The sequence below is a fragment of the Oncorhynchus tshawytscha genome, linkage group LG06 (genome assembly GCF_018296145.1).
Source record: "Oncorhynchus tshawytscha isolate Ot180627B linkage group LG06, Otsh_v2.0, whole genome shotgun sequence".
NCBI lineage: Eukaryota > Metazoa > Chordata > Actinopteri > Salmoniformes > Salmonidae > Oncorhynchus > Oncorhynchus tshawytscha.
The window spans coordinates 32,269,692-32,341,780 of NC_056434.1; the positions used below are offsets into that span (position 1 = coordinate 32,269,692).

General features: G+C 41.8%; 3 protein-coding genes across 9 annotated transcripts; 2 read left to right on the forward strand and 1 right to left on the reverse strand.

The window, feature by feature from the left end:
- Positions 1 to 3,936: 3,936 nt before the first annotated feature.
- LOC112252436 (receptor-interacting serine/threonine-protein kinase 3-like) lies at positions 3,937 to 22,526 on the forward strand. Of its 6 annotated transcripts, XM_024423651.2 has the most exons (13): positions 3,941 to 4,057; positions 7,207 to 7,375; positions 7,553 to 7,877; positions 8,131 to 8,282; positions 8,377 to 8,429; positions 15,333 to 15,500; positions 15,679 to 15,761; positions 15,939 to 16,014; positions 16,129 to 16,193; positions 19,523 to 19,562; positions 21,489 to 21,737; positions 21,968 to 22,018; positions 22,161 to 22,526. In XM_024423651.2, exons 2-12 carry the CDS (start codon positions 7,224 to 7,226, stop codon positions 21,985 to 21,987), a joined length of 1,383 nt encoding a protein of 460 aa, XP_024279419.1. In that variant the 5' UTR covers positions 3,941 to 4,057; positions 7,207 to 7,223; the 3' UTR covers positions 21,988 to 22,018; positions 22,161 to 22,526. The 6 variants fall into 6 exon arrangements, with proteins under 6 accessions (XP_024279417.1, XP_024279419.1, XP_024279415.1 ...); XM_024423649.2 differs by lacking the exon at positions 22,161 to 22,526 and having other exon boundaries at positions 3,937 to 4,057; positions 7,224 to 7,375; positions 21,968 to 22,034; XM_024423647.2 differs by lacking the exon at positions 22,161 to 22,526 and having other exon boundaries at positions 21,968 to 22,034.
- A 139-nt stretch (positions 22,527 to 22,665) lies between these two features.
- LOC112252437 (apoptosis-associated speck-like protein containing a CARD) lies at positions 22,666 to 25,129 on the forward strand. The gene is made up of 5 exons (XM_024423654.2): positions 22,666 to 23,207; positions 23,330 to 23,612; positions 24,034 to 24,096; positions 24,584 to 24,832; positions 25,063 to 25,129. Exons 2-5 carry the CDS (start codon positions 23,339 to 23,341, stop codon positions 25,080 to 25,082), a joined length of 606 nt encoding a protein of 201 aa, XP_024279422.1. The 5' UTR covers positions 22,666 to 23,207; positions 23,330 to 23,338; the 3' UTR covers positions 25,083 to 25,129.
- Positions 25,130 to 31,402: 6,273 nt separating this feature from the next.
- On the reverse strand, positions 31,403 to 59,192 carry LOC112245449 (protein FAM107B). Of its 2 annotated transcripts, none has more exons than XM_024413575.2 (4): positions 58,999 to 59,192; positions 40,952 to 41,126; positions 38,752 to 38,908; positions 31,403 to 32,433 (listed from the first exon to the last, which is right to left on the reverse strand). In XM_024413575.2, exons 2-4 carry the CDS (start codon positions 41,077 to 41,079, stop codon positions 32,314 to 32,316), a joined length of 405 nt encoding a protein of 134 aa, XP_024269343.1. In that variant the 5' UTR covers positions 41,080 to 41,126; positions 58,999 to 59,192; the 3' UTR covers positions 31,403 to 32,313. The 2 variants fall into 2 exon arrangements, with proteins under 2 accessions (XP_024269343.1, XP_024269342.1); XM_024413574.2 differs by lacking the exon at positions 58,999 to 59,192 and adding an exon at positions 58,597 to 58,866.
- Positions 59,193 to 72,089: the final 12,897 nt, after the last annotated feature.

Sequence of the window (72,089 nt, forward strand, 5' to 3'; positions counted from 1 at the left end):
TGCAAAGGAGCATGGGAGTTGGGCAAACACACCTCAGCTTGCTTAATGAATGGGGTGTGTATGTGTGTGTTCATGTTTGTATTAGTGCATGGATGTGAGTGTTTGTGTAACCCCCACTCTGGCCACAGAGTATCAACAAGCAACTGTGTTCCAGACAGATTTTTATAGATGACTGACAGCAGCATGGCAGATAAATAATTCAGATAAAATCACTGTCTCAGCGTGGCTTTTGTTCTCTGTATGTGTGTGTTTGTCATTGTGTGTGGAGGGGGTGACTATGGACTATGCAGGTCGTTCCCCCATAGTCTCTCTCTCTCTCTCTCTCTCTCTCTCTCTCTCTCTCTCTCTCTCTCTCTCTCTCTCTCTCTCTCTCTCTCTCTCTCTCTCTCTCTCTCTCTCTCTCTCTCTCTCTCTCTCTCTCTCTCTCTCTCTCTCTCTCTCTCTCTCTCTCTCTCTCTCTCTCTCTCTCTCTCTCTCTCTCTCTCTCTCTCTCTCTCTCTCTCTCAGGGCTAATTGGACCTCTAGAGGGCTTTTGAGAGACAAACCCTGATGATATCACTGCTACTGATGGATCACTACAGTAACCACACGTGACACAACCATTGAATGAACCAGAGGACAAAAAAGAGTATGTATCCACCTAATTTTTGAATGTTGCTATAGGAAGAGCCGAACAATGGAAGTGATTGGTTCCACTTCTGCTATACTTCCGTAATGCAGTAAACAAGTGTAAGTGTATGAAGTGTAATTTTTTATTTATTTCATTCAATTTTGCTAACGTTAGCTAGACCTACTAGTAGTTTGGTTGTGATAACATTAGTTGTCACAACTGATTTTTTCTTGTTGCCTCTACAACAGACAGCTATGTCGGTCTGCTAATACAGGACTACTAAAGGCCCAGTGCACTACTTTTGTTTGTATGCGGAAGACACATTTCAGTTGAATGCATTCAGTTGTACAACTGACTAGGTATAATCCTTTCCCTTTCCCTTATTCATGTTTTTTTAATTCATATTTTTCAGGGGGTGCTGCAGCCCCCCATACTATATGCTCCAAAACATGGGGAAGTTATACTATTTTTAAACTAATACAATTGCTCAGAGAAAAATGTATATTTTTTACAAGTAGTACTTTAGATAGGTGTAGAAGTTATTGGCAACCCTAAAGATTCTTACAAATAAAATCTAACAAAATAAGATCTGCATTAACATTTCACTTTAAAAAAAAACTTAATCCCAGTTTAAGGAACTGTATTGTAGCCTTCCATGACTTCCAGTTTCACTGGGATATAATCATTTGGTAAAACACATGTAAAATCCATTTGTCTTCCATCACCATGGGGAAAGACAAAGAAAGAGACAAATGGTTCTTGACCTTCATAAATCAGGCAATGGGTACAAAACAAAAGCTAAAAAATAAATATATCACTTCCTAATATTAGTGCAATAATTAAGAAGATAAACCCCCTTGAGTCGATGCCCTGCCCCCACAGAAATCCAATTAGCATAATTAAAAACATCCCCATCAAAATCCATCTGTTTAAGCTAGTGATATCTGTTTTTTGCTTGTGCTGAGTCTCAATACAGCACATCCACCAATAGCAGCCTTCTGCATCTGCGGTGGAAAGGGTCTGTTCGTCAGACCATGAGATATTACAAAAATCAGTCTTCTCATGAAAACGTCTGTAGCGTCCGAACTGTTTGGGCTACACACTAAAAGGATCCGCTATGAAAAGATGAGGCCCTCACAAACACATACATGTCTGTTCTCTCTAGGAAGCCCACAAGCCTCACAGGAATTGTCGGAAGGTAACCCGCTACAAAAATGAATGGAAGTATATATCAAAGTACGTAGTTTAGTGCCAACTAGTGGTCAATTACATAATTTTTAAAAATCCTTTAACACTTTAAAAGACACTTTAAAACAAACTTCCTTTTGATATATTTTTTTACAATATGTTTTTCCAATGTGTTTCTATGGGCTAACAATAGTAAGGCCAATTTCAATGTTCAATGGTAGTACCGGTGCGTGGGTAAAATCCCTGGGGAAGCCAAGCCAATGAAATAGCCATATCACAACTATGTTGTTTACTCTATAACCCATTTGTTCATACGCTACCCCGATATAAAATAAGGCCGAGACAAGAAAAAGACAATAGTCACACAGTGGCAGAATAAATTCAACTACACATACATTTGTTTCATCACAAATTGTAGAGCAAATATTGCAGGTAACAAAGTTATATGACCTGTAGCATGGTCAAGCAAGTTAACGTTTTTTTGACAGATTACTAGAAAACTACTGATTTAGAACCACAGAGTTACCTCAAGTCAGAACAAAGACAACAGGAGCACTGCCTCCGCTATTCCAGCACCATTTAAACATCATCAAATCAACAAGGCATTATGCTTAGTTTAATACACTGAAAACAAACTTAAAGATACCAAAAAAATTGTCCAATCAATGTTTCTAAATACAGTATCATATGTCTGTCCATGGTACTGATTTCTGTGTGTGTGTGTGTGTGTGTGTGTGTGTGTGTGTGCATGTGCTGGCTCACCATAAAAGTTGACTCATCCTACTTGTAGACTAGTTGAACACCAATGCCATCCTCCTCTCCTTCATGTTGGTAAAATGGTAAAAATCTCTGTCATACAGTACGCTTTAAGTTTTTGTTTTCATAGGCTACCTAGCTAAAATGCTTGCTAGCCTAACTTACTTGCATGGGCAAAAATGTACCAGCTAAGTTAAATAGCTAGGTAACGTGAGAGTACTAGGCTACATATTGAACTTCGATGGTCTCAGGCTAGTGGCACAATACATTAATTTATAGTTGAATCATAATCATTGGTCTGTACAGATAATTAAAGTAAAAACCACAAGTCCAAATCCACATCTCCCTCCATGGGTTATGAAAGGGCCAATTTAGCAAGCTGGCTACTGCAGGACATCAACACAAGCAGATCAGAAACAGACCGTTTCTCTGACAATCATGACATTTTGTTAAGGATGTGATTTTATTGGTGTGAAGCCAAATCCAAACTAGCCTCCCTTTAGGGGAATTTTGCTGCGAAAGGACAACCCACAGTTGAGCTCAGCGCAACGCTAATTGGAAAATTATTTGATTTGATTTTTAATCAAGGGAGGCCAAATGCTTGCTGGCATCAATCAATCAAATGCTATGGCGGCAACATGTCATACTTTGTTGTTCCAGACAGCATCAGATACATGGGCTTCACATACTGAGACAGATGACGACTGTTTTCCTCGCTCAGATGTTTTCTCACAAGAGATTCATCCACTTGCGAATTGACAGAAAATTATCAATACAGAAAGACGGTATAAATTATTTTGACAATTTGTATTTTTTTATTGGTCAAATGTTTGGGAAGCCTGGCTTCTCTTGGTATCCATGAATACCCGCCACTGCCTAAATGGGTCCTAAAATTCTAAATCAAATAGTTAAATGATCATTGGTATGACCGTCTTATGTTAGTTTAGTAGAGGTTCTGGAGGAAAATAAATATCCAAGGGCCACAGTTAGAGAATCCCAGAACTTGGTCGCATCTTTTGGTCACCAAGTCTCTTAATCTACAAATAGAGGCCACCTCCATGCCAATAGGCTCTTTGGAAGGGTTACCAGAAAAAAAGCCTTAATTTAGATCATACAATAATCTAAATGCCTTGAATTGGAACCAGGTGCTATATGATATGAAAATAAAGGTCTTTAGTTGCACACACCAGCAGTGGGTTGAGTGTAAGAATAAGGCTATAATGTAACAAAATGTGGAGTCAAGGGGTCTGAATACTTTCCGAAGGCACTGTAAAATGTAGTGATGGTCTCAAATATTACAAAAACATGTAGGCAATGTACATTCCACATGCTAACTGCCTTCCATGCTGTCAAGTAAGCACGGACACTTTTACTCCACCTCTCAGATCCAGATACAGGGGTGGAGACTAGAATGCAATGAAAATGAAAGTAAAATTATTCAAGTAAACAACATTTAAGAGCAAGGGGATTGGGGATATAATCTGTCTAACACAAGAATACACGGTAAGAACCTATAAGTGTTATGATTAAAACAAATCATATTTGGAGTCATGAGATCTTTAGTTAGAGATTTCAGCTGCTACTTAATTTAACAAATAAGTGTGTTAAGAATGTTAGGTAAGTCATCATTATCAAGAGGTGAGTTTCTGCTCAGTAAAAGACACTGTCCCAGGGTAAACTAAATCAAAAAGTGTCAAGGAATGCTTTAATCAGTCTGATTTGTGTTTGCTGATATCTGAGTATTCATTCTGGTACAGTTAAAACAATCGTTTTAGAACTTTAACTGGCATTTGTAACGCTCCGGGTGTCGTGGGTGTGGAGTCAGACGCAGGAAACAGAGAGTGCAATACTGTGCTCTTTAATGCACTAACGCAACACAGGGTGCTCAAAACCAAAATGCCCCAAACACGGGGGACGAAAATAGTACAACAGCAATACACGACCAGGAACAAACACGTTCCTCTACTACAGAACCGAAGTTCAGAATAATTAATCCCGCACAAAGAAACAGGCGGGCCGGCTGTCTAATAAAGCCCAACTAATCATTCACAAACAGGCGCTACCAATTAACATACAAGGAGGGGGAGGAAAGACAATCAGTAACAGCTAATAGGCTGGCGACGACGACCGCCGAGCGCCACCCGACCGGGAAGGGGAGCCACCCTCGATCGGACTCATGACAGCATTAAAGTCACCGACCCCTTGTCTTACCGGAGGCAGCCATTCTGTCTTGCCGATCCATTCTGCAGCCATTTTGTCTTGCCCATCCAGCTTGACAGAGCATGAGAGGATCTGCAGATAAGTAAGGGAGAAACTCCACAAATACAGGTGTTGCAAGCTTGTACCCAAGAAGACTTGAGGCTGTAATCACTACCAATGGGGCTTCAATACAGTACTGAGTAAAGGTTCTGAATACTTAAGTAAATGTGATAATTTTTTTCCGTATTTTTTGTAAATCAGCAAACATTTTTAAAGCCTGTTTTGGCTTTGTCATTATTGGGTATTGGAGTCAAAAATACACAAAACTGAGTGACATGCAGTGCCTTCAGAAAGTATTCAGACCTCTTAACTTCTTCCACATTTTGTTAGGTTATGGCCTTACTCTAAAATGGATTAAATCGTTTTTTTTCCCTCATCAATCTACACCCTACTACTTTCACAAAGATAGTAAAGCATCAACTTCATTCAAATTGCATTCAAAATGGATAATCCTGTTCAAGATTGACATAGACTTTAGTGAACCATCATTTTAGTCTGCTCTGTACTTGTACTGTAAGGCATTATATATATTTTTTAAATGTATCTGTGGTAATCATTAACCACGTTTCCATCCACAGTTTTTATGAGAGTAAAGTCATACGTATCTTTCGGTACAATTATAGCTATGACAACGAGAAATGGCGGTGGAAACGCCTTGAAGCGCAAATATTGATATTATGACCATCACATCGAAGTAAACTTGGAGTCACATGATGATATGGTGTGTGGTCCTCCCAATACATATTGGGAAACCATGTAGTTTATTAGGCTACAGATGAAATAACTTACGATGAACACTCATAGGGTGGTGAAAGTGCACGGAAACCTTGATGCCGCTTTCAAAAAAAGATTGAGGGTCTTATTCTGGTGACATGATGATCGATGATTGACTGCCATTTGACAAATAAAAATACTCTCACTCTTAATAATCTCATCATGTACACTAGCTTACCCGCACAGCCTTCCGGCACTGTATCTGTCTGCGAGCAGTTGGCTAGATCGTACCAGTCAAGACCAGAGGAGGCACATTTGCTATTTAACTCAACAGTTTTTGTGACAAAACTATCGGTAGAGTTGAAAATAGGATGGAAACACATTGAAGTACATTTTGTGTGCAGTATGTCATCACACACACCGATTACTATCCACAACAAGTCTGTTTGGTGGAAACACCACTGGTGGGAAAATGGCCATCATTTCTTTTGGGATATTCATGTGAAAATCTGTCTCCAAATGGATGGAAACTTAGCTTATATAGTACAATCAATAAATGGGATACTTTTCAAATAAAAACAGATGGCTAGTATAGTCTCAAATAGAACACAATTATGCATGCTACACCATGCCACTGCATTCAATGCCATCTGGTGGAGAAAATGTGTCAAGTCCTGTACTGTACAACTTAAACATTTCTGACTCCACCCTCCTCTGATAAACAAAATGAAGTGGAAACACCTAAGAGTCTGTAGTGAGAGTAAAATAAATGAAGTGAAGATTCCATTTAAATACAGGAGCGTTGCAGGGAACATCATTTCATAAGCATGGTCACGGGTAAGGAACTCATAGGATAATGAAAACAATGGAAACTCTATCTAATTTTATACACATAATAAGAATGCTACCATTATCAGGAGGTAAGTTGATGCACAGTAACGTAGTGCGGAGACTGTGCCATGGTAAACTAAATGATAACTCAACATTGATATGTAGTGTAATGTGAAGCTGAATAACATGCTTGATTTTTGAGATGATTATTTCAGAGACAATATGAGCTTTAGAGAGGTAGGAAATAAGTCAGCTATTATCATATCATGCAAACTGATAGTCCAGGGCAAAGGTTGAATATGACTGATGATGTGCAATCCTGTAAACTGCTTTATAAGAGGATAGGATGAACTTGGATGAATTGCATTGTTAAGGTACACTTAGAAAAAAGTGTTCCAAAAGGGGTCTTTGGTTGTCCCTATTTTAGGTAGAACACTTTTAGGTAGAACACTTTTTGGTTCCATGTAGGGCTATCTGTGGAACGGGTTTTACATGGAACAGAAAATGTAGAGCACGAGGGGTTTTGACTAAACGAAAAACTAACTGTACTCCCATCTCCTGCCTGGTCATTTCTCCACAACACAAATGGTTCTACCTGTAACCAAAGGGGTTAAACCTGGAACCAAAAGGATTATTGAAAGGGTTCTCCTATCGGGACAGACGAAGAACACTTATGTTCTTGATATCACATTTTCTTTCTAAGAGTGTATGGAACAACCTTATAAAGGACAGTGTTAGCTACAGTAGTGTCTCAAAAAGGAGAACCAATACCATGTGACTTGATGAGATTTGATGCGACTTGACTTGATGTGGAACTTATTTGATGCAAACACTGAATGCCATTACAGATCATTTTGATTGACAGATGGACCAGTCAAGCCCGGCAGAAGTAATTGTTAACAACAGTCTGGAGAACTGGAAAGTGATTGGTGCAGGAGGGTTTGGAAAAGTCCACAAAGCCAGACATGTGGTTTGGGGATTTGATGTGGCCATCAAGTTGCTACAATGTGATGAGGGGTAAAATGTCTATACTTTAAACACTTGATTGTATGTCAATTAAATGAGTTTTATATTCCATTATAAACTGATTTGTCTTTCATGATGTGGTCAACCATTTTAGTTAAGACAATATTCCTGTGTTGCCCTCACTCTTTCTGTCCACCCCCTCCCTTGTCCTCTCCTTCCCACCCCTAGCACTTCCCTGCAAAATGAGGCAGAAATGATGCACAGGAGTAGAAGCCCCCATGTGATAAAGATTCTTGGAGTGTACAAGGATTGTCCCCCCAATTGCGGCCCTTCCATCCAGCTGGGTCTTGTGATGGAGTTCATGGAGAAGGGGACACTGGAATCCCTCCTGGACACCCTCTCTCTTCATCCACCTTGGCCCCACCCCCTTGCCTGTCGCTTGGCCCACCAGATTGCTCTGGGGATGAACTTCCTCCATTGCCTCAACTCACCCCTTCTGCATCAAGACCTGAAGCCCAATAATGTGTTGCTGGATAACTACCTTGATGCCAAGGCAAGTTCCAGGCTCCTGGTTCTGATTAGGCTTTAACTGGTGGGAACACGAGCATGAACTGAGGTTCAAAAGCACCATTGCTTGTATTATTGAGGCAATATTATAATTATTATTATTGATATTACCATTAATTGATTATTAACTATTTCAACAAATATAGTTAGATGACATGAGTTATACTGCCAGTAATTGTAATGCATAAACTGAACATAAACTGAAGACTATCTCTCTGTCTCTGTGTCTCTCTCTCTAGCTTGCAGATTTTGGCCTGGCCAAGGTGTCTCACAGTGTTTCCACGATGAGCAAAGAGTTCCCTGGGAAGGCTGGGGGAACATCTAGTTACATGCCCCCCGAGGCTTTGGAAAATGTGTCATACAAACCCATTCGTGCCTTTGACATCTACAGGTACGTCACTAAATGCCTCAAGAATAATCGATATGGACATATATGACTTTACAATGACTCTTTCTATCTCTCTCTCACACATTCTCTTCTTCAGCTATGGTATACTTCTGTGGTCCATCATCACTGGTCAGTCAAAGCCATATCCTGGTTAGTAACACTTACAATGAATACCATCTTCATGGTGCATTATACTCACATTCATTGCACTTTGCTATGCATAGTAACGTTATGTTATAGCCACACCGTGGCTGTACTAAATTCTACAGGGACTTCAGGTTACGAAAAAAAAGAAGGTATGGGAACTGTTTAAAATATCTGAACATTATGCAGTGGATATGAACACACACGTACTACATGCTTGCTTACACATACGAACTTATACATATACACACACTTGATCTCGCTCTCTTCTCTCACCCTCTCTTTTATTTTCTATTCTCTTCTCTCCCTCTCTATTGTTGAGAACTGTTTTATAATTTAATGTGTTTATTGTTTGTCTATCTTTTTGAATGTATTTGTAACGGCGTTCGTCTGTTGAAGGAGAGTCGGACCATAATGCAGGGTGGTGGTTACTCATGTTCTTTAATGAAAAAAATAGCGATACATGAAATAACTAAATAAATACAAAACAACAAACGAAACGTGAAAACCTAATTACAGCCTATCTGGTGAACACTACACAGAGACAGGAACAATCACCCACAAAATACACAGTAAAACCCAGGCTACCTAAATATGGTTCCCAATCAGAGACAACGAGAATCACCTGACTCTGATTGAGAACCGCCTCAGGCAGCCAAGCCTATGCTAGACACACCCCTAATCAGCCACAATCCCAATGCCTACAAAAAACCCAATACGACAACACAATAAACCCATGTCACACCCTGGCCTGAACAAATAATTAAAGAAAACACAAAAATACTAAGACCAAGGCGTGACAGTATTTGTCTACAAGTTTATATATTTTGACAAATTGATAATAACATATTGTACGGAATACATTTGTACTGCAGTGAAGACGTCTCTAGAGTAATGCAAGGTCTCTTCCATGATCATGTGAAACGTCAATTGCTATAGAAATGCTGGGATGTGTTTTTCAATTATGTGAAAGGTAATTGTGATGCAACTATGATGGTGATACGATATGGATTACAATTATGAATATTAAGGCTATACACACACTACATGTTACACACATAGACACTCAAACATGCAAATTGGCAGAGTTATTATTTATTTGGACATCACAAATTATAGTCTTACTCTTATACAGACATCATACACACTCTCATTATATCATATCCAATATCATACACATCAACCTACTCAGATTTGTTACACACATCATTTGTCTAAATTTTCGAACATCTGTGGCATTGGCTCAGAGGCAAACAGGCAAGGGAATAAAAAAAACATTGCTAGAACCTATTTCTTGAATTCTAAATATCAGACATTTGAAAGCTCTAGTTTCGACCTTCATATTACCTCTGATGGCAGTAACTTTACAGGCACTAATTATGGTCAAATTAGCCTGAGAATAGTATCTAGTTATGGTAAGGGGTGAAATACACATAGCTAGTTATAATTGTAACGGTTTGGCAGATTATAAAAAAAGAAGATCAGTATTTACATGGCTAAAAGAAAAGGAATATAACATATACTGTTTACAGGAAACTCACTCTACATGCTTAGATGAAGTTGTGTGGAAAAGGGAATGGGGTGGTGAAATAATTTTCTGTCATGGACAAAGGAACTCAAAGGATGTGATGATATTAATTAACCAACATTTCAATCTGAATGTGCAAATAATCAGGAATTATTTGCAAGGAAGGTGGATCCTTTTGAATATGAAAGTGGACAAAATAGAGATTTGTCGGATCAGGATGATCTACACTTCTTCGAAAACATTTATACCAACAAATGATCTAATCATTATGGTAGGAGACTATAAAACAGTGTTAAGTACCTCAATGGACAGTAAGGTAATCACTGTACAAACTATCATCACCGTGCCCTTAAGGAAATCACAACTATTATGGACACATTAGAAATAGTAGATATTTGGAGACTAAAAAACCCCGACCTAGTGAGATATACATGGAGGAGACTTAATCAAGCTAGTCGTCTTGACTACTTTCTTGTCTGTTTCGCTCTTGCATCAAAGTTTTAAAAAGTTTTAATAGGAGACAGAATGCGATCGGATCATCATCTAATTGGCATTCACATAACTCTAGTAGATTTTCCACGTGGACAGGGATATTGGATATTTAATTAAAGAGTACTGGAGGACAAGTTATTTTTAACTAAGACAAAATAACTTATAAATATATTTTTCCAGTATAATATAGGTTCAGCATATGCCCTTATTGTTTGTACCTTCAGGGGTCATTCAATTCAATATTCATCAATAATTTAAAAAAAAGCAGTTTCTGGCTAAAGAAACAAGACTAACAAGACTAACTAATAGTACAGGTAGATAGCAATAAAAACGATACTACAGAGATACAAAATACGATAGAGGAAAAACAAAAAGAACTTGAGGAACTTATTCAAGAACGATCTAATGTAATCTATTACGAAATTAAAGCAAACGTGGAGAAAATATGGAGAAAAATGCACAAAATTCTTCCTTCCTCCAATACAGGAACGCTAACAAAAAGAATTTGCAGAAACTCGTTACTGAAGACGGAGTCATCTATGATTCTCCAAATTATATTTTAAAAGAGGAAGCTAATTATTTTAGGCAGATGTTTTCCATCTCATCCTCTCACACTGAATGAAGATTACGTTAAGGAATTCTTTCCAAATAATATAAAAAATGTAAAATTAACAAATGTACAGAAAGATCAGTGCGAAGGCCAAATTACAGAGGAAGAGCTTTGAGGCTATTAAATCCTTTCAGTCTGGAAAAACCCCAGGGCTTGATGGCATACCGGTAGAGGTATATCAAATATATTTGGATATACTAAAAGCTCCATTGTTAGATTGTTTTAACTACTCCTAAAGAATAGGTGTGTCAGGTACTCAGCAGGAAGGTCTAATTTCTCTATTATTAAAATAAGACCCAGATGGCAAATTTAAAAAACTGGAGGCCTCTTACACTTCAATCTTGTGATGCAAAAATACTAGCAAAATGCATAGCACTCAGAATTAAAAGGGTTTTACCAGGTATTGTTCATCCTGATCAGACAGGTTTTTTACATGGATGATACATTGGAGATAATATACGACAACTACTAGAAATAATAGAACATCATGAAACATATAAGAAGCCAAGAATGGTATTTATAGCAGATATTGAAAAGGCATTTGATAAAGTAATATTGGATTTTATTTATAAATGCCTGGATTTTTTCAATTTCAGTAATTCCCTTATAAAATGGGTAAAAATAATATATAGCAACCCCAGGTGTAAAAGAGTAAATAACGGCTACTTCTCAGAGAGTTTTGAATTGTCAAGAGTAGTTAAACTAGGGTGTCCACTGTCACCATATCTATTCGTTATGGCCATCGAAATGCTAGCTATTAAAATCAGATCCAATAACAACATTAGAGGATTAGAAATCCAAGGCTTAAAAACAAAGGTGTCCATGTATGCCGATGACTTAAGTTTTATGTTAAGTCCGCAAGCTAGATTAGATCCCTGCAATGTCTCATTAATCTCTCTGGGATATGTGGGACGCTAGCATCCCACCTGGCCAAAAGCCAGGGAAAATTCAAATAAATTACTATAAAAATCTAACTTTCATTATATCACACATGCAAGATAGCAAATTAAACCTACACTTGTTGTGAATCCATGCCAGATTTCAAAAAGTATTTTCGGCGAAAGCAAACAATGTTATTATCTGAGGATAGCACCTCTGTGAACAAAGAGAGAGAAGCATATTTCAACCCTGCAGGCGCGACACAAAACGCAGAAATTAAAATATAATTCATGCCTTACCTTTGATGAGCTTCTTTTGTTGGCACTCCAATATGTTCCATCACAAATGGTCCTTTTGTTCGATTAATTCCGTCGATATATATCCAAAATGTCTATTTATTTGGCGCGTTTGATCCAGAAAAACACCAGTTCCAACTTGCTCAACGTGACTACAAAATATCTCAAAAATTACCTGTAAACTTTGCCAAAACATTTCAAACTACTTTTGTAATACAACTTTAGGTATTTTTTTAACATAAATAATCGATAAAATTGAAGACGGGATGATCTGTGTTCAATACAGGAGGAAAACAAACTGTAGCTAGCTTTCTGGTCATGCGCCTCTATCTAACAGTACACTTCAAGTTACCCTTGTTCTGGATGGCCATACTTCTTCATTACACAAAGGAATACCCTCAACTAATTTCTAAAGACTGTTGACATCCAGTGGAAGCGATATGAACTGCAAGAAGGTCCCTTAGAAATCTGGATTCCCAATGAAACCCCATTGAAAAGAGAGTGACCTCAAAAAATTACAAATCTGAATGGTTTGTCCTCGGGGTTTCGCCTGCTAAATAAGTTCTGTTATACTCACAGACATGATTCAAACAGTTTTAGAGACTTCGGAGTGTTTTCTATCCAAATATACTAATAATATGCATATCTTATCTTCTGGGGATGAGTAGCAGGTAGTTGAATTTGGGTATGCATTTCATCCGGACGTGAAAATACTGCCCCGTCACCAAGAAGTTAAAGAGCTAGATAACTTTTCTGTACTCTCTGGACTAAAATCTAATTATGATAAGTGTACAGTATTACGTACTGGATCCTTAAAAAAATACAGCTTTTACATTACCTTGCAGCTTACCTATAAAATGGGCTGATGGTGAAGTACACATACTTGGTATTCATTTCACAAAAGATATAAATAAGCTCTCCACAATGAATTTAAATAGAAAACTTGTAAACATAGACAAGATCCTGCTACCATGGAGAGGTAAATACCTGTCTATTTATGGAAAAGTTGCCCTGATTAACTCCTTAGTCATATCTCAGTTTACTCACTTACTTATGGAGCTGCCTACTCCGGATGATTCGTTTTTCAAATCATATGAGCAAAAATAGTTTGCTTTATCTGGGACGCTAAACCAGACAAAATAAAATGAGCCTATCTATATAATGAATAGGGTAGGTTGAGATGATTAAATATAAAAGCACTAAACCTCTCTCTAAAAGCTTCACTCATTCAAAAGTTTTATTTGAACCTTAAATGGTTCTCAAGTAGATTAATAAGAAAAGCTCATCCATTGTTTAAAAATGGCCTTTTTTGCCATTGTGCAGATTGCCATGTCTCATTTTCGATTAATTGAAATTGATACTTTTTTCAAAGTATCTGTCTTTTTCAAACAAGCCTTAAAGAACTGGCTCCAATTTACATTTCAAAAGATAGAACAAATATTACAACAAATATTATGGCTGAACTCAAATGTGCTGGTTGATAAAATACCTGTATTTATGGGAAAGATGTTTGAAAAGGGTATTTTGTTCCTAAATGATATTGTAAATTGTAATGGTAGAGTTATGTCCTTCATGGAGTTATCAGAATTGTACGGAAAGGTCTGCTCAATCCAAGAGTACAACCAATTGATTACAGCATTATCCCAAAAAATGGAGGAGGCGGGTGGCAGCGGGAGGAGGTCGGGAACTGGTCTGTCTGCCCAATATAAAGGATCAAAACTGGCGGAGGAATAAAAATAGCATAAATAGGAAAGTATACCAGTTTCATTTGAGGACCAGGATGTTGACAACTGTGCCATACAGATTGCAAAATATTTGGGATGAGATTTTTGATGTACGGATTCCATGGTATACGGTGTATGAGTTGATATATAAAACAACGCAAGATTCAAGAGTTCGTGCTTTTCAGCTAAAACTATTATATAGAATTCTTGCCACCAACAAAATGTTGAATATTTGGGGCATAAAATCATCGAAGCTCTGCAGATTTTGTTGTGAGGACACAGAATCAATAGACCATTTATTTTGGTATTGCCCTCAGGTAGCCTGTTTCTGGTCTTAGATTCAGGAATGGCTGAAAATGCATAACATTGATCTAAAATTGACCCTAGAAATAATACTGTTAGGAGATCTGGAGAGACCGGGTCAATCAATTACTAATATAATAATACTCTTATTAAGGGTATTTATCTTCAACACGCAATCTGTAGATTCTATTCGATTAGATAGATTGAAATTGTACGTTAAACATCATAGCATAGTTGAAAGATATGTGTTGTGTAGAAATACGAAGTGGGTGGCCAGCAGAGATAGATGGGATGGGCTGAGGGAAGCTGAGGGTTGGTATGTGGAATTGGAGACAAGTGGTTGCTGTGTGAGAGAGAGAATGATGGTCAAAAGATAAAATAAAGAGAATGATGGTCAAAAAAGTCCAAATAAAACATAATAAAAGTACATTTGAATGACACTAAGTGGCAGTGTTTTTACAACTAATGCCGGTTTGCCTGAGACTGATGCCGTGCAGGTGTTTGTACACATGCATATACACACACTCTCATTCAAATAAACACATACAAGAACACACACATACATGCAACAGTGCCAGACATGCACACAACCATATAAAGTAGACATTGCTGTTATGATTTCAGTTGTCCTTGATGTCCTTTGTTTTAAATGTATATATTCTTTTGCATTGTTGTTTGCTGTTTTCTTCTGTCTTTTCCTTCTTTCTCTTTGGTTCATTCTCTTGGTGTTTAGTGCATTGGGGGGTTCTTGGGGGTGGGGAATGGAAATAATTGTATTTGTTATTTTGTTTCTTCTGGGGGGGACTGTGGAAGGGTCTCAAATGGTTAAGGGACAGCTATTGGGGATCTGTTGGGGGATCTTGGAGGGTTCGGGTTTCACAAGATTGTGATCATGAAAAAGGTTTTTAAAATAAAATAATAAAAAATAATTTAAAAAAGTTACATTATACTGTACCACATAGACAATAATAACTGTTCAGAAACATTACATCTACACAAGTACATTCATAGAGAAATATGGCAGGACTGTTTAAGACTTCATAGAGCACCTTACCTTTACTCTTCAATCTCTTCTAGATGTCCATGCCAGAGAGTTCAGCAGGTTCTGTTTTCTCATCAAAGAGAGACAACAGAGGCCTTCCCTGGAGGCAGTGGACAAAGTGCAGTTCGAGGGGCTAGGGGACCTGGTGGAGCTCATGAAGAAGTGCTGGGACCATGAGCCCTCTAAGAGACCCCCCTTCAAGGGTAAGAGTACAGGAGTGTAGTTGGAATATTCATTTTTTTATCACATAGGGTGGCTATACTCATCCAGTTAGGATTGTGGACATCTTGATTGTCATAACATAAGCATGTATGTCTTTATTTAAGAGTTTTACACATCACTGATACATGTCGTTTGGAACTCTTCCTGTTTATTTTTCAGAATGCGTCCTTGTGACAGGAAGAGTGTTTGAGAAGCACCAGAAGGGGATACAGAATGTCGTCAATCAAGTGCTGCCAAAACTGGTACAGAACAAGACACTAAAGCTATGTTTTGATATGTACACTACTGTACCACTCGGAATAAACAAATGTATTTGTCATGCATTTAAGTGGTAATGCTTATGTGGGCATTGGAACATAGCATACTAATAACTGTCTCCTCCTTATTCTACTCTTCCCTCTATCATACCCTCTCTCTAGAACCTGGGAAGTGAGGAGGGAAGTAAAACATCAGGTGTTGGCACCCCCAGTGTATCTCCAAGTTCAAAGCCACCTGGTATAACACTTTATAACAACTAATACTACTATTGAACTTAGTATCCAAGTATTGACTTGATTGAGTTCACCTAAATCATAGACCAAATATAGAATGTTAACCTTCCTTCCACAGCATGTCCAAAAGACAAGGTGAATATCTCTGCTGATGTGAAGACTGGTTCACTCCCTCCAACACAGGTAAGTGAATTTGGCCTTCACTGAGATGCATCCATGGCTTGATGAGAAAACACAGAATAATATTGCCTACATAACTCTTGGTCTGCTCATATCCTGTAAACAGTGGCAGATTTAGGTATAGGCGACATGGGCAGCCGCCCAAGGCGGCGTCTTGCAAAAACATTCGGAATGGTGACATTTACGCGATCGGTTTTCTATCGCTCATTTGCACCTCACGTCAATGATATGTCACCGTGTGGGAATGTGGGTCAATTAACCTTGTTGGAGTGGTGGCCCTGATTCTAATTTGTGAGCTCGGCTGGCTACTGCCTGGGAAGGCCTCCACTCAGAAGTACAAGATGAAGAGGGGGCTGGGGTAGGTTGACCTCAGATCTCCCTACTGGAAGACAGAGGTTGGGGGAGCAGGGGAATCTATCAAATAGCGCACCTCTAACTTTGTACAGTACTAATGCAATTAGTAATGCAATTAGTTGTGCAATTAGTTATGCAATTTAGTTTGTGTGTTTCTTGTTTGAAGTGCAATAGTGTAATAATCAGAATCTCGTCTTTATAAGTGTGTTATTCTATTTGTGCATTTGTGTGATATAGGATTTGTGCAATTTAGTTTTATTTGTGTGATTTTTGTTAGCAATAGGGTAATAGAGTAATAATTTGATTCTTTTTTTATTTGTTCTTATATACTTGTCACACTCTGACCATTATTTGTGTTGTTTGTTTCTATGTTTTGTTTGGTCAGGGTGTGATATGAGTGGGCATTCTATGTTACATGTCTAGTTAGTCTGTTTCTATGCGTTTTGGCCTGATATGGTTCTCAATCAGTGACAAGTGTTTGTCGTTGTCTCTGATTGGGAACCATATTTAGGTAGCCTGTTTTGTATTGTGGTTCGTGGGTTATTGTCAATGTGATGTTGCATGTTTGCACACAGTATTGATAGCGGTCACATTCGTCTTATTACTTTGTTCGTTTGTTTAGTGTTCGTCGTGTTCTTTCATCTACATTAAAAGAATGTATTCACATCACGCTGCGCTTTGGTATCCTCACTACGACGATCGTGACAGAATAACCCACCAACAATGGACCAAGCAGCGTGGTAACGGCCAGCAGCGGTAGCGGCAAAGACCGCAGTACTCGTGGACTTGGGAGGAGATTCTGGACGGCAAAGGACCCTGGGCACAGCCAGGGAAATATCGCCGCCCCAAAGCAGAGCTGGAGGCAGTGAACAGGCAGTTAACCCACTGTTCCTAGGCCGTCATTGAAAATAAGAATTTGTTCTTAACTGACTTGCCTAGTTAAATAAAGGTAAAATAAAAATGAGGAGGCAGCACGGCAGCGTGGCTGGAAGCCCAAGAGGCAGCCCCAAAAATGTATTGGGTGGGGGCACACAGGGAGTGTGGCGAAGCCCTCCGGTGGCAGCACCCCACACCAGGCTGTCTCTCCGTCTCATCCCTACAGGTGCTCCCACCTGTCCTGAGCTGCCAGAGCCTTCCTCCTGCCCAGTGCCGCCAGAGTCTCCTGTCTGTCCTGAGCCGCCAGAGTCTCCCGTCTGTCCTGAGCCGCCAGAGTCTCCCGTCTGTCCTGAGCCGCCAGAGTCTCCCGTCTGTCCTGAGCCGCCAGAGTCTCCCGTCTGTCCTGAGCCGCCAGAGTCTCCCGTCTGTCCTGAGCCGCCAGAGTCTCCCGTCTGTCCTGAGCCGCCAGAGTCTCCCGTCTGTCCTGAGCCGCCAGAGTCTCCCGTCTGTCCTGAGCCGCCAGAGTCTCCCGTCTGTCCTGAGCCGCCAGAGTCTCCCGTCTGTCCTGAGCCGCCAGAGTCTCCCGTCTGTCCTGAGCCGCCAGAGTCTCCCGTCTGTCCTGAGCCGCCAGAGTCTCCAGCCAGGAGCCATCAGCCAGCCAGGACCCGCCAGAGCCGTCAGCCAGCCAGGAGCCGCCAGAGCCGTCAGCCAGCCAGGAGCCGCAAGAGCCATCAGCCAGCCAGGAGCCGCCAGCCAGTCCGGAGCCGCCCCTCAGTCCGGAGCTGCCCCTCAGTCCAGAGGCGCTCCTCAGTCCAGTGGGGCCTTTAATTAGGGTCTTAGACCCAAGGTCGGAGGCGAGGGTCGCCACTCTAAAGAGGCCCTTGAAGAGGGAAATGACTATGGTGGAGTGGGGGTCCACGTCCCGAGCCAGAACCGCCACCGCGGCCAGATGCCCACCCAGACCCTCCCCTACTCCACCATAGGTTTCCCTCTTCAGGGGCCTCTTTAGAGTGGCGACCGGAGTCCGCACCTAAGACCCAAGGGGGGTACTGTCACACTCTGACCATTATTTGCATTGTTTGTTTCTATGTTTTGTTTGGTCAGGGTGTGATATGAGTGGGCATTCTATGTTACATGTCTAGTTAGTCTATTTCAATGTGTTTTGGCCTGATATGGTTCTAAATCAGTGGCAGGTGTTTGTCGTTGTCTCTGATTGGGAACCATATTTAGGTAGCCTGTTTTGTATTGTGGTTCGTGGGTCATTGTCTATGTGATGTTGCATGTTTGCACACAGTATTGATAGTGGTCACGTTCCTCTTATTATTTTGTTCATTTGTTTAGTGTTCGTTGTGTTCTTTCATCTACATTAAAAGAATGTATTCACACCACACTGAGTCTTATTTTGTATATATTTTCATATTTACATCGTTTTAAATGTTATGATTGTCTATTTGTGTTGTTCCAAATGTCTGTTTAAAAATGACAGTTAGTGGGGAGGGGCTAAAGGTATAAAGGCTCGAGGCCAGACCCAGATGCAGCTACAGGATGCAGATGGGTTGAGTATTAGATATTTATTACTTCCAAAAGGGTAAGCAAGAGAATGGTCATGGACAGGCAAAAGGTCAAAACGAGTTCAGAGTCCAGGAGGTACAGAGTGGCAGGCAGGCTCGAGGTCAGTGCAGGCAGACTGGTCAGGCAGGCGGGTATGGAGTCCAGAAAACAGGCAAGCGTCAAAACCGGAAGGACTGGAAAAAGGAGAATAGCAAAAGCAGGAGTACAGGAAAAACACACTGGTTGACTTGAAACAGACAAGACGAACTGGAACAGAGAGACAGGAAACACAGGGATAAATACACTGGGGAAAATAAGCGACACCTGGAGGGGGTGGAGACAATCACAAGGACAGGTGAAACAGATAAAAGGTGTTACAGTACAGTAGTTTAATATGTTATAATTATTTATTTGTGTTGTTACAAATGTCTGACAAAAAATTACAGTTAGTGCAGAATGGTGCTTTTTGGGGCTGTAAGGCTGCTCATATTATGGTTTTCAAACATATCAATTGTGATTTTGTAAATTGCTTTAATTTCTGCTTACTGTAGGATGTGGCTGATGGCTTGTCCTCAAAACCAATCGACAAAGGTAAAATAATAATTTCATTATCTCTCTTCTCCTCTCTCTCTGCTCTTCCCTTACTCTCTATATCTCTCACTTCTCTTAACTTCCAATCATATGAGTATGAGTGTGAAAACAGCTTGTCAAATAGATCAGATATGAAAAACAGAGTTATTTGCATTCCTTGTATTTCTCCAGGTACATTAGAAAAATGTCAATACTTGTAATTGAAAGTCCAGTGAATTTGTAGTCATGCATATTCCAAAAATGTTTTTAACTTTTCTTAAATCAACGTTTTGGTCAATAGACTGAAAAAAGTCTGGACACCTTTATTTTTATAATCTCAGACAGGATGTTTTTTTAAATTTAAACTTTATTTAACCAGGCAAGTCAGTTAAGAACAAATTCTTATTTTCAATGACAGCCTAGGAACAGTGGATTAACTGCCTGTTCAGGGGCAGAACGACAGATTTGTACCTTGTCAGCTCGGGGGTTTGAACTTGTAACCTTCCGGTTACTAGTCCAACACTCTAACCACTAGGCTACCCTGCCCCTCATGTGATCCATATAGAGAAAATATAATTGTTCCTACATGCATATGGTCGCTTGCAGGTTTTGCCCATTTGTCATTATATGTTGTCCTGTCTGAATGTCCTATCTGTCTGTCCTGTCTGTCTGTCCTGTCTGAATGTCCTGTCTGTCTGTCCTGTCTGTCTGTCCTGTCTGAATGTCCTGTTTGACAACCCATGTCACTGCATGGGAAATATCCCTTGATGTGATTTTGTTGTTGTGCAGAAAGACAAACAGTCATTTCTGATGGAGTCAGGCACAGATGAGACTAATCAAAAGGAAAAGTGGCTAAATCAACCTTGTCCAAAGCTCTGCTGAAACATGAACCTCTTCTAGTCAAAGATTTAGGAAAGCAGCACCCTTTTTGTAAGCTTTTCTTTCTCTGCTGTTGGTGACATATCAAATACATGTATATTCCCGTTATTTACCAATGTTAAATCTCTGTCTCTGCTGCCCTGGGATCAGCTGTAATGTTGATGATCTACACATTGATTTCATTGTATATCCCACCAGGGGACAATCTGGTGTTTTTAGATAGAATTCGGGCTGTTAGATCAAATCCAGACAGTAACTATTATTTTAGCAGGTGATCTAAATCATACATTTGATAAGATTGAAAGACATAGTAATAAAAAAGGGGCATATTTAGAGAACCTCCAAAGAGGCTGAGAAATGTAATTTCTGCAAACAATTTACAGGGAACCTAGAGATTGCTATTTCCAACTGCAAAGACTATAACTTTTTTTTCTCAAAATAAGAAAAATTACTCAAAAATGGACTACATGTTTTTTCTCCAAAAATGTGCTCAACAATATACTGGACTAAATAAATCATGATATAGTCTTCTCCCCAGTCTAGCCAGGATCAATCTGCAGTCATGGAGACAAAGCAGTATGGTAATGTAACCTGCCTTGTTTGCGTGGGATACATGCTGAAATATTACTGAACTAGTGTTGTAAGAAGATACTACAAAATAATGGAACTAAATAATTACTGTAATTGACCAGATTCACACTGAGAGGCGTGATGAATAAATAGATGACCTAAAGTCAGGAGTCTATCAATCTGCAAGACAACAGTATGCATATTACTGAGGAAATATTCATAATGGAAAATATGGCATGCTCAACTCTTAAAAAAGCTTTGTTTGGTGCTGATATGAAATGCATTTTAGTAACTCAGATTGTGACTACTGAATGTCATTTTCATTCAGGAACCAATTCTGATGCAAGGTCTTTCTTAAGTCATGTTTGTCAAATGATGCCAAAATAAAATCTTCTGTATTACGGTCTCACCTGTATAGTCCTGTACATTCACAGTTAGATTCACTGAAAATCAATTATTCTTTAAGGTTGTTTGAATAACAAATGTTCTCTAACCCAGGTGTCCAATTTGTGGATGATAACATGGAACAACTTGTTCAAAGGATTTCCCTGGTGAATCCAATAGCAGATGGCCTGTACCAGACGAAAAAGATCCATTATGAGGATTACTCTGAAATCATTGCGGCCCAAACCAGTATGGCAAAGATGAGAAAGCTATATGTGGCCCTGCAACAAGGAGGATCGGTGGCTAAATCAGCCTTTTACCAAATTTTACTGAAACAACAATCTCTTCTAGTCAAAGAACTGGGTAAACTCCTCTCTCTCCTCTTTTGGTATCATACGTATCTATCAGTAAAATATATGTGTATTCCAGTCCCTGCTCCCCTGGAATCAGCTGTAATGTTGATTATCTATCATGAGTTTGAATGGAGAAGGTGATGGTTTGTTATGGGGCTGCAAAGTTCCCCATAGCCACCCTGTAATTCTAAACCCTGCACACAACTGATTATTTCCCTTTGTTTTCCTATATGACTACAGGTGGGGTTGAACAGGAATGAAGTCATAACTTGAGCGGATTCTACAGTCTTGGTCTGGACTCACTTTTTAAAAAATCTCACACATTACCTCAGAAATATTGGTCCTTTCACACCAGTTGTCAAACAACAATGTGTAACAAAATAAATACAAGAAAAATATTGAATCACGTCATGTCTTTTCCTGGTTGCTTAAGTGTTCAGACTGCCTACCGAAGACAGCGAACTAGGACCCGGACTGGAATTTGCCACCAGACAGGAGAAGTCATACAAAAACCTTGACATCTGAATCTTTAATGGTTTTACTATATAAGATTTTGAAAACCAGTGTGTGTGAATCACAGGAGGCTGGTGAGGAGGTGACGGCGCATAGTAAGGGCTGGAATGGAGGAAATGGAATGCCGTTACATTCATTCCGTTCCAACCATTACTATGAGGTCGTCCTCCCCAAATAAGGTGCCACCAGCCACCTGTGGTGGGAATGCTGCAAATGTCTCACCATTATGCCTTAAACATACCTGGAAACATATTAATAAAATAAAAAATGTTGATCCATTACTACATCTGTGAAATATAAGAGTTTGTCAATGTGGTGAGTGTTCAGGTCCAGGTGGTGGATAGGATACATTTTTACTCACAGTGTAAAGTTGCTCTTTATTCTACAGAAAATCACTGTGTAAACACACATCATCCCTACATTATATCTGTCTTCTATCACCGTAGAGACCAGTATTCACAAGCAGCACATGGAGAAAATCCTTTGCTATTTTAATGTTCTTGTTTTTAATATGTGGTATATCTGCATGTTTTGTGATTCCTGCATAAGTAATTGCCTTTGAGGACAAAGTTATCTGTATCTAAATCTGACCTGTATTAACTCTGACCACCACTAGATGGTAGTCACTGACCAGATTATGTAGAATTACATTTCTATCCAGAAAAGTACATGTGCATTTGGTATAGAATAGATATGTTGTATTTGGTGAAGCCTGTAGACCTGAGACCAGTGGGGTAGATGGCAAAGCAGGATCAATTATTTCTGAGATAGACCAACTGTGCTCTGAATAAAACATGTGATTACATGTCTGTATATAAAGTCTTAACTCTGCACTTGGAAGTCCACCCCCTCTGATTCAGATAAAAAGGGGTGGAGAATGTCAAGAGAAAACTGAAAGTAAAAATCTGAAGAAAAAGTTTTTGAGACAAAGAGTTACTGGGAGTTATCTGTCCAACACAGACATATTGTAAGTACCTGGGTGTAATGGGTAAAATAAAGATTGCCAATGTGTCAATATGGTTGACTCCATATTTTTGCTCGTAGTAAAGTTGTATTAATTTAATATTTTTTATATTTGACCCATTCTAGTGATCTACAATGGCCACACCCGTTCCACAGCGGCTGGTAGCTACCCTAGAAAAACTAGACAAGGCTACATTTGAGACCTTCCAGTGGAACCTGATGGAGGAAACACTCGAAGGCTTCAATCCCATGTCAATCGCCAGTCTAGAGGATGCTAGCAGGCACAAGACAGTGAGTAAGATGGTGCAGGCCTACAAGGAAGAAGGTGCTATGAAAATCACACAGAAGATCCTGGAGAACATAGGAATGATTGATCTAGCAGATAAGTTAAAGACCGAGGGCAAAAAAGGTAATTCAGAATTAACTGATTACAAATTCTGTATGCAACAAATGTACTTTCATTTGTGCATTTGAATCATTCTTCCACATACTGTAAAGTTGATTATAGTAAATATGTAAATTTCTATTGTTGATAGTTGAACATTGAAAGGCAGTTTCCTGGACACAGATAATTAAAGCTACACCTGAACTAAAAATAATTTTAAATTGAGATTCTCCATTGTTATTGCTTTTTATTCCAGAAGAAGGCTTCTAATCTGTGCTCAGGAAGCTGCCCCTGAATGTCGGCCTACTTGTGCAATGAAGTAAAAGCAGTTCTGCATGCCATACGTCAATATGTGCTCTATTTAACTCAGGCTACAAATACAGAACATGTATTGGATGTTGATTCTTTACAAACAATGTCATGGAGAATCTCTCTCTCTTGCCAGATCAAGATGCTACTCCCCAGTCTAGCCAGGATCAATCTGCAGTCATGGAGACAAAGCAGTATGGTAATGTAACTTGCCTTGTTTGCGTGGGATACATGCTGAAATATTACTGAACTAGTGTTGTAAGAAGATACTACAAAATAATGGAACTAAATAATTACTGTAATTGACCAGATTCACACTGAGAGGCGTGATGAATAAATAGATGACCTAAAGTCAGGAGTCTATCAATCTGCAAGACAACAGTATGCATATTACTGAGGAAATATTCATAATGGAAAATATGGCATGCTCAACTCTTAAAAAAGCTTTGTTTGGTGCTGATATGAAATGCATTTTAGTAACTCAGATTGTGACTACTGAATGTCATTTTCATTCAGGAACCAATTCTGATGCAAGGTCTTTCTTAAGTCATGTTTGTCAAATGATGCCAAAATAAAATCTTCTGTATTACGGTCTCACCTGTATAGTCCTGTACATTCACGGTTAGATTCACTGAAAATCAATCATTCTTTAAGGTTGTTTGAATTACAAATGTTCTCTAACCCAGGTGTCCAATTTGTGGATGATAACATGGAACAACTTGTTCAAAGGATTTCCCTGGTGAATCCAATAGCAGATGGCCTGTACCAGAAGAAAATGATCCATTATGAGGATTACTCTGAAATCACTGCGGCCCAAACCAGTATGGCAAAGATGAGAAAGCTATATGTGGCCCTGCAACAAGGAGGATCGGTGGCTAAATCAGCCTTTTACCAAATTCTACTGAAACAACAATCTCTTCTAGTCAAAGAACTGGGTAAACTCCTCTCTCTCCTCTTTTGGTATCATACGTATCTATCAGTAAAATATATGTGTATTCCAGTCCCTGCTCCCCTGGAATCAGCTGTAATGTTGATTATCTATCATGAGTTTGAATGGAGAAGGTGATGGTTTGTTATGGGGCTGCAAAGTTCCCCATAGCCACCCTGTAATTCTAAACCCTGCACACAACTGATTATTTCCCTTTGTTTTCCTATATGACTACAGGTGGGGTTGGCCAGGAATGAAGTCATAACTTGAGCGGCTTCTACAGTCTTGGTCTGGACTCACTTTTTAAAAAATCTCACACATTACCTCAGAAATATTGGTCCTTTCACACCACTGTTGTCAAACAACAATTTGTAATAAAATAAATGTTTTTTTTTAAATGAATCAGACCATGTCTTTTCCTGGTTGCTTCATTGTTCAGATTGCATACCGAAGACAGCGAACTAGGACCCAGACTGGGATTTGCCACCAGACAAGAGAAGTCATACAAAAACCATCTTTAATAGTTTCAAAAGCAATATTGAGTGGGAAAGTGGCCACGGGTTTGGACAATTAATAGACACTGCAGCAAATAAAACCTAATAAAAACATCTGTCTCGTCCAGGACTGGAGTCCACGCAGTCCACGAGAGTAAAGACCACACTGTAACCTCTTCCCTCTAACATCAGTATTATATGTACCTGGCATGGTACATCAGGTGAGCAGGAGCTCTAATTAAGGTTATACGACATACAGTTAGGTTGATAACAATGGGAAAGGGTAATCGAGGGTAAATACAATTAGTACAGTTTTCCACCATCTTCACTGGTCTGACAACAAAATGCAGGTGGACAAAAAAATGAATTAGGAAGAGATTGGGTTTTTACTTTCATCTTGTCTTAGACTCTTTCCTCTGTACACCTTTGCAGATCTAATTGAGATACTAAGAAACAAATGAAATGAAAAACATTACAGGAGAAAGTACAGGAAAGAACATGACTGGTATGTGCATTATTGAAAGGGGTGTGTGTGTGTGTGTGTGTGTGTGTGTGTGCGCATGTATGTACGTGTAAAAAATAAAAATAAAATTGAAGATAAACACACAAATCACCTGTAATCTATAAAAGAAAAACAAGAGCATGTATTTTTGGCACAAATAAAAGGGAATGCGTAGCCACAATACAGCTAATCACATTTCACCTTTAGTCTTGTAAAATAACAAGAGCAGCTGAATTCTCCAGTGTGTGAGTTTCAATTCAGTCAATTTTCATGCAATCTATGTACAACTAATAATGAATGCCATCTTAAGTATTGAGTAACTATTTACTTACTAACAAGGACATGGTAAGCGGAATAAGAACAGTTGGAAAATCTCAGTTGCATTTCCTTTGATTCCGTCCTCACCTACCACTGAAAACCCATTGGAGGTCAGCATGAAGGAACCTGACAGAGACACCTGACAGAGCCTGACAGAGACCCTCTCTGACCTTCTCCTCCAATGGAGCTTTGAGAAGGTGGTGAGGAGAGAGGACGTGAGGAGTCAAGGAATTATGGTTTAGATTCTCCCATGGAGAGAGAGTAATACAGACAGTCAACCCACCCCCTCACCAGTCTGCCTGCCTTCTCCCCTCTATCTGCCTTGGCTCCATTCCTAATGGTTAGCCACCACCATTCATCTCGACAGCCTCCTCAGGCAGAGGGAGATAAAAGGGCGGGGCATTGGACAGGTGAGGTGCCTCGAGGAGAAGAGCAGTGTTTGTGTCTCTGTTTCTGAAAATAATGTGTAGCCATAACACAAACAGTTCCAATACCCTGGATTTCAGGTGGTTTTAAATTAAAGAAATCTATTCACCTTTAGACCAACAAGAGCATCTGTGAATTCTCTGGGGTGTGAGTTTCACTTCAATCAATTCAGAAATCTATGTAACACTAACAATGAATGCTCTCCTAAGAATTTAGTAACAATTAACTTTATAAATTGACAGAATTTAAACAGAATTGACACGTGTGTGAAAGGAAAGGTACAATGAGGGAGGTAAAAACAACAACTCCTCTCTCCTTCCTGTCGTTCCTGTGAGCTGGTCGGCTATCTTGACTCCATCTCTGCTACGGAAGAGAAAAACAACACATACAAGCAATACATAATACCATAGAAGGTGAGATTTATGTTTACTAAATACCGGTGGTGGACATACTGAAGATGACGTAGAGGGTCACTCTGCACCGGTGGTGGACATACTTGTAGATGACGTAGAGGGTCACTCTGCACCGGTGGTGGACATACTTGTAGATGACGTAGAGGGTCACTCTGCACCGGTGGTGGACATACTTGTAGATGACGTAGAGGGTCACTCTGCACCAGTGGTAGACATACTGAAGATGACGTAGAGGGTCACTCTGCACCGGTGGTGGACATACTTGTAGATGACGTAGAGGGTCACTCTGCACCGGTGGTGGACATACTTGTAGATGACGTAGAGGGTCACTCTGCACCGGTGGTGGACATACTGAAGATGACGTAGAGGGTCACTCTGCACCGGTGGTGGACGTACTGAAGATGACGTAGAGGGTCACTCTGCACCGGTGGTGGACATACTGAAGATGACGTAGAGGGTCACTCTGCACCGGTGGTGGACATACTGAAGATGACGTAGAGGGTCACTCTGCACCGGTGGTGGACATACTGAAGATGACGTAGAGGGTCACTCTGCACCGGTGGTGGACATACTGTAGATGACGTAGAGGGTCACTCTGCACCGGTGGTGGACATACTGTAGATGACGTAGAGGGTCACGCTGCACCGGTGGTGGACATACTGTAGATGACGTAGAGGGTCACGCTGCACCGGTGGTGGACATACTTGTAGATGACGTAGAGGGTCACTCTGCACCGGTGGTGGACATACTTGTAGATGACGTAGAGGGTCACGCTGCACCGGTGGTGGACATACTTGTAGATGACGTAGAGGGTCACTCTGCACCGGTGGTGGACATACTTGTAGATGACGTAGAGGGTCACTCTGCACCGGTGGTGGACATACTGTAGATGACGTAGAGGGTCACTCTGCACCGGTGGTGGACATACTGTAGATGACGTAGAGGGTCACGCTGCACCGGTGGTGGACATACTGTAGATGACGTAGAGGGTCACTCTGCACCGGTGGTGGACATACTTGTAGATGACGTAGAGGGTCACTCTGCACCGGTGGTGGACATACTTGTAGATGACGTAGAGGGTCACTCTGCACCGGTGGTGGACATACTGAAGAGATGACGTAGAGGGTCACGCTGTACCGGTGGAGGACATACTGAAGATGACGTAGAGGGTCACGCTGTACCGGTGGTGGACATACTGAAGATGACGTAGAGGGTCACTCTGCACCGGTGGTGGACATACTGAAGATGACGTAGAGGGTCACTCTGCACCGGTGGTGGACATACTGAAGATGACGTAGAGGGTCACGCTGCACCGGTGGTGGACATACTGAAGATGACGTAGAGGGTCACTGCACCGGTGGTGGACATACTGAAGATGACGTAGAGGGTCACGCTGTACCGGTGGAGGACATACTGAAGATGACGTAGAGGGTCACGCTGTACCGGTGGTGGACATACTGAAGATGACGTAGAGGGTCACTCTGCACCGGTGGTGGACATACTGAAGATGACGTAGAGGGTCACGCTGCACCGGTGGTGGACATACTTGAAGATGACGTAGACTGTCTAGCTGCACCGGTGAAGGAAGTGGTCGCACTTACAGATAACGTTGGAGAGTCTGGCTGTAAAATTTCCACTTGTTGCCCTAGGCACAATAAATGGATCCAGAAAATAGAAAATGTAGCAGAAGCGCCCGAAGCTGCTGAACCGGACATCTTCTTCTCTGCCCCTCGCTCTGATACCTGTCCGTGAGTCCTCTCCATTCCCTCCTACAGTCTTCTTCTACATAGCCATGAGTACATAAGCCAAACCATCACCTAGCATAACTATAGTTATTAGATAGCGAACATGGACATGTCACCTACTGTACACACAGACACACTTATCTGACCAAATGATCAGGGAAAGTGTCAACCATAATTTCTATTACTATTTCTCTCACACACGGTTATTTGGCCAAATTACCAGGGGTAGTAACTAGCATAATTTATATGACTTTCTCTCTCCCTCACAAAACACACATTTCATTGGCTAGGTTAGCAAGCTAGTTAGCCATATCTAGAAGTTTACTGCTAAACTGACCTGGAAATCCTAGTCGTGGCCAAAAGTTTGGAGAAAAACAAATATGAACTTCCACGAAATTTGCTGCTTCAGTGTCTTTAGATATTTTTGTCAGATGTTACTATGGAATACTGAAGTATAATAACAAGCATTTCATAAGTGTCAAAGGCTTTTATTGACAACTACATGAAGTTGATGCAAAGAGTCAATATTTGCAGTGTTGACCCTTCTTTTTCAAGCCCTCTGCAATCCGCCCTGACATGCTGTCAATTAACTTCTAGGCCACATCCTCAATGGGATTAATGGGATTAAGGTCTGGGGAGTTTCCTGGCCATGGACCCAAAATATCGATGTTTTGTTCCCCGAGCCACTTAGTTATCACTTTTGCCTTATGGCAAGGTGCTCCATCATGCTGGAAAAGGCATTGATCATCACCAAACTGTTCCTGGATGTTTGGGAGAAGTTGCTCTTGGAGGATGTGTTGGTACCATTCTTTATTCATGGCTGTGTTCTTAGGCAAAATTGTGAGTTAGCCCCCTCCCTTGTCTGAGAAGCAACCCCACACATGGTCTCAGGATGCTTTACTGACGACTGCGTGGCCACGCACGCCTCCAACTCAATCATCAAGTTTGCGGACGACACAACAGTGGTAGGCTTGATTACCAACAACGACGAGACGGCCTACAGGGAGGAGGTGAGGGCCCTCGGAGTGTGGTGTCAGGAAAATAACCTCACACGCAACGTCAACAAAACTAAGGAGATGATTGTGGACTTCAGGAAACAGCAGAGGGAACACCCCCCTATCCACATCGATGGAACAGTAGTGGAGAGGGTAGCAAGTTAAGTTCCTCGGCATACACATCACAGACAAACTGAATTGGTCCACTCACACAGACAGCATCGTGAAGAAACCTCAGGAGGCTGAAGAAATTCGGCTTGTCACCAAAAGCACACAAACTTCTACAGATGCACAATCGAGAGCATCCTGGTGGGCTGTATCACCGCCTGGTACGGCAACTGCTCCGCCCTCTACCGTAAGGCTCTCCAGAGGGTAGTGAGGTCTGCACAACGCATCACCGGGGGCAAACTACCTGCCCTCCAGGACACCTACACCACCCGATGTTACAGGAAGGCCATAAAGATCATCAAGGACATCAACCACCCGAGCCACTGCCTGTTCACCCCGATATCATCCAGAAGGCGAGGTCAGTACAGGTGCATCAAAGCTGGGACCGAGAGACTGAAAAACAGCTTCTATCTCAAGGCCATCAGACTGTTAAACAGCCACCACTAACATTGAGTGGCTGCTGCCAACACACTGATACTGACTCAACTCCAGCCACTTTAATAATGGGAATTGATGGGAAATGTAAATATATCACTAGCCACTTTAAACAATGCTACCTTATATAATGTTTACATACCCTACATTATTCATCTCATATGCATACGTATATACTGTACTCTATATCATCGACTGCATCCTTATGTAATACATGTACCACTAGCCACTTTAACTATGCCACTTTGTTTACATACTCATCTCATATGTATATACTGTACTCGATATCAGCTACTGTATCTTGCCTATGCTGCTCTGTACCATCACTCATTCATATATCCTTATGTACATATTCTTTATCCCCTTACACTGTGTATAAGACAGTAGTTTTGGAATTGTTAGATTACTTGTTGGTTATTACTGCATTGTCGGAACTAGAAGCACAAGCATTTCGCTACACTCGCATTAACATCTGCTAACCATGTGTATGTGACAAATAAAATTGGATTTGATTTGTTGGCATGACACAGGACTGATGGTAGCGCTCACCTTGTCTTCTCCGGACAAGCTTTTTTCCCCAAACAAAGGGGGTTCATCAAAGAAAATTACTTTACCCCCGTCCTCAGCAGTCCAATCCCTGTACCTTTTGCAGAATATCAGTCTGTCTCTGATGTTTTTCCTGGAGAGAAGTGGCTTCTTTGCTGCCCTTCTTGACCCCAGGCCATCCTCCAAAAGTCTTCGCCTCACTGTGCGTGCAGATGCACTCACACCTGCCTGCTGCCATTCCTGACTAAGCTCTGTACTGGTGGTGCCCCGATCCCGCAGCTGAATCAACTTTAGGAAACGGTCCTTGTGCTTGCTGCACTTTCTTGGGCGCCCTGAAGCCTTCTTCACAACAATTGAACCGCTCTCCTTGAAGTTCTTGATGATCCGATAAATGGTTGATTTAGGTGCAATCTTACTGGCAGCAGTATCCTTGTCAGTGAAGCGTTTTTTTTTGCAAAGCAATGATGACGCCACGTGTTTCCTTGCAGGTAACAATGGTTGACAGAGGAAGAACAATTATTCCAACCACCACCACTGATTTAATGTCACTTTTATTCATACAAAAAAACCAATTACAGAAACCATTATAATTATAGAAAGAAAAGTCTCACACTTGAAAGGGGTTCTAGTATTGCTTCAAATAGCATTAGCTGAGGAAGTGGTATGTTGGAGATAAAAAATAAAAAAGTAACCTGGGTGTTTTTTCACACAAACACTCGTCCTGTCCTGCTCAGGTTCCACACATTGAGCTGTAAAACTAAACAGATGTCTCACACACTCCCTACATGGGGCTAAAATACTACAAACAAACATAAATAACAGCACATTAATTTGGCATTTTTACAAAACACAGTTTTAAGAGTCCATCCAGTGTCCGCTTTTCTATTCTGGGTTCTGAAAATGAAAACAACAATAACAGAAGGAGAACTTTCTGTGGCCGGAGAGAGAGGAGCAAACAGGAGAGAGGGAATGGAAACTGTGTGGGTTCTGTTTGTCCCTGCATCAGGCTTCCCAAGAAGACTGGTTGACTGTCCATGTGTAGCATGTTCCGTGTTTTGTGTCCATGTTAAGTCTCCTCTCTGTCTGTGTGTTGAGTGGAGATGCTGATGTGAGTACTACAGCAGGCAGACAAAGCAGTCTGTAGTCTATAGGGGATTCTCTTCTCTGCAAAGTCTGTCTGTTGGTGAGAGAAGCTGACGTGGTTAAGTTTCCTTGGTCACTGCCTGTGGTGAGTGCTGTAGCAGACAGACAAAGAGGTCTGTAGTACTGTTGGTATTTAGTAGGCAGACAAAATTGTCTATAGTCTTTCTCAACAGGGTCGGAAAAATCAGAATCAGGAAGTGAATTCCACCTCAGATGACATGTGCCATAGACTCTGCACAAACACACCTCTATGTACACAGTTGCCCTCTCCTTCTCTCTCAAACATTCCCCCCCCATGGGCCCCTAAGTGGTACGTTCCTCCCCATTAGCCTCCTGCTTGGTCCTCCTAAGATTGCTCTTCATCTTCACAAACTCAGGGGTGTTCTCCTGCTCCTCCTCATCCTTCTGCTGGTCCAACTCCAGCTAAACACAGACAGAGAAGTATGTTAGGTTAAATATTAGTACAAGTACATTTTAGCTTGTAAACTCAACAAAAAAAGAATCTTCCCTTGTTCAGGACCCTATCTTTCAAAATTCTTCAGAGTAAAGGCATTAAACAGTTTCCCATGCTTGTTCAATGAACCATAAACAATTAAATGAACATGCACCTGTGGAACGGTCGTTAAGACACTAACAGCTTACAGACGGTAGACAAATAAGGTCATAGTTATGAAAACTTAGGACACTAAAGAGGCCTTTCTACTGACTCTGAAAAAAACCCACAAAAAAAGATGCCCAGGGTCCCTGCTCATCTGTGTGAACGTGCCTTAGGCATGCTGCAAGAAGGCATAAGGACTGCAGATGTGGCCAGGTCAATAAATTGCTATGTCCATACTGTGAGACGCCTAAGACAGCGCTACAGGGAGACAGGACGGACATGATTGTCCTCGCAGTGGCAGACAACGTGTAACACCTACACAGGATCGACAGGTACAAGATGGCAACAACAACTGCCCAAGTTACATCAGGAATGTACAATCGCTCCATCAGTGCTCAGACTGTCCGCAATAGGCTGAGAGAGGCTGGACTGAGGGCTTGTAGGCCTGTTGTAAGGCAGGTCTTCACCAGACATCACCAGCAACAACGTCGCCTATAGGCACAAACCCACCGTCGCTGGACCAGACAGGACTGGAAAAAGTGCTCTTCACTGACGAGTCGCGGTTTTGTCTCACCAGGGGTAATGGTCGGATTCACGTTTATTGTCGAAGGAATGAGAGTTACAGAAGCCTGTACTCTGGAGCGGGATCGATTTGGAGGCGGGGCGGCGTATCACAGCATCATCGGACTGATCCTGTTGTCATTGCAGGCAATCTCAACGCTATGCGTTACAGGGAAGACATCCTCCTCCCTCATGTGGTACCCTTGTTGGATCGGAGGGTGAGGGGAGGGCTTGGGCCATTCCCCCCAGAAATGTCCGGGAACTTGCAGTTGCCTTGGTGGAAGAGTGGGGTAACCTCTCACAGCAAGAACTGGCAAATCTGATGCAGTCCATGAGGAGGAGATGCACTGCAGTGCTTGCAGTTGGTGGCCACACCAGATACTGACTGTTACTTTTGAACTTGTTCAGTTTATGTCTCAGTTGTTGAATCTTATGTTCATACAAATATTTACACATATCAAGTTTGCTAAAACTTAACACAGTTGACAGTGAGAGGACGTTTCTTTTTTTGCTGAGTTTAGGTGTGTGTGTGTGTGTGTGTGTGTGTGTGTTGAGCAACCAGTATTGTATCAGGGTGATCTGTGTGTGAGACTTGGGCTATGGTGGTCATACCATTTTGTCAGACGGTGTTTGTCAAGCAAATAACTGCCAATCTCACGGTAATTAACAAACACATTTAGCATCACCTGGCTTCCATGCATAGCCTACAAGCCACTGATGCAGACCTTTGGAACATTTTGGTAGATTTTTAAAAAGTCAAATAAATCCATGTAATATAGCATAGACAATAAATCCATTATTTATTTTAGATAGGTCTAAAGAAACATGATATGAAGAAAATGTAGTCTATTTCAGAAGAACAGAATAGCATACTCTGAGTTGTCCTTATGTTAGGCCCTGATCTGGCTATTGCATATGGCTATGGGCTACACTAGTTCATTTGGCAGACAATATTTGCTTAGATTTCTGTGGCATTCTTTTATGTCATTTTATAGTATTGATGGGTTCTGACTCCTAAACTTGAAACATTTTTAAATATCAGGTATCCTATGGAAATGAGGAGTGCTATAGTCTGGTTTCTACACCACAAGTTAATGGTTATCTGTAGGAGGAATGTATATGGTGGAGGCAATTAAGCTTGGAATGTATTGAGTAATGGAAAGGCAATCACATGGTTGCAGTCACTGATAAAGGTGGAGAGATGTGGATTAGTGAGGAATGGGGGCCAGGGTCAGGTCACATTAAGGGAGAAGAAACAGTTTATTGTCTGCATCACTTAAATTCCTACCTAGCAATAAAGATGTAATGTTTAGAGGGAAGGAGGATACTTCACCCAAATAGGGAGGGAGGATACTTCACCCAAATAGGGAGGGAGGATACTTCACCCAAATAGGGAGGGAGGATACTTCACCCAAATAGGGAGGGAGGATACTTCACCCAAATAGGGAGGGAGGATACTTCACCCAAATAGGGAGGGAGGATACTTCACCCAAATAGGGAGGGAGGATACTTCACCCAAATAGGGAGGGAGGATACTTCACCCAAATAGGGAGGGAGGATACTTCACCCAAATAGGGAGGGAGGATACTTCACCCAAATAGGGAGGGAGGATACTTCACCCAAATAGGGAGGGAGGATACTTCACCCAAATAGGGAGGGAGGATACTTCACCCAAATAGGGAGGGAGGATACTTCACCCAAATAGGGAGGGAGGATACTTCACCCAAATAGGGAGGGAGGATACTTCACCCAAATAGGGAGGGAGGATACTTCACCCAAATAGGGAGGGAGGATACTTCACCCAAATAGGGAGGGAGGATACTTCACCCAAATAGGGAGGGAGGATACTTCACCCAAATAGGGAGGGAGGATACTTCACCCAAATAGGGAGGGAGGATACTTCACCCAAATAGGGAGGGAGGATACTTCACCCAAATAGGGAGGGAGGATACTTCACCCAAATAGGGAGGGAGGATACTTCACCCAAATAGGGAGGGAGGATACTTCACCCAAATAGGGAGGGAGGATACTTCACCCAAATAGGGAGGGAGGATACTTCACCCAAATAGGGAGGGAGGATACTTCACCCAAAGACAGACAGACAGACAGACAGAGACAGACAGACAGACATGTGTGGAGGAAACATGTCTTAGTCTTTCAGCTGTTTGACCCATTGAGTAAATAAACTTGGTTTGAGCTTTACTAATCATTGGTGAGTTTTTACTCTATTTAGAAACAAACAGTATCAAGAATACATTTGAACATAGCTGAAAAAAGTAGAAAGGATATTGTCTCCAAACGATTTGAGGGAGTGCATACATTCGGCTACTCTGTGTTGAGCAGTTAACAAAGAAACAAGTCCTGCTATATGCTTCATTTAGAGTTATTAATGTAACTTTAGATGCGATACAAATGTTGGGCTATATGTTTTGATTTGTACAAGGCTGCATGATGCAACTAATGAAGGCTCTGCTTAGTTTTTTTTTTGCGCAGGCTGCACACACTTCATCAGTCTCTCATTCACAATTTGACAAGTACTTGGTAAAGCCTCAAATTTCCCGGCCAGTCCATGCCTTCTGTGGCCAGTGGCTGTTGTGCTCTTGGGCTGAATATAATACTTATAAATGCCTTGTCCCGTCTGTGTGCTCCCAAGCACCTCTCACTCACATGGCTCACCCAGCAAAAACAGGGATTTAGACATTTTTGCAATAAATATAAATTCATTTTTTTATTATAAGTATTCAGACCCTTTACTCAGTACTTTGTTAAAGCACCCTTGGCAGCGATTACAGCCTCGAGTCTTCTTGGGAATGACTCTACAAGCTTGCCACACCTATAATTTGAGGAGTTTCTCCCATTCTTCTGTGCAGATCCTCTTGAGCTCTGTCAGGTTGGATGGGGAGCGTCGCTGCACACCTATTTTCAGGTCTCTCTAGAGATGTTCGATCAGGTTCAAGTCCGGGCTCTGGCTGGGCCACTGGTTCCGAAGCCAGTCCTTTATTGACGTGGTTGTGTGTATAGGGTCGTTGTCTTGATGGAAGGTGAACCGTCGCCCCAGTCTGAGCGCTTTGGAGCAGGTTTTCATCAAGAATATCTCTGTACTTTGCTCCGTTCATCTTTCCCTCGATCCTGACTAGTCTCCTAGTCCCTGCTGCTGAAAATCATCCCTACAGCATGATGCTGCCACCACCATGCTTCAATGTAGGGATGGTGCCAGCTTTCCTGAAGCCTTGACGCTTGGCATTCAGGCCAAAGAGTTCAATCTTGGTTTCTTAAGACCAGAGAATCTTGTTTCTCATGGTCAGAGTCCTTTAGGTGCCTTTTGGTAAACTCCAAGTGGGCTGTCATGTGCCTTTTACTGAGGAGTGGCTCCCATCAGGCCACTCTACCGGGCAGCCAGCTCTAGGAAGAGTCTTGGGGGTTCCAAACGTCTTCCATTTAAGAATGATTGAGGCCACTGTGTTCTTGGGGACCTTTAATGCTGCATAAATTTTTTGTGTGATCTGTGCCTCGACACAATCCTGTATCAGAGCTCTATGGATAATTCATTCAACCACATGGCTTGGTTTTGTTATGACATGCACTGTCAACTGTGGGATCTTATATAGACAGGTGTGTGTCTTTCCAAATCATGTCCAATCAATTGAATTGACCACATGTGGACTCCAATCAAGTTGTAGAAACATCTTAAGGCTGATCAATGGAAACAGGATATACCGGAGCTAAATTGCGAGTCTCATAGCAAAGGGTCTGTTTTTTTATTAGTAATACATTTGCTGAATTCTGAAAAAACATTTTCACTTTGTCAATATGGTGTGTTGTGTAGATTGATGAGGATTTGTTTTTATTTAATTTTAGATTAAGGCTGTAACGTAAAGACTTTTTCCAAATGTTAAGGTCTGAATACTTTCCGAATACACTGTATTCTCAATGTAGCTCATCCTAATATACCTACTACTGTACATACCATTTTATTTTCCAAACTATATACGTACCACATATTTATACTCCGGATTCTCACATGCTCACAAATATATCTACTTGGATTGTTATTTCTTATTTAGATTTTTATTTTTATTATTTGTATATTTGCGAGACATTCGACTGCACTGATGGAGCTGTAACATACCCATTTTGCTTCACCTGCCATAACACCTGCAAATCTGTGTACGAGACCAATGAACTTTGAGTTGATTTCTCACACTCTGTCATGAATTATCTTCATAAGGCATTGGGCCACCATGAGCCAGAACAGCTTCAATGCAACTTGGCATTAGGGTTAGGCGATTAAAAAAACCTGGATACCGTCTCTGTACCATACCGGGTATTACTGAAAGTGCACAAGGGTGTGCCCTTTCATTTTGGTTTTAGATTACACTTTTTTTAATGCATAAAACTATTTAGGCAACAGGGATCTTGATCGAGGAGGGGATTGAATGTATCTTCTGTAACCACTTAGCTAGTAGGTTAGCAAACCAAATGGATACCTGCAGCCCTGAGCTGGATAGGATTTATTTAACATCTTAGATTTCTTATAGTTATACTTAATTTATAGTTATAAGCAGTGGCGTATCATGCACCCCCAACCTCCTCAAAAATAAAATCATATATATTTAAACGGTATTGAAAATCATACTCTCTGTATTTCAAAATACCCTGGTATACAGTATATTGCCCAAGCCTAATAGGAATAGATTCTACAAGTGTCTGGAACTCTTATTGGAGGGATTCAACACCATTCAACACCATTCTGTATCAGGTGCGGCTCCAGAAAATCTCCCATAAATGTACAATTAGGTCGAGATCTGGAGACTGAGACGACCCAGGTTCATGGTTTACATCGTTTTCATGCTCAACAAATTTAGTGACCACTCGTGCCCTGTGGATGTGGGCAGTGTCATACTATGGGGGCATAGCCATGACAGCCAAAATAATGGCCTGCCCAGTACTTTTATACATTACCCTAAGCCTGATGGGATTTTAATTGCTTAAAGGCACCGTGCAGGCAAATGTGATTTCGATGTGTTTTATATATGTTCCCACACCACGAGGTTGGAATAATACTGTGAAAATTATGATAACGCCCTTTCAGTGTAAGAGCCGCTTGAAAAGACCACCTGAAATTTCAGCCTGCTTTGCTGGGGTGGAGTTTTTGCCTGCCTGGTGATGTCACCAGGCGGTAAATTAGTCAGACCAATAAGAGAATTCCAAACCTCTTCCAATAATAGCTAGTTTTCCCTTTCCCACTCAGACCACTCCCAGACAGTCCTAACAAAAATCTTGCTTGAGAAATTGCTCTTTGCTAAGAACCTGTTATTTTCAATTAAAATGGTTATATATATATATATATATATAAATAAAAATCACAGTATATTTGTTACCCAGATAAATAAAGGACCAATGCAGCCGTTTTTAACTCAGGAATCACCTGTGTGGAATAACCTGCTTTCAGTATACGTTGTATCCCTCATTTACTCAAGTGTTTCCATTATGTTAGCAGTTACCTGTAGGTTTACAGTGTTGGGTGTGTGTAAGTATCACAGTGTGTGTGTGCGGAGGCATGTGTGTGTGAATGTGTTTACCTGTTCTAGTTTCTGTTGTCTCTTCATTAATTCTATCTCCAGGTCGCTCCTCTTGGTGTGGGCCTCCTGCTCCTCCCTCTGGGCCTTGAGAACCTGCTCTCTCTTCCTCAGCTCCAGAACCTTCTGGAGCTCTGGCTTGTTCTGGGGAGCTAGGCCCCTAGGAGAAACAACCAATTGCAGGAGCTGTTAGTACAAACATCCTCTTTCATAATATAACTCCCTTTCTTTTACTCCAAATTCTGAGAAGTGACTTGAGCAGTCCCCTTACTGACATGCCATTGATGAAACAGGCGTTTCCATTTTGTTGTTACGCACCTGTGTCGAGTTGGAGGTTTTATGATTTCAAAATGTCTCTGACTACGGCCATGACATAAACACAGACCCCAGCCACCCCTGCAGTCAGCTAATGATCGAATAAGTAACTGCAGCATAAGTGTGTTTGTGTTACAGTTAGAACATAGGTAGTTAGGGAAGAGTAAGAGACTCTGAGGGGGATGGTGTAGCATACTGGTTAAGAGCGTTGGGCCAGTAACCAAACAGTCGCTGGTTCGAATCCCTGAGCCGGCGAATAGTAATAATCGTCCGTTCTATCCTTGAGCAAGGCAGTTAACCCCCAACAAGAACTGCTCCCTGGGCTCTGATGACGTGGAAGTTGATTAAGGCAGCTCCACGCACCGCTCTGATTCAAAGAAGTTGAATGCATTCAGTTGTGGAACTGACTAGGTATCCCCCTTACATAACGTTCCTTACCATCCCTGGCTCTCATCATCATCACCACCACCATGACTAATCCACTTTAAACCAAATTTTTAAAAATCCTCTCAAGTTCCCCCTCACATCCTTTCTTCCCTTCCTTCATACTCCAGAGCTCTGTGTTCATGTCCATAATGCACATGGTTCTGTGCAACGTGCTAACAGGCCGGACACAGTGATGTACAGCTGTCAACAGTACACACTGTGTTCATGTCCATAATGCACATGGTTCTGTGCAGCGTGCTAACAGGCCGGACACAGTGATGTACAGCTGTCAACAGTACACACTGTGTTCATGTCCATAATGCACATGGTTCTGTGCAGCGTGCTAACAGGCCGGACACAGTGATGTACAGCTGTCAACAGTACACACTGTGTTCATGTCCATAATGCACATGGTTCTGTGCAGCGTGCTAACAGGCCGGACACAGTGATGTACAGCTGTCAACAGTACACACTGTGTTCATACATACAGACAGACATACATATACATAAACACAACAAGGCTTTGAGCATCTGTCCATTCAGAGTGAGAGGAAAAAGACACCCTTTGAGCCTCAGCACTGATGGTGTGAATCAAAGCCACACACAGTCATGCATGCAAGCACACACGCATAACCAGTGTGAATTGCAGCCACGGTCCATTCTGTAACTTACATTTTCCCAAGTGGCAATTCAAGGTATTACAAAACCATTCAGCCAAAAATATTTTTCTCAATTCACCGAGATCCATCCATTTATTCTACCCACCCACTCAAGTGCAGAACTGTTCACTGGAAACGTACGTTTTAGATTGTAAAAAAGATGGTTGTGATTGTACTGCTATCATAATATTGGGTCAGCAGGAACCTTTACATGCAGTAAGTACAAGTTGATATGTAATAATTCTGAGACAGTAGAAGGAAATAAAGGTTTTATATAATAACTCATTAAAAGTTTCATGCATTAAGGTTTACATGGCAGTACTGTTATGCATCTCCCACAGGGGTATCCCCAATACACTGTCATAGCATAGCAACACGCTGCATTAGCACGCAGTCACACACTTCTAACAGATTCAGGATCAGCTGACTCAACCCTCAACCCTAACCTTAACCAATAGATGGAAATCAACACAATCAAACGGTAGGCAAGGATAAACCTTTGAACCTCTGTGTGCAGAGTTGAACGCCAGGGTTATATACTGTTCATGTCAACCTCATGAATGGCTTGGATCTCATCCATCCACGGTATGAGCCAGGATGTATTTCTACCACAACACAGTGATCTGCCCTGGGTGAGTCAGTCAAAAGGAAGATAAACTGTTGTTGTATGAATAGAAACGTTACCGTTGCCCTCTCGATTAAGACGAGGATCAGTGTATAGACAGCTGGGAAATAAAATGTAGTAGAAACAGGAGAAGGAAGAGAAGTGCGTGTTGCCCCAGTGTTGTTCCCAGTCCCCTTACATCTTCTGGTTCATCATGAGTTCTCGATGGAGGTCTTGGTGGTTTCTGGAGCCCTTGACTGGGTTCAACAGCTTCTTGGGTTTGATCATCTCCTCACAGTCCCCCTCCAGATAGTCCGGCTCAGCCATCACACTCCTGCCCCGAGACAGAGACAGACCTGGGTCCACACACTGATCTGACGAGGGGAGAAGACGGGATTCAATATGTTATTAGTCATTTATTATACATCTCAATTCATGGATTCATTTACACACTGTAATGGTCAACTATACCAGCTCTCTTTCACACAAACATGTCAAAATCAGGCTTCAGCTCTGGATGCTATCGAGACATCCATCTGTTTAATGCACCGAGACATTCCGACCCTCACTACTGAGAGGTTGGAGTTACATAATCATTCCATTCCACTAGAGGAATGTTCTATTCTCCAGAATGAGGAAAACATCTGCATAGAGACTCTCACAGACAGGGCTGGTTCCAAGCATAAGTGACATAAGCTGTCACCTTACTGCAGAATACCGACCAGGCACATTGGGTACATGCCAAAGGGCCCTGACCCCCAGGGGGACCCCATTGATTTTGATATGTCATGCTAATAATATATCTGCATGAGAATGACTAAGTGATTAGAAAATGTGTAGAATTACAGAAAATATGCTTAAAAACAAAAAATTATTCTGTCTAAAGGGGGGCCACTAAAATGTTGTGCCACAAGGTGAGGGGCCCCCCAACCAAATCTCGCTTCGGTCCCCCAAAAGGCTAGAGCTGGCGCTGCTCACAGATATTGCTGGCACCAACAAGCCTATATCCATCAAAATATCACCTTTATATGGATATACTACATTTATCATCCAGAGATGGAATTACTTGATTACAGACATACAATACAGTCCCTAAGATAATCAGCCATCAACTCAAATAGGGAGTAGTCCCATTACCGATTCTAATGTCTCACAAACTGATTTGAATATCCAAATAGGTTACACATTTCCATTAGTCCTACATAGATTTGATCATCTATATAGATCAGAGTACAATTTCCTGCAGCCACCAAATTAATGTAAAATGTATGGATAATATATACAGCATGTTTATTTAAGACCATTTCTCCCTGGAGACAATTCCATATTATCATACCAAATCTTCTTATTGTACTTTGCATGAAAAGCATATGAAGAGTTATCACGACACAGACAGTCTGCATAACAATAACAAAACACACTGCATATGCAAAAATCCCCCCCATTGTCCTTTCATTATAAAACGGTACTTTAACCGGTAACACATTTAAGCATAATAAAGACTGGTTAAAATGGGTCAAATTATCTAGACATTGGGAAATCTATCAACGGTTCTCCAATTTACTCTGCAGTAGGTGAGGGAAGACAGGTATTCTTCATAGTAGCCATCTCAACTGTTGATTTAAAGTCAGAATAAGCTAACAGACTTCCCACTTAAATAGCTCAATTTGAACACTAGACAGGGGAGGAGAGATTCACTACTGCTGTGTTCCCTGTGCGTGCAGCTGTCCTACTGAGGTTAGAGCAAAGCGGCTGGTTGGAATGAACTATGATGAAATGTGATATTACCTGTACACGGCATCCCCTCACACACACACACACACACACACACACACACAGTTCATATTTTATCTATTGACCTGGAAATAACTTTAATGACAAAGCTCGTCTCTTTCTCAGAGATTAAAGGTCAGCCAGGAGTATAATTAGCACATTCCAAGAATAGGTGCATTTATGAATGGCTTTTGTAAGTAGGCCAAAAACACCAAAATGGGATTTTATAACTGTGTGTAGATTACTTAGGTAGTGGTAAGATTTCATAGCCTGACATAAAAAGTATTCTCATGATTTGTTCATCATCATCATGCAGCGTAGGCTACAGGGCCCAAAACATGTCATCTGAGACACAGGCATGCTAGGCTACAGGGCCCAAAACATGTCATCTGAGACACAGGCATGCTAGGCTACAGGGCCCAAAACATGTCATCTGAGACATAGGCATGCTAGGCTACATACCATTTTTTTAAACTTAATTGGAAACTTTAAGTGCATTTCTAGTCTGCGTGTAGACCTGTGTTAAAGAAACAACAACAACGCTGGGAAACGGCGAGCATGGAGCTGTAATACAGTACGGACAGGTTCTCAATTTACTGTTGACAGTTAGAATAGTAGAATACACAAGGTGTGATTTAGAACTGTGGTTGTGTATCAGTAGTTTCTCGTTATGTCAGTCACTGACACATTCACTCAATTAGCAATGTCAGCTAACAATTTTTAGATTGGCCGTTAGACTAACTTACCAGCTATCTAAACCTATTGATTATGATCGTCATTCTCACTCACTAGGGGGCGGTTGGTGAAGAGAGCCACTGAGGAGAGCTGTAATGTTTACATCTCAACATTAGAGGTCACCGCTGCCTCACATCCCAGAGACGAACAAAGAGCCAGTTGCATAACAAAGAGGTGGATAATAAGAAAAACATCTCTCTCAAGTTTAGACTGATCTTTTTCTCCGGCGAGGGCCAGATGTAGATCTCATTATGGGAGACAGAAAACAGCCATTGTGTTTTACACCCTGTGGGGGTAAAAATGTTTGGTAGTCATAAATCAAACATTACCCCTATATATTTCACATGAAGGCGAATACGCAGTGTGTGTCTGTGTTCAAGTTTTAGGTCACATGCACAAGTACAGTGAAATGCTTAACTTGCAAGCCCCAACCAAAAGTGTAGTATTCAATATCAAAAAAAGTACAACAAATAAAATGTTAAAAAAAACATGAGAAATAAGAGAGGAAGCTATATACACATGGTCAGTGCCAGTACCACATGTACAATGTGCAGGAATACAGGAGTATTGGGGTAGATATGTACATGTAGGCAGGGATTAGGAGAAAGTGACTGATAGCATGATAAATAATGATAATAGTAAACAGTATGGCAGCAGCATAAGTGGTGGGTGGGCATGTGCGAGAGTGTGTCTATGTTAGTGTGTAAGTGTGTGGGTGTGAGTGCGCAAGAGTGTCAGTGTAGGCGGTTATACAATACATGTAAACAGGGCACTGTGTGTGTGTGTATATGCGTGTTGCTGCCAAGTATATCAAAAGCAATACCCTTTAGTGTGAGCAGCAGGGGGTAGTGGAGCAACCAGGCTGGGGGTATTGAGAAAGCATCCGTTCGCTTAACACATCTGGTGCCACTTCCTCTTTGCCCCAGGGGAAGAGTAAGTGACATTGGGAGTTGAAAGAGCCCAGGCTAGTCCCAGACGGGCTGTATCTCATATTCTAAAATGGCTTCTCCACCTCATCTCCTTTTCTTCATGATCAATTATCTGGCATGACCTGACTGATGAAAACATAGTGCTGGAAATCTACCTGTGTTTTTAGAGAGGATACAAGGGAAGGAAGCCATTTTAGAGTGTGGAGTCATGTCCTCTCCCTTCTTGCCTGGGACAGACCGCTAAGCGCAAACTTTAAAGTTGTGAAAATTCAGTGCAACTTCCAGTGCGCTTTTTATTGTGACCACTGAGGCTGTACTCGCTTTAAGTTACTGTTTTAACAGTGGTCAAGTAGGCTACTGTTGCTATTTGATCATAATATAGGCCTACCAGTGGCCCTACCATGAAAATCAATGGAGAAAATGCATCCCATAACGCATGGAAATATCTGTTCTATCATTCAGCCTACAGTAGCAGCCAAAGTGTGGTGTTCAATGTAGGCCTACAGGGTTTAGAAGAAAAAAAATGCAGGGCTTGACATTAACCTGTTTATCCACTTGTCCTTCAGACAAGGAGGTAACTGAACATGTTTGACGCAAGAAACCACAAAATTAACTCCCATACTATTATTACAGCGAATCAGGCAAATTATGCTACCCTCCTATTGGCTACTTAGTCTTGAATAAACCGTCTCAAAATACAACACTTCCCCTTTTAAGACAAAAATAAAATCTTTATCTGACTCGCTTTTCAAATATGTCTGGAAATGTACACGTTTTGGGCTCTTGTAGGAAGCAATTGCTAACTTCTATAACTGGGCTAATAATGCACTAACTAGCAAAGGATATGAACAAAATGTGCCTACGTGGCTACATGCAGCTCTCACTTTGATCTCAAAACAAGCGCATCTGCTCACGACTGCTCATGCTGTAAACACAGTTCAGTTCAAAGTAAATTGCACAGACCCATATATGGCAATGGTCCATTTGCATATAGTTCTAATGCAGCTCTGATTGGATATGCTGCACCGGTCTGTGTAGAGTATGGGTATGGCCTGAGTCGTCCCAGTCAATGAAATAGAATCCTACAGATGAGTTCTGCTTACAACAAAATCTCTAACATAGTTTGTTTTGTTTCGGTATGTTGCATTGAAAGTGGCTAATATTGCGTTGATTCGATCACAATTGCCACAGTAAAAGGTAAATGTTGATTGTGTTAACAGGGAAAACTTCAGAAAGTTGAGTGAAGTTCAATATCGTGCTTCTCTGCGTGGCAGTCCTGGGGAGCTGCACGGCAGTCTTGGGCGCGCAGGGCATGGGTGTGACATGCTGCCACAAGACTTTCTCACTACAATACCGTCACAGAGAGCAAAAGACAGAAAGAGAGAGAGAGAGAGTAAAACACACATGCCCTCCCATCTTATCCTGTGGGACATACAGCATCTTGTCAACACCATGACCGAAATATGATTTTAGGCTGAAAGAAATAAACAGCTTTCAAGCAGTGTGAGCGTGTGTGTAGAGGACTTTTTAGAAGTGCACTTCCTGCTATTCCAGGCATCCCCATTAAAGCAGCTCTTTCATGTTTATAGGTGTAGGAACCAGGTGGCAAGTGCGTGATTCTCCAGTCAGACCCGACACCTCACTACAGAGGAACTAATACTCTACAAAAACACTGCTACATGGTCAGATGACACTGACATACACAGAGAGAAGGGGAATTAAACCTTGGTATGCATCTTCTTGTTTACTCTTTCCATGTAGAACCCTCCCACAACCTCTACGTTATGCTGTGTGTAAGGGACACTGGGAAACCAGGGGGCGGGAGAGAGGAAAGGTCAAAATTAACAGAGATAGAGACATTGAGAGAAAGAGAGCGGAACTAGCCCATTCATTACAATCAGAGGCTGTCAACATCTCAAAGCAATACTAGTGAGTGAACTAATGGGTGAGTACTTTCTCAAGGGTGGTCACTTGTGTTTGCATTTATAAGGAGTAAGAGAGAGAGGAAGGGATGGAGTGACTGAGCGTGTATAAAGTAGGTGTGTGTGTGTGAGAGAGAGTCACTGAGTCTACACTAGCAGGCTGCATTAGAGTTAATTGAATGACAGTCTTGGCACTGCACAGGGCTACTGCACCAGAACAGATTGTCCTTCACTGGGACTGCATGAACTAACAGCTAAACTCACGCGCACACTTCCACTTCCTGTTGTTGGCCTTGTGTCTATGATGGTGAGAGTGATGACTGGTCTCCATGGTGATGGAGGAAAAAAAGACAATTGAGAAGAAGTTGAGATGATTCGGACCAAAAGACTCAAAGAATGAGGGGTGGGGACACTTGCTTCGTGCGAGGTCATAGGTTGAAAGAAAGTAAGAGATTATAAAACCCTTCCTCTTCGTCCATGTGGTGCCGATGTCCTCATTAGAGAGACCAGCTGGCGGCCTGCTTTACCATATGACCCCCTGCCCCCCCCCACACAACACACACACACACACACTTAGTCATGAAGAAATCCCTGATTAAAAAAGAGATATACAGCCTTCTAACTGACAGAGGCAGATGGGGGGATGAGGAGGTGTTGGAGAAAGAGTTATATGTGGACCAGTGATGTTTAGCAGTGCAGATGTTGTTTCTCACTCAGCACATCCACCTAGAATGAGTTTCGGCGGGCTGCGGTCTGGTTTGTATTTCCTGTCCTAGAGCGAGAATAGCAGAGAATTCTAGGGTCTCAGCCCTGAATGATTGCTGGGAAACACCCCTCCCCAGTTTCAAAGTAGGGTGGGGGCCTATACACAATCAAATGTTTCTCAGGATACACACCCACATAGAGCAGCGTGAGTCATGACAGCGGGAGTTGTGTGAGTCATGATCTGTGTCAGAGTCAGAGCCCTCTAACATTAGAAATACTGAAACATCCAAAATGGAACGTTTGTGAACTCTATTCAGCCCGGATGTCATTCCACAGGGAATAGTGAAAAAGTGCAACACACATCCTATCAGTGTCAGCCTAATGCTGAGAGATTATTACAGCTACCAGCCAGTAGACACACAACAACAATCATGTCTACGGCACAGAGAATGTCTGTTCTCAAACACACAGTTCTTGACACCTGCAGCATGTGCAAACTGGTGTTTCTGGGAAGAAAACTGCAGCAACAGGATTTCCCAACCATGACCTAAGCACTTAACTCACTACATGGTACACAAGGGCAGTGTACAGCACATGATAGTATACTTGCTCATAAAATGTATTCAATATAAGCCTACTCATAAGAGGGCTGAATCAGTTACGAGCATATTGAGTTAGGATAGATAGCTTTGTACAGAAACCAATCTGCAGAGAGATGTTCTCTCCCTCTCTGTGCCACACCCAGACCTCTTCCTGTGCGGCAATCTGCACACTGTACAGAGAGATGGCTCCACTTTCTGTGTACTCTTTCACAATTTCCTGTTGATAGGAGTGTTGTCTCATACTAAGTAACTAACTAATCAACCTAACTAACGAACTAACTAACTCACCAGTCCCAGTTCTACATTAAAACCAAATGTCTCTCTGAAGCCTCGGAAGACAAACCGTCTGTTCTTAGTTAAACTCAGATTTTCTGAGGCACCGAGTGTGGTATTTAGCCACGAGCAGTAGCCTGTCTAAGTTGGACACAAAATAGACAGTGAGGGAAATCCCCTGCTGATCCCCTGCTGATTTTGTACATTTTACCAATTTTAAAAATGGTAGGTTTATTTGAACAGTGAGACAGAATAACAAAAGAACTGTCAATCTCCCTCGGCCTGGGGCTCCATGCAAGATCTCACCTCGGAGTTGCAATGATCATGAGAACGGTGCGGAATCAGCCCAGAACTACACAGGAGGATCTTGTCAATGATCTCAAGGCAGCTGGGACCATAGTCACCAAGAAAACAATTGGTAACACACTACGCCATGAAGGCCTGAAATCCTGCAGCACCCGCAAGGTCCCCCTGCTCAAGAAAGCACATAAACAGTGGGGCAAAAAAGTATTTAGTCAGCCACCAATTGTGCAAGTTCTCCCACTTAAAAAGATGAGGCCTGCAATTTATCATAGTTGAAGTGTACCTATGACAGACAAAATGAGAAGAAAAAAATCCAGAAAAATCACATTGTAGGATTTTTTATGAATTTATTTGCAAATTATGGTGGAAAATAAGTATTTGGTCACCTACAAACAAGCAAGATTTCTGGCTCTCACAGACCTGTAACTTCTACTTTAAGAGGCTCCTCTGTCCTCCACTCTTTACCTGTATTAATGGTACCTGTTTGAACTTGTTATTAGTATAAAAGACACCTGTCCACAACCTCAAACAGTCACACTCCAAACTCCACTATGGCCAAGACCAAAGAGCTGTCAAAGGACACCAGAAACAAAATTGTAGACCTGCACCAGGCTGGGAAGACTGAATCTGCAATATAGGTAAGCAGCTTGGTTTGAAGAAATCAACTGTGGGAGCAATTATTAGGAAATGGAAGACATACAAGACCACTGATAATCTCCCTCGATCTGGGGCTCCACGCAAGATCTCACCCCGTGGGGTCAAAATGATCACAAGAACGGTGAGCAAAAATCCCAGAACCACACGGGGGGACCTAGTGAATGACCTGCAGAGAGATTTGGGACCAAAGTAACAAAGCCTACCACCAGTAACACACTACGCCGCCAGGGACTCAAATCCTGCAGTGCCAGAAGTGTCCCCCTGCTTAAGCCAGTACATGTCAAATAAAATAAAATTTTATTTGTCACATACACATGGTTAGCAGATGTTAATGCGAGTGTAGCGAAATGCTTGTGCTTCTAGTTCCGACAGTGCAGTAATAACCAACAAGTAATCTAACTAACAATTCCAAAACTACTGTCTTATGCACAGTGTAAGGGGATAAAGAATATGTACATAAGGATATATGAATGAGTGATGGTACAGAGCAGCATAGGCAAGATACAGTAGCTGATATCGAGTACAGTATATACATATGAGATGAGTATGTAAACAATGTGGCATAGTTAAAGTGGCTAGTGATACATGTATTACATAAGGATGCAGTCGATGGTATAGAGTACAGTATATACGTATGCATATGAGATGAATAATGTAGGGTATGTAAACATTATATAAGGTAGCATTGTTTAAAGTGGCTAGTGATATATTTACATCATTTCCCATCAATTCCCATTATTAAAGTGGCTGGAGTTGTGTCAGTGTCATTGTGTTGGCAGTGTTACACCCCTGAAAACAGGGGAGAAATAATCACGAGAGTGATACGGTGTTGTATTCTCAAAACGTTTAGTTCAATCATTTCACAAAAGTAACACATTACAAAACAACAGAAAATCCATTATACAACTAACACAGCAAAATATCTTATTAACAACGTACATGTTCATTCACAATCGACATAAAATGCCAGCTACTCTCAGTACGATGCTATTCTTCACTTCAACCGAGCAGGGCTAATATTACTCTCTTCAAACTTAACTCTAACTTCCTCAAGACGTTACTAAGGCACACCTTAAACACTCTTGACATGTTAGTGAGTTATAACATTTAAATTACTATTTTTATCATCAATAAAGTACCTGAAAACAGGGGAGAAATAATCACTAGTGATATGGTGTTGTATTCTCAAAACGTTTAGTTCAATGAGAAAAGACCGCGATTTTCCCCAGGAATATGGGTGGAGACCAGAGCAATCGATCTCCGGCTCATAGATTAAGAGCATTTCGTAGATGACAGATGAACACTTTTAGGCACCACAAAATAAAGTAATCAATATAACATTTACACATTACTCTCACAATTCGTACCCTTTGACAGATTTTAACACAATTATATGAATGTTATCAATCTCTATCAACTAATACTGAATGCATCTTCTTAACCTTAGATGTTTTAAGATCCTCACATACTATGAACTTACTCATACTTTTTAATGTATAACAGGCTATGAATATTTCCTTTACCCTGTTACAGCAGCAGCCACTCAATGTTAGGGGTGGCTGTTTAACAGTCTGATGGCCTTGAGATAGAAGCTGTTTTTCAGTCTCTCGGTCCCAGCTTTGATGCACCTGTACTGACCTCGCCTTCTGGATGATAGCGGGGTGAACAGGCAGTGGCTCGGGTGGTTGATGTCCTTGATGATCTTTATGGCCTTCCTGTAACATCGGGTGGTGTAGGTGTCCTGGAGGGCAGGTAGTTTGCCCCCGGTGATGCGTTGTGCAGACCTCACTACCCTCTGGAGAGCCTTACGGTTGAGGGCGGTGCAGTTGCCATACCAGGCGGTGATACAGCCCGCCAGGATGCTCTCGATTGTGCATCTGTAGAAGTTTGTGAGTGCTTTTGGTGACAAGCCGAATTTCTTCAGCCTCCTGAGGTTGAAGAGGCGCTGCTGCGCCTTCCTCACGATGCTGTCTGTGTGAGTGGACCAATTCAGTTTGTCTGTGATGTGTATGCCGAGGAACTTAAAACTTGCTACCCTCTCCACTACTGTTCCATCGATGTGGATGGGGGTGTTCCCTCTGCTGTTTCCTGAAGTCCACAATCATCTCCTTAGTTTTGTTGACGTTGAGTGTGAGGTTATTTTCCTGACACCACACTCCGAGGGCCCTCACCTCCTCCCTGTAGGCCGTCTCGTCGTTGTTGGTAATCAAGCCTACCACTGTTGTGTCGTCCGCAAACTTGATTGAGTTGGAGGCGTGCGTGGCCACGCAGTCGTGGGTGAACAGGGAGTACAGGAGAGGGCTCAGAACGCACCCCTGTGGGGCCCCAGTGTTGAGGATCAGCGGGGAGGAGATGTTGTTGCCTACCCTCACCACCTGGGGGCGGCCCGTCAGGAAGTCCAGTACCCAGTTGCACAGGGCGGGGTCGAGACCCAGGGTCTCGAGCTTGATGACGAGCTTGGAGGGTACTATGGTGTTGAATGCCGAGCTGTAGTCGATGAACAGCATTCTCACATAGGTATTCCTCTTGTCCAGATGGGTTAGGGCAGTGTGCAGTGTGGTTGAGATTGCATCGTCTGTGGACCTATTTGGGCGGTAAGCAAATTGGAGTGGGTCAAGGGTGTCAGGTAGGGTGGAGGTGATATGGTCCTTGACTAGTCTCTCAAAGCACTTCATGATGACGGATGTGAGTGCTACGGGGCGGTAGTCGTTTAGCTCAGTTACCTTAGCTTTCTTGGGAACAGGAACAATGGTGGCCGGATTGATTGAATATGTCCGTAAACACACCGGCCAGCTGGTCTGCGCATGCTCTGAGGGCGCGGCTGGGGATGCCGTCTGGGCCTGCAGCCTTGCGAGGGTTAACACGTTTAAATGTCTTACTCACCTCGGCTGCAGTGAAGGAGAGACCGCATGTTTTCGTTGCAGGCCGTGTCAGTGGCACTGTATTGTCCTCAAAGCGGGCAAAAAAGTTATTTAGTCTGCCTGGGAGCAAGACATCCTGGTCCGTGACTGGGCTGGATTTCTTTCTGTAGTCCGTGATTGACTGTAGACCCTGCCACATGCCTCGTGTCTGAGCCGTTGAATTGAGATTCTACTTTGTCTCTGTACTGACGCTTAGTTGTTTGATAGCCTTGCGGAGGGAATAGCTGCACTGTTTGTATTCGGTCATGTTACCAGACACCTTGCCCAGATTAAAAGCAGTGGTTCGCGCATTCAGTTTCACGCGAATGCTGCCATCAATCCACGGTTTCTGGTTAGGGAATGTTTTAATTGTTGCTATGGGAACGACATCTTCAACGCACGTTCTAATGAACTCGCACACCGAATCAGCGTATTCGTCAATATTGTTATCTGACGCAATACGAAACATCTCCCAGTCCACATGATGGAAGCAGTCTTGGAGTGTGGAGTCAGCTTGGTCAGACCAGCGTTGGACAGACCTCAGCGAGGGAGCCTCTTGTTTTAGTTTCTGTCTGTAGGCAGGGATCAACAAAATGGAGTCGTGGTCAGCTTTTCCGAAAGGGGGGCGGGGCAGGGCCTTATATGCGTCGCGGAAGTTAGAGTAACAATGATCCAAGGTCTTTCCACCCCTGGTTGCGCAATCGATATGCTGATAAAATTTAGGGAGTCTTGTTTTCAGATTAGCCTTGTTAAAATCCCCAGCTACAATGAATTGCAGCCTCCGGATATATGGTTTCCAGTTTGCAGAGAGTTAAATAAAGTACGTTCAGAGCCATCGATGTGTCTGCTTGGGGGGGGGGGATATATACGGCTGTGATTATAATCGAAGAGAATTCTCTTGGTAGATAATGCGGTCTACATTTGATTGTGAGGAATTCTAAATCAGGTGAACAGAAGGATTTGAGTTCCTGTATGTTTCTTTCATCACACCATGTCACGTTAGCCATAAGGCATACGCCCCCGCCCCTCTTCTTAGAGGGTCCAGGCCCATCTGAAGTTTGCTAGAGAGCATTTGGATGATCCAGAAGAAGATTGGGAGAATGTCATATGGTCAGATGAAACCAAAATATAACTTTTTGGTAAAAACTCAACTTGTCGTGTTTGGAGGACAAAGAATGCTGAGTTGCATCCAAAGAACACCATACCTACTGTGAAACATGGGGGTGGAAACATCATGCTTTGGGGCCGTTTTTCTGCAAAGGGACCAGGACGACTGGTCTTATTATACTTATTTTCCACCATAATTTGCAAATAAATTCATTAAAAATCCTACAATGTGATTTTCTGGATTTTTTTTCTCTCATTTTATCTGTCATAGTTGAAGTGTACCTATGATGAAAATTACAGGCCTCTCTCATCTTTAAGTGGGAGAACTTGCACAATTGGTGGCTGACTAAATACTTTTTTGCCCCACTGTAGATGCCCATCTGAAGTTTGCCAATGAACATCTGAATGATTCAGAGGGCAACTGGGTGAAAGTGTTGTGGTCAGATGAGACCAAAATGCAGCTGTTTGGCATCAACTCAACTCGCTGTGTTTGGAAGAGGAGGAATGCTGCCTATGACCCCAAGAACACCATCCACATCGTCAAACATGGAGGTGGAAACATTATGCTTTGGGGGTGTTTTTCTGCTAAGGGGACAGGACAACTTCACCGCATCAAAGGGACGATGGACAGGGCCATGTACCGTCAAATCTTGGGTGAGAACCGCCTTCCCTCAGCCAGGGCATTGAAAATGGGTCATGGATGGGTATTCCAGCATGACAATGACCCAAAACACACGGCCAAGGCTACAAAGGAGTGGCTCAAGAAGAAGCACATTAAGGTCCTGGAGTGGCCTAGCCAGTCTGCAGACCTTAATCCCATAGAAAATCTGTGCAAACGTCAGCCTCGAAACCTTAATGACTTGGAGAAGATCTGCAAAGAGGAGTGGGACAAAATCCCTCCTGAGATGTGTGCAAACCTGGTGGCCAACTACAAGAAACGTCTGACCTCTGATTTCCAACAAGGGTTTTGCCACCAAGTACTAAGTCATGTTTTGCAGAGGGGTCAAATACTTATTTCCCTCATTAAAATGCAAATCAATTTATAACATTTTTGACATGCGTTTTTCTGGATTTTCTGTTGTTGTTATTCTGTCTCTCACTGTTCAAATAAACCTACCATTAAAATTAGACTGATCATTTCTTTGTCAGTGGGCAAACATACAAAATCAGCAGGGGATCAATTACTTTTTTCCCTCACTGTAAACTGGGATGTCATGTTCCTGCCTCTTTGTTAAGAGTTGTCTTTAAAGCAGAGGCTTGTGTTATCACTCACTCACACACACGTTGTAACAGGCAGGGTGATAGACAGATTATGGAGTGAATGGAGCTCATTGAAAAGGCAGAGACATCAGTTTGAGTCACGCCATAGGAATGTGATGAACCTACAGAACTATTCTAATACTGGAGCATGACCGTAGCCACACACCTCCGAACAGAGGATGGTAGAGGAGTGAGATACAGATGGCTGGGTAACCAAACACCTGTCCTCCAGACAAGTGAAAATCTAAGCAGATATACACACACACACCTGGACACCTGCCCCACAAAATAAAGTGATGGGGTTGGGGTAGAGAGGCAGTTTGGGGAGACAACTGTCCCACTCTCCTGTCCCCCTGACACAATGGCTGCTCTATGAGCCAGATATACACGCTCACAGTTGGCACCAACACATGCTAACATAGGAATGCTCAAGGTATATCTGACCAACCAGATCTCTTCACTGTATTTCAGACACCACTGCCAGGAGGAAGGACTTTACTACAACAGTCACACAAACACAGTTAGAACAGACAGTCAGACACTTGCATCACTCTTATTGGCTGAGGCCAGTGGTGAGCGAAGACGGTAGGGTGGATTAGGTGTCTTTTGTTTACATACTGCTGGAATTTTTTTAAATTTTTTTTTTACTGTTACCGTTAGCAACACGACAGACTACCGTTACAGATAAAGACAGATGAACGTACCACACTGGCAATAAACACACACAGAACACGGTAATGACACAAACATTAATTGAACACATGGGTCACCAAACAACCAGGTGACCCAAACACACTAATAGTTATCATACATAGTCTTTGTTCTCGTGTGTTATGTTGTCTAAATTGCAGCACAAATTAGGAGCTGTAACATAGCAACACACAATACACAGACAAAAAATGTTTTCCCTATCCTTTTGTCAACAAGCTATTTATCAATTATGGCACTGGAAGTCTTCCCCATTATAATACGTATGGACAGTTAGTTGGCCTACTCTGACTGACCTCAAAGACTACAGTAATGTACCTCCATTCTGAACAGAGACTGTCTGTGTCTGTGTGTCTGTGTTACTAATAAGACAGGATCATGTCGGGATTCAGCCAGGAGGTTTTAATCCAATTCATGTAGCTCAGACTCCCCATCTCCTGTATACTTTAACCCAACAAGCACTCTTACTGTAGGGAGGGGTGCTTTTAGTCTTGTGTGTGTGTGTAAAATCAATTTGTGAAATACAGAGTGGCCTGTTCAGTAATGGTACTTTATTCTGATTGAGGCTCCTGGCACAATGAAGGGAAATCAATGCCGAGCCATAGAGAAGCTGTGTGTTTGTTCCTTGCCATAAAACATTTTCAGAGAGGTAGTATTAATATGTAACATTAAAAACCTGTTTGTGATTAAAGGGATACTTCGGGATTTTGGCAGAGGCCCTTTATCTACTTCCCCAGAGTCAGATAAACTCATAGATACCATTTTTATGTCTCTGTGTGCAGTTTGAAGGAAGTTGCTGACTAGCCCAATTGCTAACTAACATTAGCACAATAACTGGAAGTCAATGGGTATCAATGGTATAGGTGATTAGGGAAGGGGAGAGACCATGCCCCCTCAAACCTCAATACCGGAGCTGTGCAGCAATAATGTGTATCGGTGCCAGCTTCAAATTAGTGGACTCAGCCATTTTCGACTGACAGGTGTATAAAATTGAGCACAGCCATGCAATCTCCATAGACAAACATTGGCAGTAGAATGGCATTACTGAAGAGCTCAGTGATTTTCAACGTGGCACCGTCATAGGAGGCCACCTTTCAACAAGTCAGTTCATCAAATTTCTGCCCTGCTAGAGCTGCCTCAGTCAACTCTAAGTGCTATTATTGTGAAGTGGAAACGTCTAGGAGAAACAACGGCTCAGCCGCGAAGTGGTAGGCCACACAAGCTCACAGAACTGGACCGCCGAGTGCTGAAGAGCGTAAAAATCATCATCAGCAGCCGCACACAAGCCTAAGATCAACATGCGTAATGCCAAGCATCGGCTGGAGTAAAGCTCGCCGGAGAGAAGAATCACGCTTCATCCTCTGGCAGTCCGACAGACAAATCTGGGTTGGCAGATGCCAGGAGAACACTACCTTCCCAAATGCATAGTGCCAACTGTAAAGTTTGGTGGAGGAGGAATAATGGTCTGGGACTGTTTTTCATGGTTCGGGCTAGGCCCCTTAGTTCCAGTGAAGGGAAATCTTAACGCTACTGCAAACAATGACATTCTAGACGATCCTGTGCTTCCAACTTTGTGGCAACAGTTTGGGGAAGGCCCTTTCCTGTTTCAGCATGACAATGACAATGCCCCCGTGCACAAAGCGAGGGCCATACAATAATGGTTTGTCGAGATCGATGTAGAAGAACTTGACTGGCCTGCACAGAGCCCTGACATCAACCCCATCAACACCTTTGGGATGAATTGGAACGCCGACTGCGAGCCAGGCCTAATCGCCCAACATCAGTGCCCGACCTCTTGTGGCTGAATGGAAGCAAGCCTCCGCAGCAATGTTCTACCATCTAGTGGAAAGCTTTCCCAGAAAAGTGGAGGCTGTTATAGCAACAAAGGGTGCCCAACTCCATTAATGCTCATGGTTTTTGGGGCGGCAGGGTAGCCTAGTGGTTAGAGCGTTGGACTAGTAACCGGAGGGTTGCAAGTTCAAACCCCCGAGCTGACAAGGTACAAATCTGTCGTTCTGCCCCTGAACAGGCAGTTAACCCACTGTTCCTAGGCAGTCATTGAAAATAAGAATTTGTTCTTAACTGACTTGCCAGGTTAAATAAAAAGCACATGTCCACATACTGTACTTGTGTTCATGTAGTCTATTTCTCCCTCATTGCATAGACACCTTGCAGAGTTTATAGGTTTCATAGGTTTACAGTGTAGCCTGTGGTTTTTACAGTGTACGTTATTCATATAAATTCATTGGTTTAAACTTCCTGTCTGTATATTGTGTGTAGCGTCTGTCAGTATATTACCCATATCCACAAAGCGTGTCAGAGTAGGAGTGCTGATCTAGGGTCAGGTTCCTACCTGTACATATAATTGTATTCATTATGATTTAAAAGGAGAAACTAATCCTAGATCATCAGCACTCCTACTCAGAGAGTCTACACAAACAGAGAGGAAGACATAGAGAAGCAACACGGTATACATTCCTGCTCATAAATACAAATCGTATTTGATTGTCCCTCTAACCACATTGACATCAATGTAATCGAAAATCACATCAAACAGAAGGACACGGGAAATTAAATAAGAGCGAGCGAGAGAGAGACATGGAGGTAAGTGTGCAGCATGGGCTGGATGTCTGGGGCTCAGGTCAGTCTGCTGACTAATGAACATGGATGTCCTACTGCACAGAGACATTACACAATGACTGATGTATATAGAGGACCCTAAACACACACATGTGCATTTTAGGAATGTATCGGATTACGTCCAAAAGGAAAAAGGCACCTGTAACTGCCCTACTGCCATAGTCCATTCACAATACCTGAGACAAGGACACACTCCATTTCAGCATACCTGAGAGCAACATTTCTTTGTGGGGTATTCCTGCATGCTGCAGTTGGTAATGTAGAGTATATCCTTGATAATCACTGGGGATGATGATATGGAGAACCCCCTACCAGTGTGTGTGTGTGTGTTGGGGGGGGCATGATGAACAGAGAAAGAGCAGGGCCAGGAGGTGGAGAGAGTGAGATAGAGAAAAGAGAGAAAGGGAAGGGCAGTTCAAAGATCAGAAAACAGATGTAAAGCGTTCAGTTTATTCATTTCTAAATGACTACCACGTGTTGGGCCTTTCCCCTCATCCTCACTCACTCTCAACTCTGTGCAATTTACACATTCATATTCTGTATTTCTTATTTACATGTACTGTAGCTCTCTTTCACTCAGCTCCTCTCTTCCACCCCTCTCCGGTAGTTGATTACTGAAAGTGAAGTTCTGAGAAATGACTCAAGACAATGACTTCCTCTCTGACCCAATAACTTACAAACTTTTGGCATTGCAAGCAAGATTTACTTCTGAGTTCCGAATGCATGTATACTCCAACTACTATCTGTGGAATATAATACTTTACGGCCTTCAAGATGGAATCTCTCTCCTGTACCCAGTGGGCTATGCTACAGATCTGTCTAGTACATATGAAATATCTGGGTTGAGTGTGGTTAAAGTTTGACAAAAGGTAGCTAGCTATCAGTCATTAGAACCCCTACGCTATAACTGACCACAGGGACAAGTCTGATTGCATAAAAGATCAAATGTCACAGACACAAGACATAGGGCACACACACACACACACACACACACACACACACACCAGGAGTGTCATGTCTCTCTGGTTGACAGTGAAAGGTCAGTGTGTCAGAGAAGACTAGGGCCATGTGCTCCAGACCTGCAGAACAGAGTGATTCATCACTGACTGTCTATGCTGTACACACTGATACAATCTCATACCCAATTGTTTACTCAGACCTCAGCTATCCAACTCAAAACTAACAAAAGGCAGCTAAGATGGATGTAGGTAGCCCACTTCAGTGACAATGTGTATAGCCTATAAACCAATCTGTATATTATGTCAAATAGTTCAATAAATCACTCACACACATTGATTCATACGATTTCAATAAGTCTAGGGCATCTTACTTTCTCCAACAGGTTCCATAAACTCATTGGTTAAAGTCCTGAAGTTGATAATGACTGGATTGATTGGAGGTAGACAGATGGGCGAAACAACGGTCTTATTCTGAATCTCTTCTGCTTCTTTCTTCACTGTCCCGTTAGCGAAACAATACGCGCTTTTAAAGCAACAATGACTCCCGAGTTTCTGTTTCGCAATATCTCCGTTTCTATAGCCTCAAATTGAACACTTCTTATCAGGGCGGCGTTGTTTCAAGAAAATCAAACAAATCTAGATGATTAAATCGGGCACTACACGCGGCCCGATGGATAGGCTATAGCCAAAGCACACACGCTGCTTTGTGTGTGCGCTCATGAAACAGACACAACTGAAACAGACAGACAAAACGAAAACATACACATACATACCTAAAATCGATCCCGACGCTACTTCTCCAAGTCGACTAGTTAAATAATTAAAAGGGCAAAGTGGTTTTGAGCCTCATCAGTGCTTCTCCAGATCACTTCTCCGTTTAGGTGTGTCTGCGAATCTGATTTTGTGCTTCTATGAAACTGTTCAACTGCCCTACATACACATTCGGCCCATAGAACATTTAAATGAATGCCGGATGGGCGGGCCAATATGATGTCATGCTCCTCCTCTCTTTCTCTTTCTGCCCCGAGCTCTTAACCGGGTGTGGCAGGGTAGCGAGCGGTTGTGGCTGGGTCTAGGAGACGTACAGAGCGACACACACATAGAGATCCGATACATACATGTACCAACCGATACCCATCCACATCAACTAGCTGCAGAGGAGAGGTTCAAAAGCTACAAGTTCCTCGATGTTTACATCACTGAGGAACTGGAATGATTGCTTCACACTGACAGAGTGGTGAAGAAGGTGCAACTTGGCCTCTTCAACCTCAGAAGGCTGAAGAAATGTGTCTTGGTTCCTAAGACTCTCACAAACGTCTACAGATGCACAATCGAGAGCATTCTATCAGGCTGTATCACCCGGTGTCACAGGAAGGCCAAGAAGATCATCAAGGCCCTCAGCCGACCGAGCCATGGCCTGTTCACCCTGCTACCATCTAGAAGGCGGAGAGAGAACAGGTGCATCAAAACTGGGACAGAGAGACTGATAAAGAGCTTCTATCTCCAGGTCATGATCAGACTGTTATATAGTCATCACTAGCCGACCTCTGCCCAGTACCGTGTCCTGAACCTTAGACACTGTCACTTGCCGGCTAACCTAATATAGCCAGGCATAAAAGAAAGGCCTGAAACTAGATTCTGTTCTTGATAAGAATTTTAAAAAAGGAGAGTCGCCTTTTTAACGTCCAAAAGCAGAAGTTGAGTCCCAGGCTCTCTCTCCATTTCCCCTGAAAACAGGAACTTCTGGCAACTCTGCTAAGACTACTAGCCGGCGACCACCCTGTATTCTACCCTGCACCTTAGAGACTACTGCCCTATGTACATACTCAGTGAACACTGGTCACTTTAATAATGTTTACATACTGTTTTACCCACTTTATACAGTGCCTTGCAAAATTCATCCCTGTGGCGTTTTTCCTATTTTGTTGCTTTACAACCGGTAATTTAAATGGATGTTTATTTGGATTTCATCTAATCGACATACACAAAATAGTAGACATTTGTGAGGTGGAATGAAAAATATAACTTGTTTAAAAAAATGTAAATGATAAAAAACTGAAAAGGGGTGCATGCATATGTATTCACCCCCTTTGCTATGATGCCCCTAAATAAGATCTGGTGCAACCAATTACCTTCAGAAGTCACGTTAGTCAGTTAAATAAACTCCACCTGTGTGCAATCTAAGTGTGACATGATCTGTCACATGATCTCAGTATATATACACAGGTTCTGAAACACCCCAGAGTCTGCAACACCACTAAGCAAGGGACACCACCAAGCAAGCAGCACCATGAAGACCAAGGATCTCTCCAAACAGGTCAGGGACAAAGTTGTGGAGAAGTACAGATCAGGGTTGGGTTACTAAAAAATATCCAAAACTTTGGACATCCCACGGAGCACCATTATTAAAAATTTAAAGAATATGGCACCACAGCAAACCTGCCAAGAGAGGGCCCCCCACCAAAACTCACGGACCAGGCAAGGAAGGCATTAATCAGAGAGGTAACAAAGAGACCAAAGATAACCACGGAGCTGCAAAGCTCCACAGCAGAGATTGGAGTATCTGTCCATGGGACCACTTTAAGCCGTGCACTCCACAGAGCTGGGCTTTACGGAAGAGTGGCCAGAAAAAAGCCATTGCTTAAGAAAGAAAAAAGCAAACACATTTGGTGTTCGCAAATGGCATGTGGGAGACTCCCAAAATATTTGGAAGAAGGTACTCTGGTCAGATGAGACTAAAATTGAGCTTTGTGGCCTTCAAGGAAAATGCAATGTCTGGCACAAACCCAACACCTCTCATCACCCCGAGAGCACCATCACACAGTGAAGCACGGTGGTGGCAGCATCATGCAGTGGGGATGTTTTTCATCTGCAGGGACTGGGAAACTGGTCAGAATTGAAGGAATGATGGATGGCGCTAAATACAGGGAAATTCTTGAGGGAAACCTGTTTCAGTCTTCCACAGATTTGAGACTGGGCCGGAGGTTCACCTTCCAGCAGGACAATGACCCTAAGCATACTGCAAAAGCAACACTTGAGTGGTTTAAGGAGAAACATTCAAATGTCTTGGAATAGCCTAGTCAAAGCCCAGACCTCAATCCAATTGAGAATCTGTGGTATGACTTAAATATTGCTGTACACCATCGGAACCCATCCAACTTGAAGGAGCCGGAGCAGCTTTGCCTTGAAGAATGGGCAAAAATCATAGTGGCTGGATGTGCCAAGCTTATAGAGACATACCACAAGAGACTTGCAGCTGTAGTTGCTGCAAAAGGTGGCTCTACATTGACTATTGATTTGGGGGGGTGAATAGTTATGCACGCTCAAGTTTTCTGTTTTTTTTGTCTTATTTCTTGTTTGTTTCACAAGAAAAAATATTTTGCATCTTCAAAGTGTTAGGCATGTTGTGTAAATCAAATGATACAAACCCCCCAAAAATCTATTTCAATTCCAGGTTGTAAGGCAACAAAATAGGGAAAATGCCAAGGGGGATGAGTACTTTCACAAGCCACTGTATGTATATATTGTATTCTAGTCATGGCTCATCCTATATAACTACTGCTGTACACACCTTTTCTAATAATATACTGTCCATACTGTCTATACACATCATTCACATAGATACAATATGTGAACCCACGAGTGTGTGTGCGTGCGGGCGTGTGTGTGTTTGTGTGTATGTACAGTACAATTGGTCAAGACAGGGGTCACCACTGACAGAGACGACACTCCCACCGGAGACCACTGTTACTGCAGCCTCCCATCATTCAGGAAACAGATGGAGACAGAGAGAGACTGAGTAACATCATAGGAATTAAACACTGCTTTTACAGTGTAAGTTCATAGTTATGAATATGATTAATCATGAGAGCAAGTAGAACTATGACTAATCATTGAGAGCATGTATTCATTGATATTGTATTGCAAACAAGCATAGCTTCTGGCTAAAGTGTTTGCATTCTTTGCACTGTAACAGATTTGTTTGCGTGATGAGTAAGTTTACCTGAAATCTGAAGACATGCATTAGCTCCCAATACTAATGCCTAGACTTTAGCTCAGTAAGCTTAATCTATATTGTGTTGCACAGATGACCCAGAATACAGTCAGTTCGGCCTACATACAGTAGTCTTGCCATGTAGTCATTGTTAATTCCTTACAAACCTGGTTAAAGAAAGGTTAAATAAAAAGACTTGCGTAACTTTATTTTCAGTTGTGGATTGTCATGGAAACGGGTATGTGTAGGAAAGTAAGCATGCCACTGATCAAAGGCCTTATCACACACATCTGTTAACTGCTTCCGTTCAGGGGTAAGGCTCGGTGGTTAAAGGGAAGTTTGGGGAACTTTTTTTATGTGGTTTCAATGGTAGTTGGTTGAAATGCAATGGGTTGCACTATATAAGATGATTCTGAAGTTAACTGGTATTTACCTATTATTTATTACTAGATATACAGTATATCAATGGGTACTTCGTCATACTTATTAAAATCATTTATCAACATTGAAGAGTTTGTTTCCAAAATGCTATATCCACACATTTGTCACATTTGAGTTTTTTCATCAGAAACGATTGCCTATGGGTACCTTCATGAGTATGTCAAATATTACTGTTCTCAGATTTTTTATTCATAGATTTTAAATGTGTATGACAATTCTATATGTCCATTGTTTAGCTGGAATGGTATGTTTATCTCGTATATTTTACTCTGGTATGTGGTTGTCTCACCAAGTTATCTTACAGTTTTGTTTAATCGCTTTGGTACTATTTTCACAAGTATGTGGTAGAATTTCACAACTCTTTGTACAAATCTCAAAATAGATCATCAAAAAGGCTGTACATCACACAGTAACCTTTTCAAATCAAGTTGTATTTGTCAAATGCGCCGACTACAACAGCCACCTTACTGTGAAATGCTTACTTACAGGCCCTTTTAACCAACAATGCAGTTTTAAGAAAATCCCTAAAAAAGTAAGAGATAAGAATTACAAATAACTAAAGCGCAGCAGTAAATAATAATAGTGGGGCTATATACAGGGGGTACCTGCTTGGGGGGTCAATGCAAATAGCCTGGGTAGCCATTTGATTAGCTGTTCAGGAGTCAGGAGTCTTATGGCTTGGGGGTAGGAGCTGTTTAGAAGCATCTTGGACCTAGACTTGGCGCTCCCGTACCACGTGCCATGCTGTAGCAGAGAGAACATTCTATGACTAGGGTGGCTGGAGTCTTTGACAATTTTTAGGGCCTGGTATAGAGGAAGGAAGCTTGGCACTGGTGATGTACTGGGCTGTATGTACTATCCTCTGTGCCTTGCGGTCAGAGGTCGAGCAGTTGCCATACCAGGCAGTGATGCAACCCGTCAGGATGCTCTCGATGGTGTAGCTGTAAAACCTTTTGAGGATCTGAGGACCCATGCCAAATCTTTTCAGTCTCCTGAGGGGGAATAGGTTTTGTCATGCCCTCTTCACTACTGTCTTGGTGTGCTTGGACCATGCTAGTTTGTTGGTGATGTGGACGCCAAGGAACTTGAAGCTCTCAACCTGCTGCACTACAGCCCAGTCGATGAGAATGGGGGCGTGCTTGGGCCTACTTTTCCTGTAGTCCACAATCATCTTCTTTGTCTTGATCATGTTGAGGGAGAGGTTGTTGTCCTTGCATCACACGGTCAGGTCTCTGACCTCCTCCTTACAGGCTGTCTCATCGTTGTCGGTGATAAGGCCCACTGTACCACTGTTGTGTCATCAGCAAACTTAATGATGGTGTTGGAGTCATTTGGCGGTGTTGTAGTTTTTCACCAAACCTAATCAGTGTTTCATCTACAAATACCTTTCATAAAGTAATTGCCTTACAGTGGCATACTCACAATACTTCTCATTTGTTTAAATATACTTGATGATCACTTAATCCAACTGTGATTAATGTTAATCACTTAACTGCTTGGTAAACCAATAGATTTTAAACTGGTTGGTCTACTATATATGGATTTTGAGAACTACAGAAATAAAATGTGTGTTTGTAAAGTATAAACATCTAAATTACATGTATGATACATGATAACCATACAAAATGACTACTTGTTATTGCTAATTGATTTCACATAGTGGTAAGCACAATTGGTCACCATATAAAAGATGGTATGTGAACATTTGCAATTTCTTTCAACATGGTGCAGGATACACAGCAAGGGATAGGAACAAATCAAAGAGCTCCTATACAAGGGCCCGTCAGAGAGGTGGGCATGGGCCCCATCAAAGAGGTCAAAGAGGCGGGCATGGGCTCCATCAGAGGTCAAAGAGGTGGGCATAGGCTCCGTCAAAGAGGTGGACATCAGAGAGAGGGAGGCAGATGGCAGGGAACTGTTGTGTCTAAGGAAGTCCTGCCCATCGTCGTTGACCATGTGGTAAAAAGAGGCCTTACCATGGCAGAGGCTGCCTGATTAGTTTACCCCAGTCTGAAAATATCAACTGTCTTCAATCATGAGAACATTTCATCAAGAAAACCGTTAAGTCTGTAGGATATGCACTATGCTTTACCATTACATTCACAGTAAATGACATGTTATAGATTCTTACAGTATGATCTATTGACAGTATACTGTCCTCTACCCTCAGAATTGTCAGAAGACCCTGTGGTGGTAGCTGTGGCCGTGTTTTTAGAGGGTGATGGTGCTTGATGCTGCTGTGAACCATAACAAGTGTATCTTTATTGGTGAAGCGGGCTTCAACCTGGGTGGAACCACATTGGCCAACAGGTGACCATCCAAGTGCCTAGACAGTGTGGGGGAAAAATCTCCATGTGACTAGCTATCTCTAAAGACGGTGTGGTACGACGTAAGCCATTACTTGGATCCTACATCGATGCATATCTCATTGTGGTTCTCAGTAAAATTGAGCAGGCCTGTCAAGGTGAAGGGGTCACAGACACTATATGACCAAAAGTATGGACACCAGCTCATTGAACATCTCATTCCAAAATCATGGGTATTAATATGGAGTTGGTCCCCCCTTGGCTGCAATAACAGCCTCCACTCTTCTGGGAAGGCTTTCGTCTAGATGTTGGAACACTGCTGCGGGGACTTGCTTCCATACAGCCACAAGAGCATTAGTGAGGTTGGGCAATTAGGACTGGCTCACAGTCGTTGTTCCAATTCATCCCAAAGGTGTTTGATGGGGTTGAGGTAGCGTTCTCCTGGCATCCGCCAAACCCAGATTCGTCCATTGGACTGCCAGATGGTGAAGAGTGATTCATCACTCCAGAGTACGCATTTCCACTCGTCCAGAGTCCAATGGCGGTGAGCTTTACACCATTCCAGCCGGTGTTCTTAGGCTTTTGTGCAGTTGCTCAGCCATGGAAACACACTTCATGAAGCTCCCGACGAACAGTATTTGTGCTGACGTTACTTGCAGAGGCAGTTTGGAACTGAGGACAGACTATTTTTACGTGCTACGCGCTTCAGCACTCGATGGTCCGGTTCTGTGAGCTTGTGTAGCCTACCACTTCGCTGAGCCGTTGTTGCTCCTAGACATTTCCACTTTACAATAACAGCACTTACAGTCGACCAGGCAGCTCTAGCAGTGGCATCCTATGACAGTGCCATGTTAAAAGTCACTGAACTCTTCATTAAGGCCATTCTACTGCCAATTTTTATGGAGATTGCATGACCGTGTGCTCAATTTTATACACCTGTCAGCAACGGGTTTGGCTGACCGAGCTTAATCCACAAATTTGAAGGGGTGTCCACATACTTTGTATACCTAGTGTATGTCATTGTGTGACAATGTCAGGTTCCACATGCAGAGGTGTTTCAGACATGGTTTCGGGGGCCATCCCCGATTTGTGACCCTATACCTGCCCCCATTCTCTCCTTTCCTCAACCCTATTGAGGATTTTTTTTCAGCATGGAGGTGGAAGGTGTACGATCACCATCTCCATAAGCATGCCACCCTCCTTCTGGCCATGGATGGGGCATAAGATGACATCAATGCAGACCAATGTCAAGCTTGGATTCGTCATTCCCAAAAGTTTTTCCTGCGGTGCATGATCAATGAGGGCATTCACTGTGATGTGGATGAAAAAACACAAACAATGGACATTAGACCGGTGGAAATCTGTCCTTTGGTCTGATTAGTCCAAATTTGAGATTTTTGGTTCCAACAACCATGTCTTTGTGAGACGCAGAGTAGGTGACCGGATGATCTCTACATGTGTGTTTCCCACAGTGAAGCATGGAGGAGGAGGTGTGATGATGTGGGGGTGCTTTGCTGGTGACACTGTCAGTGATTTATTTAGGATTTAAGGCATACTTTACCATAATGGCTACCACAGCATTCTGCAGCGATACGCCATCCCATCTTATTTGCACTTAGTGGGACTATCATTTGTTTTTCAACAGGACAATGACTCAACACACCTCCAGGCTGTGTAGGGGCTATTTGACCAAGAAGGTGAGTGATGGAGTGCTACATCAGATGACCTGGCCTCCACAATCACCCGACCTCAACCCAATTGAGATGGTTTGGGATGAGTTGGACCGCAGAGTGAAGGAAAAGCAGCCAACAAGTGCTCAGCCTATGTAGGAACTCCTTCAGGACTGTTGGAAAAGCTTTCCAGGCGAATCTGGATGAGAAAATGCCAAGCGTGTGCAAAGCTGTCATCAAGGCAAAGGGTGGCTACTTTGAAGAATCTAAAATATTAAAAGTATTTTGATTTGTTTAACACTTTTTAAATGTTTTATTTAACTAGGCAAATCAGTTAAGAACAAATTATTATTTTCAATAACAATTTTCAATGACAGCCTAGGAGCAATGGGTTAACTGCCTTGTTCAGGGGCAGAACGACTCAAACCACCTTCAGGGGATTCAATCTTGCCACCTTTCAGCTATTATTCCAATGCTCTAACCACTACCTGCCGTTACTACCAGGGTTGGGTGTAAGATATTATTAAAAATCTGATAACTGTAATCCGTTATGTTACCAGCAAAAATATTGTAATCAGATTTCAGATACTTTTGAAAAACTAGATGATTGCTTTGAGGATTACTTTTAAATTCTTTGACACTTCTTTGTTTACTCAATGACATTCAAATCAGCGTTGAAAAAAGGTGCACGTTTAATTGTGTTCCACCTGAGCAAGTCTGACCCCAAGTCAGAGACCACTACGATGGCACACCAAATGTGTTTGATGGTTCGAGGGAAAAGAGCAGGAATAGGTTTTTGTGGGCTATAGTCCAAGCTGTCTTCCAATGGTGCAACTGCTGTTGGCATCCAAAGATGATTCTATTTGAATAAACGCTTGGATGTAAGGATGACAGCAGTGGTGTAGTCTACATATTATTGATATCTACATAGAGCATTGATGTGAATCACATTGCTGCTCTCTCATTTTGCTATTTGTGCATTACGGATTGTGGTTGTTGTGGATGTTATGGATGGTCAGTCCTTGCATCTATAGCTCTGTCTATTAATCTGAGAGTGGTTACATGTCTCCAGGCCCATCCCTCAGCTTTTTAACAAAACAGAGGCGGGGCGGCCGTTTTGTTATTGTTTCATCTGTGGATTTGCCCTTTAAACAGCTGCATATTATCAAGATATCAAAGTGTCACCAACAAAAGGTAAACTATAGTCCAATAGCAAATGCAGCATATGGCATTCATTTTTCACATGTAAATTCCAGTAGTACTCAAAGCATGTCATTCCATGAGCGCAGCATTTATTTTTCAATGCGAATCAATGAGCCCAATCAGTCCTCCATGACAACAAATCATAAACCACAGAGTAGAGTTGGCTAATAAGTCCTTAGTTTTATGGTCCTGCTCAGGTAAAACAATTTGGCTAATCTATACTTCCATATTTCCAAGTTCTATTCTTGAAAATCAAGGGGATTAACATTTATTGGAATGACTGGAATTTTGACAGACTTTCGGGGTTTTTAATGTACTTTTTAATATAATTTAATCGTATTATTATATGTAGTAGTAAGCGATGGGTTAGAAGAGGCCTACATAACCAACCCATAAAGTAAAATGTAACATCCATTATATGCCCAGCTATGTAAACTTTAACATTGATTTATCCTGCAATAGATGTCATTCAGTTGGTAACATACATGTTTGTCTTCTTCTAATGCCTCTTAAAGGGAATGTAATCTAAAAGTAACGGAATGTAATCAGATTACGTTACTGAGTTTGGGTAACACAAAAGTTACTGATTGCATTTTTGGATGTACAATGTAGAACATAGTAAAAATAAAGAAAAACCTTTGAATGAGTAGGTGTGTCCAAACTTTGATGGTGACAGTTGAAGTCAGAAGTTTACATACACTTAGGTTGGAGTCATTAAAACTAGTTTTTCAACCACTCCATACATTTCTTGTTAGCAAACTATAGTTTTGGCAAGTCGGTTAGGACATCTACTTTGTGCATGACGCAAGTAATTTTTCAAACCATTGTTTACAGACCGATTATTTCACTTATAATTCACTGTATCACAATTCCAGTGGATCAGACGATTACATACACTAAGTTGACTGTGCCTCTAAACAGCTTGGAAAATTCCAGAAAACTATGTCATAGCCTTAGAAGCTTCTGAAAGGCTAATTGACATCATTTGAGTCAATTGGAGGTGTACCTGTGGATTTCTTTCAAGGCCTACCTTCAAACTCAGTGCCTCTTTGTTTGACATCATGAAAAAATAAAAATAAATCAGCCAAGACCTCAGAAAAATAATTGCAGACCTCTACAAGTCTGGTTCATCCTTGGGAGCAATTTCCAAATGCCTAAAGGTACCACGTTCATCTGTACAAACAATATAAAGCAAGTATAAACACCATGGGACCACGGAGCCGTCATACCGCTCAGGAAGGAGATGCGTTCTGTCTCCTAGAGATGAACGTACTTTGGTGCGAAAAGTGAAAAATCAATCCCAGAACAACAGCAAAGGACCTTGTGAAGATGCCCGAGGAAACGGGTACAAAAGTATCTATATCCACAGTAAAACGAGTCCTATATCGACGTAACCTGAAAGGCCGCTCAGCAAGGAAGAAGCCACTGCTCCAAAACCTTCATAAAAAAGCCAGACTACGGTTTGCAACTGCACATGGGGACAAAGATCGTACTTTTGATGAAACAAAAATAGAACTGCTTGGCTATAATGACCATCTTTATGTTTGAAGGAAAAAGGGAGAGGCTTGCAAGCCAAAGAACACCATCCCATCCATGAATTACGGGGGTGGCAGCATCATGTTGTGGGGGTGCTTTGCTGAAGGAGGGACTGGTGCACTTCACAAACTAGATGGCATCATGAGAGGAAAATGAAATGGATATATTGAAGCAACATCTCAAGACATCAGTCAGGAAGTTAAAGCTTGGTCGCAAATGGGTCTTCCAAATGGACAATGACCCCAAGCATACTTCCAAAGTTGTGGCAAAATGGCTTAAGGACAACAAAGTTAAGGTATTGGAGTGGCCACCACAAAGCCCTGACCTCAATCCTATAGAACATTTGTGAGCAGAACTGAAAATGTGTGTGCGAGAAAAAAGTCCTACAACCTGACTCAATTACACCAGCTCTGTCAGGAGGAATGGGACAAAATTCACCCAACTTATTGTGGGAAGCTTGTGGAAGGCTACCGGAAATGTTTGACCCAAGTTAAACAATTTAAAGGTAATGCTACCAAATAATAATTGAGTGTATGTAAACATCTGACCAACAGGGAATGTGATGAGAGAAATAAAAGCTGAAATAAATCATTCTCTCTGCTATTATTCTGACATTTCACATTCTTAAAATAAAGTGGTGATCCTAACTGACCTAAATCAGGGAATTGTTACTCGGATTTAATGTCAGGAATTGTGAAAAACGGATATTAAATGTATTTGGCTAAGGTGTATGTAAACTTCTGACTTCAACTGTATTTGCATGAAAGATTGTAGCAGGATGTGTTCATTGATCACAACTTCGATTATACATTGGATAGATTTCATAGAAGTTATAGATTTGTGTGCCGAATGTGAAAACTGTTTAATCTACTGCAAGTGACAGTACTGTAGCATATTACTTTCAGCACTTGTAAGGGGGATTTGAAACACATATCTTGGATTGTTTGCTATTGGATTAACTGGTAGTTAAAATGACTCAATTGAAAGATATCATTATGTTGTGTTTTGGTGATTAAACCAATGTACTCATTATATTTCACAATAAACTTATATTTTGAATCAATGGCTGTGTGGTAAGAGATGGTTTCAATCAAAATGACTGGAAAATGACAGGTTTTGAATGAAAGACTGGCTGTGTTACAAGTGTGACCAGTTTGGAGTATTGTACTGAACATGAACCACATACTTGTGAAAATAGTACCAAAGTGATAAAAACGGTATGATGAATGCACTTACTGTAAGTCTCTCTGGATAAGAGCATCTGCTAAATGACTAAAATGTCAAATGTAAATGTTTTACATACAGATCGCGTACTACTGTATGAAATTATTTTTGTCAACGTTTTTTAATATTGATGTCACAAATGTATAATTTGTACATTTCTTCATCAACATTTTATTTTTTATTTTTTACATTTGACTGTGTAAAATCTAGCAGTACTACTTATTTCTCTGAGAGTGAGGTGAAATTATAGCATTTTGCAACAAATAGTATTTGTCTTTGAAATTATATCATTCAGTAATAGGCTAGATTTTAAACAAATACATGCCTGTCATTGAACAATCCCATGCCATGATTAGATAAAGAATAAACACAATAATCTCTTTCATAATTCATTTCAGAATATGTATATAGCGTTTTGGAATTAAACTCTTCAATTGGTAACTCTGCAAAACATTGTTGATACCATTGCCCATACAATCAAGCCATTTAAGTGTCCATGGTGACAGTTATTTAAGTAGTAGCCTCTCCTGACCTTTACAGTAATGTCTACTGTAAGGATGCAGAATAGTGAATCTGTCTGATGTATTTGTTCCTGGCTGTAAATACTGTTCCATTCTCACTGGGGTAATCTACTGTTACCTGGCAGGCTGTGTTTCCACTGTGTGTCTTGGCCCCTTCTGTATGTCAGTGGGGGCTGCTGAGTGGAGGACGGCTCACAATAATGTCTGGAATGGTATCATAAACACATCAAAGACATGTTTTCCATGTGGTGTATATCCCTCCACTGACTCCAATCCAGCCACCATTTCAGCTCGACCTGTTGTTCCTCAGTCAAGAGACTTTTCTTTAAACAGCAAATGGTGCTTATCTTAAACCACGGTAACGGGGTTGTCATCCTGTGAGTGAAAGTTACTCTCTCTGCTCCTCTCAGAATATAGTACTGTTCAGTTGATAGAAGGTCAAAACCATATGGTTGTCATGACATATTGCTTTTGGTCCTTAATATGAAGTTATTAGCAAGTGAAGTGAAAACGTTGCACACAATACCCCATAATGTCAAAGTGAAACTATGTTTTTCAAAATATTTAAACATTTATTAAAAATAAAAGGCAAAAATGTATTGTGTCAATAAGTATTCAACCCCTTTGTTATAACAAGCCTAAATAAGTTCAGGAGTAAAAATGTGCTGAACAAGTCACATAACACGCTGTATGGACTCACTCTGTGTGTCATAATAGTGTTTAACACAATGTTTAAATGACTACTTCATCTATGTACCACACACATACAATTATCTGTAAGGTCCCTCATTTGAGCAGTGAATTTCAAACAGATTCAACCACAAAGACCAGGGAGGTTTTATAATGTCTCGCAAAGAAGGGCACCTATTGGTAGATGGTTAAAAATAAATCAGACATTGAATATCCCTTTGAGAGTGGTGAAGTTATTAATGACACTTTGGATGGTGTATCAATACACCCAGTCGCTAC

What these genes read in the sequence shown, in the direction of transcription:
- LOC112252437 (XM_024423654.2), top strand. Translation starts at nt 23,339, where the DNA reads ATGGCCACACCCGTTCCACAGCGGCTGGTAGCTACCCTAGAAAAACTA. An exon ending in CATGGAGACAAAGCAGTATG is followed by an intron (nt 24,097 to 24,583) that starts GTAATGTAACTT and finishes TCTCTAACCCAG; the next exon opens with GTGTCCAATTTGTGGATGAT. An exon ending in TCTTCTAGTCAAAGAACTGG is followed by an intron (nt 24,833 to 25,062) that starts GTAAACTCCTCT and finishes ATATGACTACAG; the next exon opens with GTGGGGTTGGCCAGGAATGA.
- LOC112252436 (XM_024423649.2), top strand. Translation starts at nt 7,224, where the DNA reads ATGGACCAGTCAAGCCCGGCAGAAGTAATTGTTAACAACAGTCTGGAG. An exon ending in TTGCTACAATGTGATGAGGG is followed by an intron (nt 7,376 to 7,552) that starts GTAAAATGTCTA and finishes TCCCACCCCTAG; the next exon opens with CACTTCCCTGCAAAATGAGG. An exon ending in GTTCACTCCCTCCAACACAG is followed by an intron (nt 16,194 to 19,522) that starts GTAAGTGAATTT and finishes TGCTTACTGTAG; the next exon opens with GATGTGGCTGATGGCTTGTC.
- LOC112245449 (XM_024413574.2), bottom strand. An exon ending in CTCATGATGAACCAGAAGAT is followed by an intron (nt 38,909 to 40,951) that starts GTAAGGGGACTG and finishes TGTTTCTCCTAG; the next exon opens with GGGCCTAGCTCCCCAGAACA. An exon ending in GACAACAGAAACTAGAACAG is followed by an intron (nt 32,434 to 38,751) that starts GTAAACACATTC and finishes GTCTGTGTTTAG; the next exon opens with CTGGAGTTGGACCAGCAGAA.